Source organism: Procambarus clarkii, chromosome 15 (assembly GCF_040958095.1).
Source record: "Procambarus clarkii isolate CNS0578487 chromosome 15, FALCON_Pclarkii_2.0, whole genome shotgun sequence".
NCBI classification, from domain to species: Eukaryota; Metazoa; Arthropoda; class Malacostraca; order Decapoda; family Cambaridae; genus Procambarus; species Procambarus clarkii.
Genome location: NC_091164.1, coordinates 39,035,176 through 39,107,264, shown reverse-complemented (window position 1 = coordinate 39,107,264; position 72,089 = coordinate 39,035,176). Strand labels below are relative to the sequence as shown.

At 45.5% G+C, this 72,089-nt stretch overlaps 1 pseudogene; it reads right to left on the bottom strand.

The window, feature by feature from the left end:
* Nucleotides 1–37,532: 37,532 nt before the first annotated feature.
* LOC138364938 (thiol S-methyltransferase TMT1B-like) lies at nt 37,533–66,001 on the bottom strand (annotated as a pseudogene).
* Nucleotides 66,002–72,089: the final 6,088 nt, after the last annotated feature.

Sequence of the window (72,089 nt, the reverse complement as noted above, 5' to 3'; positions counted from 1 at the left end):
TGTGAGTGTTGCAATACAACAATAACATTGTGAGTGTTGCAATACAACAATAACATTGTGAGTGTTGCAACACAACAATAACATTGTGAGTGTTGCAATACAACAATAACATTGTGAGTGTTGCAATACAACAATAACATTGTGAGTGTTGCAATACAACAATTACATTGTGTTGCAAAACATAAATAACTTGTTGTCAGCATTACAACTAAGAAATAATGTATAGCAAGTATTTCAGGACAGAAATAATGTGTTGTGAGTTTTGCATCACAGAAAAAAATATGATGCAACACTCACTCACAACACGGTAATTATGTGTTACAATAAATGGTTCCATACTGGTGCAACACTCACAACACGTTATTCTTGTGTTACAACGTTGTGACACCTATAACATGTTATTATTGTATTGCAGTACTCACAATACATTATTCTGGGTTATAACTCTCAAAATACGTTATTTTCTTTGTTGCAAAACAATATTTTTTTTCATTTCTGGAGTTGAACAATCACAATTTGATATTTCTGTGTTGCAACACTCACAACACTTAATTCCTGTGATGTAACACTCCCAACACGGTATTCCTTTACGTTGCAACACTCACATATGCACTCGTGTTATGTCTGTGTATTTTTCCTTCTATATATATGGACTGTCATTTACAGCAAGGTTGTCATTCAGGATTCTTTCCTCTCTACCATCAGTAAAGAAATATAACGAAAAATATGTTCAATGCCGTAACATATTGAAAGGAATTGACCATAATTACCTTAACTATAACTTTAATAACAATCCCCGTGGCGCAGTGGTTGTTTTTGCACTCACAAAATTGATAAATTTTGCTCAACACTCACAACATGTTCTGTTTTGCAACACTCGCAACACCTCCTTCTTGTGTTCCAACACTTATAACTTCTTATTTCAGTGTTGCAAGACTCTCAACACCTTATTCCTGTGTTGCAACACCCAAAACATGCCGTTCCTGAGCGTTGCAACACTAACAACATGTCTGTGTGCGTTAGTTTTAAATCTGTGTATTTTGGACATGAATATAACAAGTTTTAACTTCAGACAGGTTTTCATTCACGATTCTTTAATTTCTTGAATCAATAAAGTTATGTAATCAAAAACATTTTAACTGTCGTAAGATATTGACAGCAACAGGATAATTACCTTCACGAATATTATAATATTACCATAATTACCTGAACTATTACTATAATATTACCATAATTACCTGAACTATTACTATAATATTACCATAATTACCTGAACTATTACTATAATATTACCATAATTACCTGAACTATTACTATAATATTACCATAATTACCTGAACTATTACTATAATATTACCATAATTACCTGAACTATTACTTTAATATTACCATAATTACCTGAACTATTACTATAATATTACCATAATTACCTGAACTATTACTATAATATTACCATAATTACCTGAACTATTACTATAATATTACCATAATTACCTGAACTATTACTATAATATTACCATAATTACCTGAACTATTACTATAATATTACCATAATTTCTTTAATTATTACTATAATTTTACAAAAATTACCTAATTATTACTATAATATTAACATGATTGTCTTTATTAGTACTATAATTTTGCCATAATTACCTTAACTAGAATTAGGCATCGGTCAACCCCGTGCGGGTTATGGAGTTGTGCCCTGGGTGTCTAGTTGTTATAGTGTAGTTGGATGCTGCGCCTGCTGTGGCTGTGAAGGCCAACCCCGTGCGGGTTATGGAGTTGTGCCCTGGGTGTCTAGTTGTTATAGTGTAGTTGGATGCTGCGCCTGCTGTGGCTGTGAAGGTCAACCCCGTGCGGGTTATGGAGTTGTGCCCCGGGTGTCTAGTTGTTATAGTGTAGTTGGATGCTGCGCCTGCTGTGGCTGTGAAGGCCAACCCCGTGCGGGTTATGGAGTTGTGCCCTGGGTGTCTAGTTGTTATAGTGTAGTTGGATGCTGCGCCTGCTGTGGCTGTGAAGGTCAACCCCGTGCGGGTTATGGAGTTGTGCCCTGGGTGTCTAGTTGTTATAGTCTAGTTGGATGCAGCGCCTGCTGTGGCTGTGAAGGCCAACCCGAGAATGACAGTCCCAACTACAGCGAGTGCAGGTAAACGCCGAAGCGGGTGCGTCTGACAGTGGTCGAGACCTCCTCTGTTGATGTCGATGCTCATCTGCTTGAGGTCGCGTTTGCAGCCGTCTTTGAAACGCAGCTGAGGTCTTCCGGTGGGTCTCCTTCCTGATGCCAGTTCTCCATACAAGAGGTCCTTTGGTTTGCAGCCATCTTCCATATGTGTGACATGTGCCAGTCATCGCAAGTGTCTCTGTTTCAGGAGAGTGAACATTGAAGGGACTCTTGTTCTCTCGAGTCCTGTATTCTTGGTGACGTGGTCTTTCCACGTGATGTCAAGGATGCGTCTCAGGTTCCGCATGTGAAAGGTATTAAGCCGTCTCTCCTGGCGAGAGCGCAGGGTCCAGGAATCCAAGCCGTGGAGAAGTGTACTCACCACACATGCCATGAAGACTTGTGCCTTCGTGTGCACTGTCAGTTTGGCATTTTCCCAAACGCGCTTTGTGAGCCTGGCCAGTGTTGTTGCGGCCTTCCCGATACGCCTGTTGAGTTCAGTGTCCAGGGAAAGGGTGTCTGAGATTGTGGAGCCCAGGTACACAAACTTGTGAACTGCCTCCAGCACATAGTCTGCTATGTTTATACAGGGTAGCTCATTGACGTCTTGTCCCATCACCTGTGTCTTCTTCAGGCTGATTGTCAAGCCGAATGCAGAACAGGCTGCGGCAAAGCGGTTGCTGCAGGCGTTCTGCTGTGTATGATCGCTTCGTCGTCGGCGAAGAGGAACTCCCTGAGGATTCGCATCTGTACTTTTGTCTTTGCTTGGAGTCTGGATAGATTATAGAGCTTTCTATCAGATCTTGTACGGAGATAGATGCCCTCTGTGGTTGTTCCAAAGGCATGCTTGACGAGGATCGCGAGGAAGATGCCAAACAGGGTTGGAGCAAGAACGCACCACTGTTTAACACCACTCTTGATGTTGAATGGTTCAGAAGTTGAGCCGTCGTACACGACCGTGCCCGTCATGTCCTTGTGGAACGATTGTATCATGCTGAGTAGGATGGGTGGACAGCCAATTTTGGCCAAGATCTTGAAGAGTCCGTCCATGCTCACGAGGTCGAAGGCCATTGTAAGGTCAATGAAGGCGATGTACAAGGCTTTTCTCTGCTTCCTGCACTTTTCTTGAAGCGGTCTCAGGGTGAACACCATGTCAGTGGTCGACCTCTGCTCGGAAACCACACTGTGACTCAGGGTACACTCTTTCAGCAAGAATCTGAAGCCTGACCAAGACGACCCTGGCGAAGAGTTTGCTGACGACGCTGAGGAGGGAGATGCTACGATTGTTGTTGACATCGCTTCTGTCACCTTTATTTTTGTAGAGAGTGATGATGTTTGCATCTCATGTCTTGTGGCACCGAGCCCTCCCTCCAGCACTGGCACAGAAGTTCATGAAGCTGAGTTTTAAGTGTTCCACGAGCGCACTTGAGAACTTCAGGCGGAATCCCGTCGTCTCCTGGGGCCTTCCCTGAGGAAAGTGAATCCAATGCTTTCTCAACTTCTTCCACAGTCGGTTCAAGGTCAAGTTCTTCCATGATGGGCAGGAACTTGATTGCATGCAAGGATTCTACGCTGACCAAGTTCTTTCTGTAGTAGAGTTCGAAGTAATGCTCTACCCAGCGATTCATCTGTTGATCACGGTCTTTAATGATCTCTCCAGTGGCTGATTTAAGAGGAGCCGTCCTGTTTTGTGTAGGGCCTGTTGCCTGTTTGATCCCTTCGTACATGCTTCCTATGTTGTCAACAGTGGCCGCAGTCTGGATGCTGGAACAGAGTCGGAGCCAGTAATCGTTAGCACAGCACCTCACAGTTTGTTGAACTCTACTGCGGGCAGTACGGAGGGCCTGTAGGTTCCTTTCTGAGGACAGGTTTTTGTAGGATGAGAGAGCTCGTCTCTTTTCCTCTACAAGGGGTAACAGTTCCTCTGCACTGACCTCGAACCAATCTGCTGACTTGTTCTGCCTCTTACCGAAGGTTGATATGGCAGTTGTAACACGGGACGGTATTGGCTCTACTCTGTCCTTTACCCTGTCCGTGACTATGCTTACTGAAACTTAAACCTAATTCCAAAGGACCCCAGAGTATACTCTATAGCCGAGTCCCACGCCACGTGGTCTTAGCCGTTTGACCGGGTAAGCTTCTATAGCCACGTGACGTCGTACTAGGTTTTCTAGCAAACTCAAGGGATCCCTTTACGCCGCCACCACCAGACCCTTCACTAGAATCGTCAAGTAATCGGGGTCTGGACCGATTAATCGATCATTAAAACCTTGGGGCTCGATCCCCAAATTACTTGGAAAAGGAGGGATGAATCTACATTAAGTGTGGGAATTATATCAAACAAAAGGATAAATGAACTCTTAAACTTAGTTAGACATGCGGCCCAACTAAAATTTCAGACTCGTTGAGACCACGTGACAAGGACATGGACACATTCAAAAATGGAAATAATAAAATACAAATCACAAGTTAATTATTTATTAATGCAAGTCCAACATATTTATTTATTTATTTCCAACAGCTAAAGGAAATATCACTCCCTATACCTTAACTCTTCCTATCGAGACATGAGATGAACTATTTCCCTATACAATACTGTAGCAAACTATACCTTTTAATGCGACCAGCTGGTGTTCTACTGATCTATTTGGGAGAGGTGAAGATGGTGGCCTTCCCCAGTCACTGCCTAGTCCACACTGATCCTCCCTAGCTCTGCCTTCCTCACAGCTAGTCAGAGCTGGAGGGTATTCCTACGCCTGGTTTACCAAGATTACTAAGCGGGGTTTAAATAGAACAACTAATCTCTGTTGCACTGAACCACCCAGATGGTTGAACTCTTATGAACTGTTGGTAATCGTACAGACATCTTAGGGAAAGGCTATTTCCAATTATAGTATGGCTATTTGAATTTTGAGAATTACTAAATATGGAAGGCTTTGGTGACCCTTGACCCAGGGTCGCCAAAATTGATCCACATCAGAGGCTAGTCCTCTGCTAGTGACGTCACTGATGGTGACTTACTCAGTATTCCGACAATTGAGAATACTCTTGATACTTGAACAGGAATACTATTGAATACAATTTGAATGAAGACTTTAATTTCTCTAAATTACTGAATTCTGTAAAATAATTCATTATATGTTGCTTAAGACAAAGGCGCCTGCCATTTTGTAATCTTAATCGCTAATCCAAGGAGAAATGACCGTTTCTCTACTTGTCAGGTCAAGTACCAACTGACTCCAACTTTCAAAACTCCCATGTCCATGAGAAACTATACTGAATAATTCCCGACAACAAACCTAGTTTGTTACACAGTGTTGAAAATAGTGCTCCTGAGATATGACCACCTCTCACTTGCGCTATCGCAGGGTGGTACAGGAAGGGAAGTGTCACAATCTGCGCTCTGGAAGCTGCGGGTCAGGTTGACGCTTCTCAGATTGCTTTGCCCCGTAAGCACCAAGTAGAGTTGGTGCCAATACTTAGACCTGGGTGTCTCCAGGAAACCTTATGCTGGGGCTTGGTGTCGAAGAAGGAGATGATGATGCAGAGATCATGACGACACCAGAACTCCAGGAGGCGCTGCCCACTCTCATGCATCTTCCCAAACTGGTCCAAGTAGGAAGGCCAAGAGCTGTGATCAGAACCAACTCTTGCATTAAAGTCTCCCAGGAGGAAGACAGGCTCTTGTTGAGGTATGTCTCTGAGAGTTAGGCCGAGGTCATCATAGAACTCGTCCCTTCGCTTCGGAAGAGGAGATCAGTTTTGGTGCATAGGCGTTGATGAGGCTGGCCATTCCTGCTGCTGTATGAAGCTGAAGTTTGATGATCCTTGCAGACCCCTCCGTGGCCGGTACTATGGACCCTAACAACCTGTTCCTGATGGCAAAGCCAACGCCATGCTCCCTTACCTCTTCTGGTGGTTTGCCCTGCCAGAAGAAGGTAAAATTCTTCTCCCGTATGCTGCTGGTCGCGGGCAGACGTGTCTCCTGCAAGGCGACTATGTCCATCTGGAGCCTGCGTAGTTCATTGTTGATCACAGATGTCTTGCGGGCGTCGTTCACTTCCAGTAGATCTTCCGAGAGACCCGGTGTCATGGCCCTTACATTCCATGTGCCCAGTTTGAGAGCTGGGTGACTCTGTGTTTGTTTTCTTTTGCCTGGTGCATGGGTTGACGATCCGCTTAATGGATTGTGGCCTAAGCCCCACGCACCCAGTGGAGCAGGCGGACCGTGGCGGGACAGCACCTCATTGAAAGATGAAACGCGATATATATATATATCATTATATCGCATCTCATCATATATATATCGCAAGATGCGAGATGAAACAAAGATGCGAGAAACAACTACACGGCAGTGATTAGAGAGGCAGAAAGAAATTTTGAAAAACGGATTGCAGACAAATGTAAAACAGAACCAGGTCTATTCTATAAATTCATAAACAACAAATTGCAGGTAAAGGATAATATTCAGAGGTTGAAAATGGGAAATAGATTCACAGAAAATGAAAAGGAAATGTGTGAAACATTAAACGAAAAGTTCCAAAGTGTGTTTGTACAAAATTAAATCATCAGGGATCCAGATACAATAAGAATTCCAGAGAACAACATAAGAGCACATAGAGGTGTCTAGAGACGAAGTGGATAAAATGCTCAAGGAGCTAAATAAGAACAAAGCAGTTGGTCCAGATGGAGTTTCACCATGGGTTCTGAGAGAATGTGCACCTGAGCTCAGCATTCCACTTCAACTGATTTTTCAGGCATCCCTGTGTACAGGAGTTGTAGCTGATGTGTGGAAAAAGGCTAACATAGTTCCAATCTACGAAAGTGGAAGCAGGAAAGATCCCCTTAATTATAGACCGGTATCATTGACAAGTGTAATAGTCAAAATATTGGAAAAATAATTAAAACTAAATGGGTAGAACACCTGGAAAGAAATGATATAATATCAGACAGACAGTATGGTTTTCGATCTGGAAGATCCTGTGTATCGAATTTACTCAGTTTCTATGATCGAGCAACAGAGATATTACAGGAAAGAAATGGTTGGGATGACTGCATCTATCTGGACCTAAAAAAGGCTTTCGACAGAGTTCTACATAAGAGGTTGTTCTGGAAACTGGAAAATATTGGAGAGGTGACAGGTAAGCTTCTAACATGGATGAAAAATTTTCTGACTGATAGAAAAATGAGGGCTGTGATCAAAGGCAATGTATCGGACTGGAGAAATGTCACAAGTGGAGTACCACAGGGTTCAGTTCTTGCACCAGTGATGTTTATTGTCTACATAAATGATCTACCAGTTGGTATACAGAATTATATGAACATGTTTGCTGATGATGCTAAGATAATAGGAAGGATAAGAAACTTAGATGATTGTCATGCCCTTCAAGAAGACCTGGACAAAATAAGTATATGGAGCACCACTTGGCAAATGGAATTTAATGTTAATAAATGTCATGTTATGGAATGTGGAATAGGAGAACACAGATCTCACACAAACTATATATTATGTGAGAAATCTTTTAAAAAATCTGATAAAGAAAGAGATCTAGGTGTGGTTCTAGATAGAAAACTATCACCTGAGGACGACATAAAGAATATTGTGCGAGGAGCCCATGCCATGCTTTCTAACTTCAGAATTGATTTTAAATACATGGATGGCGATATACTAAAGAAATTGTTCACGACTTTAGTTAGGCCAAAGGTAAAGAACTGGATAAGCACCTCCAAAGGATACCTGATCAACCAGGCTGTGACTCATATGTCAGGCTGCGAGCAGCCGCGTCTAACAGTCTGGTTGATCAGTCCAGCAACCAGGAGGCCTGGTCGACGACCGGGCCGCGGGGACGCTAAGCCCCAGAAGCACCTCAAGGTAAGGTAAGGTAAGGTAAGGCCAAAGCTAGAATATGCAGTGGTTGTGTGGTGCCCATATCTTAAGAAGCACATCAACAAACTGGAAAAGATGCAAAGACATGCTACTAAGTGGCTCCCAGAACTGAAGGGCAAGAGCTACGAGGAGAGGTTAGAGGCATTAAATATGCCAAAACTAGAAGACAGAAGAAAAAGAGGTGATATGATCACTACATACAAAATAGTAACAGGAATTGATAAAATCGATAGGGAAGATTTCCTGAGACCTGGAACTTTAAGAACAAGAGGTCATAGATTTAAACTAGCTAAACACAGATGCCGAAGAAATATAAGAAAATTCACTTTTGCAAACAGAGTGGTAGACGATTGGAACAAGTTAGGTGAGAAGGTAGTATAGGCCAAGACCGTCAGTAGTTTCAAAGCGTTATATGACAGTGCTGGGAAGACGGGACACCACGAGCGTAGCTCTCATCCTGTAACAACACTTAGGTAATTACACACGTACGTAGGTCGCTACCGAACTGGGTTCCCATTTTTCTATTGTTAGCTCTGGTCTTCATCTTTCCCAACCTTTCCTTCTTCGTAAACTTGTCCTTGAGTCTCGTCCTTTAGATTTCTGCACTCGTCTTCGAGTTCCCTATAACGATCCTTTCTCTCTCTGAACTTCGTTCTGCCCTGGCCCTCTGCGGTTCTACGGTGGCAGGCTCCGATGGTATTCATTATGAGATGCTTCGCCATCTCCCTGTGTGCACGTCTCAGTATTTACTGAGTCTGTATAATCGGATCTGGGAGTCGTCGTCAGTCCTTGAGGACTGGCTCGATGCCGTTTTCCTCCCCGTTCGCAAACCGGGGTCTCTGGGAACATCCCCTAAGGACTTTCGCCCTATTGCCCTCACAAGTTGTGTCTGCAAACTTTTTGAACGTATGGTTAACGTTCGTCTGATGTGGTTCCTGGAACACCATCACCTCCTCTCCCCTTCTCAGTTTGGTTTCCGCACGTGCCGCAGCACGACAGATGTCCTGGTGAACTTGGAGGTCTATATTCGTACTGCTTTTGCTGCGAAGACCTCCGTTGTTGCCGTCCGTTTTGACCTGGAAAAGGCTTACGACACCACTTGGCGATATGATATTCTATCCCAGCTTCATTCTTTTGGCCTTTGTGGTCATCTCCCTCTCTTTCTCCGCAGCTTCCTCTCTCGTCGTTCAAATCGGGTGCGGCTTGGTACCGCTCTCTCTGCCTCTTTTCAGCAATACGAAGGTGTGCCCCAGGGTAGTGTTCTGAGCACTACTCTTTTTTTTCTGGTTGCCCTCAATGGTCTTCTTTCCTCTCTTCCTTCAGGTGTCTTCTCTGCTCTCTTATGTTGATGATCTTACCCTTTGCTGTCAGGGTGATGATTCGCCTCTCCTTCAACGCCGGCTTCAACTTGCGATTGATGCCATGTCATCTTGGGGTTCCGATCATGGCTTCAAGTTCTCTACTACTAAGGCTTGTGCCGTGACTTTTACTCGGAAATGGGTTGTTCTTCGTCCCTCTTTGTCACTTTATGGTCATCCCCTTGAGTACAAAGATTCTGCGAAGCTTTTGGGGTTATTCCTTGACACTCGTTTGTCTTGGTCTCCCCATATCTCTTACCTCCGTGTTGAGTGCTCTAAGGCCCTTACCCTCCTTCGGGTATTGTCCCATACTTCTTGGGGGGCGGATAGGCGCACTCTCCTTGCTTTACATTCCTCTCGTCCTGTCTAAGCTCGATTATGGTTGCCCTGCTTACTCGTCTGCTTCTCCTTCTACTCTTCGCCGTCTTGATGCTTTGCACCATACTGGGTTGCGCCTCAGTTCTGGTGCCTTTCGTTCGACTCCCGTCCTTAGCTTGTATGTTGATACTGGCTTCCTGTCTCTCCAGGGAACCGTGATGGCTACTGTCTTCGCTATCTTGCGCGGTCCTTACAACATCCTTACTCTCGCCTCTGTCGTGCTTTAACTTTTACCCCTCCTGCGGTTCCTGTTCCTCTTCACCACCTCCCTCTTTCTGTCCGGTTATCTCGCTTACAGGATTCTCTTTCCGTTTGTATTTCTAATGTTTCTCCTCGTGTTGTTCCTTCTTTGCCCCCGTGAAGCGTCCTCCCTTCTGCAGTTTTGTACGTCCTTGACCTGCATCACTAAAGCTTTTATCCCCTCCTACGGTTCTAAACCACCTTTTCCTTGAGCACTTTTTTTCTCACTCCCGCTCCGTTTCTGTCTTCACCGATGGGTCTAAGTCTGCGGAAGGTGTTGGCTACTCTGTTGTTTTTCCTGATCGCACTTATATGTGTCGCTTACCTCCGGAGACTAGCATCTTCACAGCGGAGCTTTATGCTCTTCATCTCCTGCTTTCTTGTTGTCAGTCTTCCTTTGTAGTTGTTGTCGACTCTCGTAGTGCCCTCATGGCTCTCGGGTCCTTTAATCCGGTTCATCCAGTAGTTGTCGAGATCCAGTATTGGCTGTTTATTGTTCACAGTAAATTTAAATCGGTTGAGTTTTGTTGGGTTCCCAGCCATATTGGTGTGTCTTTAAATGAGCGTGCGGATGCTGCCGCCAAGGAAGCTGTCCACTCTTGTCCCATCTCTCGTAAAGGCATTCCATACTCCGACTTTTACCCGGTTATCCATTCCTCCATCCTTACCCGTTGGCAGGCTTCTTGGTCGTCTGTTACTGGTAACAAACTACATACTCTTAAATGTTGTGTTTCCTTGTGGCCGCCCTACCACCGTAACCGGCGATGGGAAACGGCTCTGGCGAGGTTGCGTATTGGCCATACTCGCTTAACCCATGGTCACTTGAAGGAGCGCCGCCCTGCTCCTTATTGTCCTAATTGCATTGTCCCTCTTACAGTCGTGCATGTCCTTGAATGTCCTGACTTCCAGGACGAGCGTGTGTCTTGCTTTCTGACCACCCTTCGCGGTCACCTGTCCCTCAATAGAATTCTTGGTTACTCGGATACTTTTGATGTCGTTCGCCTTATGCGTTTTTGTTCTCGTATTGGCATCCTTGGTGATAATTAGCGCCCTCTGATTATTCTGCACATTTGATGGTGCTACATAGCCTTCCCGGTTTGGTGTCTTCTTTTGATAATTACTTACTTTGTTATGCAAGACCCTTGGGAATCTCTGCCAGCAGACTTTAAGACTATAGATCTTGAAGGAAAAAAGAACCAGACAAATCCTCATCTGCTACGTAATATTGCACAGATGCATATAGAAACAAACTTGGCATCTGACAGCTTCACTTACTTCACAGATGGATTAGTAGACCAGCAGGGACAAGAAATTGGAGCTGCAGTTAAAGCAGGAAACTCTGTAAATAGTTGGAGAGACTCAATTGGGTGTTCGACTTTACAAACAGAGATGCTAGCCATTCAAAAGGCTTTGGAACATGTTCTTGCTGAACACAGACATGTTATCATACATACAGATTCAAGAACTGCCATTGAAACCTTGCAACAAGAACACACATGTGATAACATCCATCTGATCACAAATGTCATATCATTAATGCAAACACTCAAACGACAAGGCTGATGGGTACTTATCAATTGGGTGCCAAGTTATGTGGGAATAATAGGAAATAACATTGCAAACGAAGCAGCAAAACATGCAACTAAGAGAAGAAATGTAGACATTTACATACCACAGAGTCTATCACAGATTAAGAAAGTAATTAGAAACAGCAATGCAAAAGATGTACAGTGACCACAACACAGCAGTTGCAACATCAGGATCTGCGAGATGGTACAAGAATTCAACCAACTACGAACCACTTAGTTTGATGAAAAGTAGCAGTAGAACAACAGAAGTACACTTACATCGCATCAGGCTTGGATACCCATGTGCATGGGAAATAGGCTTACAGGTTCCAGAAGATGAGAGGAAATGTCAGCACTGCGGAGAAATGCCCGACAGACCACTGGAACATTATCTAACACAGTGCAGAGTTACAAACCCATTAAGATTTCAACTTAGATTCAACAGAGCAGATAATGTTAAACACGTGGGACAAAATACTCATACTCCGCCCAAGTAAAACAGAAACAAGCAACACTTACTGGCCCAGTCAGAGGCTTAGGGCCCGCGCAGGAATATCCCTGCAAAAAAAAAAAGTTTGTCCTGGGAAAAGAAGCTTCATTGCACGACCATATGCAATAGTTGAGGAAGCTTCACCAATCAAAACTAGCCTAATAAGTGTGCCCGAAAACAAAGCAGCAAACAAAAAAATATAGGTATATTCATGAGATTTCTGGTAATGAAGAGATCGATTAATAATAGTCATAAAATACAAACTAAGAAAAATTGACGCAACCATCAGTAGGGCAGCTGTTTATACTCACCTGTACCGACGCCAATTTCGAGGATCTTGATACCATTATGCTTCCTGAGCTCTGGGTCGTGGGACACCACCGTTCCAAGGGTGGAGAACACGTCCTTCTTCATCGTCTCTATCCTGACGTCCATGTCCTGGCTGAAGTACCATTGAGTGGGTTAAGTGGGCCATCACAGGGCCAAGGGTAAGTTGACCCACAAATTAAAATCCCCAAAACTCAATTTAATTTTAAAAATTGTTCTTATCAATTGGGTGCCAAGTTATGTGGGAATAATAGGAAATAACATTGCAAACGAAGCAGCAAAACATGCAACTAAGAGAAGAAATGTAGACATTTACATACCACAGAGTCTATCACAGATTAAGAAAGTAATTAGAAACAGCAATGCAAAAGATGTACAGTGACCACAACACAGCAGTTGCAACATCAGGATCTGCGAGATGGTACAAGAATTCAACCAACTACGAACCACTTAGTTTGATGAAAAGTAGCAGTAGAACAACAGAAGTACACTTACATCGCATCAGGCTTGGATACCCATGTGCATGGGAAATAGGCTTACGGTTCCAGAAGATGAGAGGAAATGTCAGCACTGCGGAGAAATGCCCGACAGACCACTGGAACATTATCTAACACAGTGCAGAGTTACAAACCCATTAAGATTTCAACTTAGATTCAACAGAGCAGATAATGTTAAACACGTGGGACAAAATACTCATACTCCGCCCAAGTAAAACAGAAACAAGCAACACTTACTGGCCCAGTCAGAGGCTTAGGGCCCGCGCAGGAATATCCCTGCAAAAAAAAAAAAGTTTGTCCTGGGAAAAGAAGCTTCATTGCACGACCATATGCAATAGTTGAGGAAGCTTCACCAATCAAAACTAGCCTAATAAGTGTGCCCGAAAACAAAGCAGCAAACAAAAAAATATAGGTATATTCATGAGATTTCTGGTAATGAAGAGATCGATTAATAATAGTCATAAAATACAAACTAAGAAAAATTGACGCAACCATCAGTAGGGCAGCTGTTTATACTCACCTGTACCGACGCCAATTTCGAGGATCTTGATACCATTATGCTTCCTGAGCTCTGGGTCGTGGGACACCACCGTTCCAAGGGTGGAGAACACGTCCTTCTTCATCGTCTCTATCCTGACGTCCATGTCCTGGCTGAAGTACCATTGAGTGGGTTAAGTGGGCCATCACAGGGCCAAGGGTAAGTTGACCCACAAATTAAAATCCCCAAAACTCAATTTAATTTTAATAATTGTTCTTATCAATTGGGTGCCAAGTTATGTGGGAATAATAGGAAATAACATTGCAAACGAAGCAGCAAAACATGCAACTAAGAGAAGAAATGTAGACATTTACATACCACAGAGTCTATCACAGATTAAGAAAGTAATTAGAAACAGCAATGCAAAAGATGTACAGTGACCACAACACAGCAGTTGCAACATCAGGATCTGCGAGATGGTACAAGAATTCAACCAACTACGAACCACTTAGTTTGATGAAAAGTAGCAGTAGAACAACAGAAGTACACTTACATCGCATCAGGCTTGGATACCCATGTGCATGGGAAATAGGCTTACAGGTTCCAGAAGATGAGAGGAAATGTCAGCACTGCGGAGAAATGCCCGACAGACCACTGGAACATTATCTAACACAGTGCAGAGTTACAAACCCATTAAGATTTCAACTTAGATTCAACAGAGCAGATAATGTTAAACACGTGGGACAAAATACTCATACTCCGCCCAAGTAAAACAGAAACAAGCAACACTTACTGGCCCAGTCAGAGGCTTAGGGCCCGCGCAGGAATATCCCTGCAAAAAAAAAAAGTTTGTCCTGGGAAAAGAAGCTTCATTGCACGACCATATGCAATAGTTGAGGAAGCTTCACCAATCAAAACTAGCCTAATAAGTGTGCCCGAAAACAAAGCAGCAAACAAAAAAATATAGGTATATTCATGAGATTTCTGGTAATGAAGAGATCGATTAATAATAGTCATAAAATACAAACTAAGAAAAATTGACGCAACCATCAGTAGGGCAGCTGTTTATACTCACCTGTACCGACGCCAATTTCGAGGATCTTGATACCATTATGCTTCCTGAGCTCTGGGTCGTGGGACACCACCGTTCCAAGGGTGGAGAACACGTCCTTCTTCATCGTCTCTATCCTGACGTCCATGTCCTGGCTGAAGTACCATTGAGTGGGTTAAGTGGGCCATCACAGGGCCAAGGGTAAGTTGACCCACAAATTAAAATCCCCAAAACTCAATTTAATTTTAAAAATTGTTCTTATCAATTGGGTGCCAAGTTATGTGGGAATAATAGGAAATAACATTGCAAACGAAGCAGCAAAACATGCAACTAAGAGAAGAAATGTAGACATTTACATACCACAGAGTCTATCACAGATTAAGAAAGTAATTAGAAACAGCAATGCAAAAGATGTACAGTGACCACAACACAGCAGTTGCAACATCAGGATCTGCGAGATGGTACAAGAATTCAACCAACTACGAACCACTTAGTTTGATGAAAAGTAGCAGTAGAACAACAGAAGTACACTTACATCGCATCAGGCTTGGATACCCATGTGCATGGGAAATAGGCTTACGGTTCCAGAAGATGAGAGGAAATGTCAGCACTGCGGAGAAATGCCCGACAGACCACTGGAACATTATCTAACACAGTGCAGAGTTACAAACCCATTAAGATTTCAACTTAGATTCAACAGAGCAGATAATGTTAAACACGTGGGACAAAATACTCATACTCCGCCCAAGTAAAACAGAAACAAGCAACACTTACTGGCCCAGTCAGAGGCTTAGGGCCCGCGCAGGAATATCCCTGCAAAAAAAAAAAAGTTTGTCCTGGGAAAAGAAGCTTCATTGCACGACCATATGCAATAGTTGAGGAAGCTTCACCAATCAAAACTAGCCTAATAAGTGTGCCCGAAAACAAAGCAGCAAACAAAAAAATATAGGTATATTCATGAGATTTCTGGTAATGAAGAGATCGATTAATAATAGTCATAAAATACAAACTAAGAAAAATTGACGCAACCATCAGTAGGGCAGCTGTTTATACTCACCTGTACCGACGCCAATTTCGAGGATCTTGATACCATTATGCTTCCTGAGCTCTGGGTCGTGGGACACCACCGTTCCAAGGGTGGAGAACACGTCCTTCTTCATCGTCTCTATCCTGACGTCCATGTCCTGGCTGAAGTACCATTGAGTGGGTTAAGTGGGCCATCACAGGGCCAAGGGTAAGTTGACCCACAAATTAAAATCCCCAAAACTCAATTTAATTTTAAAAATTGTTCTTATCAATTGGGTGCCAAGTTATGTGGGAATAATAGGAAATAACATTGCAAACGAAGCAGCAAAACATGCAACTAAGAGAAGAAATGTAGACATTTACATACCACAGAGTCTATCACAGATTAAGAAAGTAATTAGAAACAGCAATGCAAAAGATGTACAGTGACCACAACACAGCAGTTGCAACATCAGGATCTGCGAGATGGTACAAGAATTCAACCAACTACGAACCACTTAGTTTGATGAAAAGTAGCAGTAGAACAACAGAAGTACACTTACATCGCATCAGGCTTGGATACCCATGTGCATGGGAAATAGGCTTACGGTTCCAGAAGATGAGAGGAAATGTCAGCACTGCGGAGAAATGCCCGACAGACCACTGGAACATTATCTAACACAGTGCAGAGTTACAAACCCATTAAGATTTCAACTTAGATTCAACAGAGCAGATAATGTTAAACACGTGGGACAAAATACTCATACTCCGCCCAAGTAAAACAGAAACAAGCAACACTTACTGGCCCAGTCAGAGGCTTAGGGCCCGCGCAGGAATATCCCTGCAAAAAAAAAAAAGTTTGTCCTGGGAAAAGAAGCTTCATTGCACGACCATATGCAATAGTTGAGGAAGCTTCACCAATCAAAACTAGCCTAATAAGTGTGCCCGAAAACAAAGCAGCAAACAAAAAAATATAGGTATATTCATGAGATTTCTGGTAATGAAGAGATCGATTAATAATAGTCATAAAATACAAACTAAGAAAAATTGACGCAACCATCAGTAGGGCAGCTGTTTATACTCACCTGTACCGACGCCAATTTCGAGGATCTTGATACCATTATGCTTCCTGAGCTCTGGGTCGTGGGACACCACCGTTCCAAGGGTGGAGAACACGTCCTTCTTCATCGTCTCTATCCTGACGTCCATGTCCTGGCTGAAGTACCATTGAGTGGGTTAAGTGGGCCATCACAGGGCCAAGGGTAAGTTGACCCACAAATTAAAATCCCCAAAACTCAATTTAATTTTAAAAATTGTTCTTATCAATTGGGTGCCAAGTTATGTGGGAATAATAGGAAATAACATTGCAAACGAAGCAGCAAAACATGCAACTAAGAGAAGAAATGTAGACATTTACATACCACAGAGTCTATCACAGATTAAGAAAGTAATTAGAAACAGCAATGCAAAAGATGTACAGTGACCACAACACAGCAGTTGCAACATCAGGATCTGCGAGATGGTACAAGAATTCAACCAACTACGAACCACTTAGTTTGATGAAAAGTAGCAGTAGAACAACAGAAGTACACTTACATCGCATCAGGCTTGGATACCCATGTGCATGGGAAATAGGCTTACAGGTTCCAGAAGATGAGAGGAAATGTCAGCACTGCGGAGAAATGCCCGACAGACCACTGGAACATTATCTAACACAGTGCAGAGTTACAAACCCATTAAGATTTCAACTTAGATTCAACAGAGCAGATAATGTTAAACACGTGGGACAAAATACTCATACTCCGCCCAAGTAAAACAGAAACAAGCAACACTTACTGGCCCAGTCAGAGGCTTAGGGCCCGCGCAGGAATATCCCTGCAAAAAAAAAAAGTTTGTCCTGGGAAAAGAAGCTTCATTGCACGACCATATGCAATAGTTGAGGAAGCTTTACCAATCAAAACTAGCCTAATAAGTGTGCCCGAAAACAAAGCAGCAAACAAAAAAATATAGGTATATTCATGAGATTTCTGGTAATGAAGAGATCGATTAATAATAGTCATAAAATACAAACTAAGAAAAATTGACGCAACCATCAGTAGGGCAGCTGTTTATACTCACCTGTACCGACGCCAATTTCGAGGATCTTGATACCATTATGCTTCCTGAGCTCTGGGTCGTGGGACACCACCGTTCCAAGGGTGGAGAACACGTCCTTCTTCATCGTCTCTATCCTGACGTCCATGTCCTGGCTGAAGTACCATTGAGTGGGTTAAGTGGGCCATCACAGGGCCAAGGGTAAGTTGACCCACAAATTAAAATCCCCAAAACTCAATTTAATTTTAATAATTGTTCTTATCAATTGGGTGCCAAGTTATGTGGGAATAATAGGAAATAACATTGCAAACGAAGCAGCAAAACATGCAACTAAGAGAAGAAATGTAGACATTTACATACCACAGAGTCTATCACAGATTAAGAAAGTAATTAGAAACAGCAATGCAAAAGATGTACAGTGACCACAACACAGCAGTTGCAACATCAGGATCTGCGAGATGGTACAAGAATTCAACCAACTACGAACCACTTAGTTTGATGAAAAGTAGCAGTAGAACAACAGAAGTACACTTACATCGCATCAGGCTTGGATACCCATGTGCATGGGAAATAGGCTTACAGGTTCCAGAAGATGAGAGGAAATGTCAGCACTGCGGAGAAATGCCCGACAGACCACTGGAACATTATCTAACACAGTGCAGAGTTACAAACCCATTAAGATTTCAACTTAGATTCAACAGAGCAGATAATGTTAAACACTTGGGACAAAATACTCATACTCCGCCCAAGTAAAACAGAAACAAGCAACACTTACTGGCCCAGTCAGAGGCTTAGGGCCCGCGCAGGAATATCCCTGCAAAAAAAAAAAAGTTTGTCCTGGGAAAAGAAGCTTCATTGCACGACCATATGCAATAGTTGAGGAAGCTTCACCAATCAAAACTAGCCTAATAAGTGTGCCCGAAAACAAAGCAGCAAACAAAAAAATATAGGTATATTCATGAGATTTCTGGTAATGAAGAGATCGATTAATAATAGTCATAAAATACAAACTAAGAAAAATTGACGCAACCATCAGTAGGGCAGCTGTTTATACTCACCTGTACCGACGCCAATTTCGAGGATCTTGATACCATTATGCTTCCTGAGCTCTGGGTCGTGGGACACCACCGTTCCAAGGGTGGAGAACACGTCCTTCTTCATCGTCTCTATCCTGACGTCCATGTCCTGGCTGAAGTACCATTGAGTGGGTTAAGTGGGCCATCACAGGGCCAAGGGTAAGTTGACCCACAAATTAAAATCCCCAAAACTCAATTTAATTTTAAAAATTGTTCTTTCAGGGACTGTATCCTACTTGCTCTGGTACTTTCTCTCATCCTCGTATCAGACATATACAAGGATACGAACTATTGTACTGTATCATTTGCAGATGATTCTAGGATTTTCCGCTGAGTATGCTAACATGCAGACACTCTTAACTCTGTATTAGACTCATGCCAGGATCCAGGTTTAGTCATCTCAGCAGAGAAAACAAATATATTAAATTGGCGTCCACCCAGGCAGGGAGGAGCTGTTGGCAAGATGCAGCGATGATGGCTCCCAACTTAACTACGCAAACAGATTCAATTACCTTGGGGTCCTGTTGTGATCAGACTCTGTCATCCGTATAAAGAGAGACTCGGAACTTTCAAGGCTGTTGCGGGTTATCACTCGGGCTATGGTGCCAATGTCAGAATTCTCAAAAGAATATAACTTGAGGCTTGAAAAATTGCAGAACGAAGCCTTGAGAATAATCCTTTGGTGCCTTCGTACCACAAATATACTTAACATGAAAACGGAACTTAATATTCCGAGCAACATTGATCGCGTTACTGAAATTAACTGTCAAATTGGTATGAAAATGCTTAGGCTAACTCATCCTTACCCTTGTCAGAAACCCTCCACAAGAATTTCTTTATTGAAGGTCAACATTGTTCCAAATGGACAACTAAAATTGGAACTGAACTCAGAATGTATCTAATTTCTAATTTGTACCAAAAAAGACAACGGCACTTTCCTGCACCGTTGGAGATTACACCCTTTCCAGTTTTACCCCCTCCCCGCTCAGCTCGTTGTCGCCGTGTGGGGGCTTAGTGGGCGGCTGCCGGAGTGTGATGCTCCTTGGGACAGTCCTCTGTCCTTTTCTAGCCTTGTGCTCCTGCTGCCGTCCTCTCCAATTCTGCTGGGCATCTTTTCCTTTTCCTTCTGTTTCGTTTTTCTCCCCCCTCTTCTCCTATCTGCTTGCCGTTTCCTGCCGACCTTTTGCTCGTTCTGGTTCTTCCCTTGGACTTCTTCTATTTTGACGCCCGGGTGCTTGAGGAGGCATACTCATGCACCCGTAGAACTGCAGTACCCGACGTCGAGAGCGAGGGGAACCTTTTATTGTCAATCCCCACTTCGTCACTGAACCCGATCTCGACGGACTGTCGGTTTCTTAAGGTGGCGTTTGTGGGGCGTATACTCGCGACGCACCCCTAGGAGGCCCCGACAAGATCGGCGATAGCTTCTTGTTGGGTGTCCTGCCTCTAATTGTGGCTCCATGGTGGGTGTGTGGGCACATTCGTGAGTGAATTCTTCTTTCGTCAAGATGATTACCCCTGCTTCGGCTTCTTCTGGTTTACCTTCTCAGGCTCGTGGGGTGGGCGACCAAGCCCCCGAGTCGGTCCGTATTGGAAGACCGGGCTCTGTAGCCTCCGCTGCATTGGGCCTTCGTCCCTCTTTGTCACTTTATGGTCATCCCCTTGAATACAAAGATTCCGCGAAGCTTTTGGGGTTATTCCTTGACACTCGTTTGTCTTGGTCTCCCCATATCTCTTACCTCCGTGTTGAGTGCTCTAAGGCCCTTACCCTCCTTCGGGTCTTGTCCCATACTTCTTGGGGGGCAGATAGGCGCACCCTCCTTGCTTTATATTCCTCTCTCGTCCTGTCTAAGCTCGATTATGGTTGCCCTGCTTACTCGTCTGCTTCTCCTTCTACTCTTCGCCGTCTTGATGCTTTGCACCATACTGAGTTGCGCCTCAGTTCTGGTGCCTTTCGTTCGACTCCCATCCTTAGCTTGTATGTTGACACTGGCTTCCTGTCTCTCCAGGACCGCTGTGATCGCTACTGTCTTCGCTATCTTGCGCGGTCCTTGCAACATCCTTCCTCTCGCCTCTGTCGTGCTTTAACTTTTACCCCTCCTGCGGTTCCTGTTCCTCTTCACCACCTCCCTCTTTCTGTTCGGTTATCTCGCCTACAGGATTCTCTTTCCGTTCGTATTTCTGATGTTTCTCCTCGTGTTGTTCCTTCTTTGCCCCCGTGGAGGGTCCCTCTTCCGCGGTTTTGTACATCCTTGACCCGTATCACTAAAGCTTTTACCCCTCCTACGGTTCTAAAATGCCTTTTCCTCGAGCACTTTTCTTCTCACTCCCGCTCCGTTTCTGTCTTCACCGATGGGTCTAAGTCAGCGGACGGTGTTGGCTACTCTGTTGTTTTTCCTAATTGCACTTATATGTGTCGCTTGCCTCCGGAGACTAGCATCTTTACAGCGGAACTTTATGCTATTCTCTATGCTCTTCGTCTCCTGCTTTCTCGTTGTCAGTCTTCCTTTGTGGTTGTTGTTGACTCTCGTAGTGCCCTCACGGCTCTCGGGTCCTTTAATCCGGTTCATCCAGTAGTTGTCGAGATCCAGCATTGGCTGTTTCTCGTTCACAGTAAATTTAAGTCGGTTGAGTTTTGTTGGGTTCCCAGCCATATTGGTGTGTCTTTAAATGAGCGTGCGGATGCTGCCGCCAAGGAAGCTGTCCGCTTTTGTCCAATCTCTCGTAAAGGCATTCCGTATTCCGACTTTTACCCGGTTATCCATTCCTCAGTCCTTACCCGTTGGCAGGCTTCTTGGTTGTTTGTTACTGGTAACAAGCTACGTACTCTTAAATGTTGTGTTTCCTCGTGGCCGTCCTCCTTCCACCGTAACCGGCGGTGGGAAACAGCTCTGGCGAGGTTGCATATTGGCCATACTCGCTTAACCCATGGTCACTTGATGGAGCGCCGCCCTGCTCCTTATATTCCTAGTTGCATTGTCCCTCTTACGGTCGTGCATGTCCTTCTTGAATGTCCTGACTTCCAGGACGAGCGTGTCTTGCTTTCCGACAGCCCCTCGCGGTCACCTGTCCCTCGATAGAATTCTTGGTGACTCGGATACTTTTGATATCGTTAGCCTTATGCGCTTTTGTTCTCGTATTGGCATCCTTGGTGATATTTAGCGCCCTCTGATTATTTTGCGTATTTGATGGTGCTACATAGCCTTCCCGGTTTGGTGCCTTCTTTTGATAATTACTTACTTACTTTCCAGTTTTAATCCCTCCCATTCCACACAAGAAGCAAATTAAAGATCAACCCAAGCTTCGTCTTGAGGCAAAGCTCAACGCCTTAAGCCATATTAATGCTCTGTCCTGTACAGAGCATTCTCTTTCTCAAACCATATACAATTTCTCAAACCTATACCGCCCCACGGTTCAGCTAGAAGTGTAGTTATCCTGACAACAGGTGGTGATTTATATTTTGAATGGGGCCTCTACCCTTCAAATCGAACTATTTGCCTTACTTCTTGCACTGAAATGTGTACAAGCCTCCAAACTTCATACATTTAAAGTTAGTGACTTTTTATCATCCTTAATAGCTAAATGAATTGTGGGATTCTGCCCCTGAGCCCATTATGTGCCTCTGTAACACTTTTCACTACCGCTCACAAGATGGGTATGGGGTGCATAATAAAGGAACAAAACTAACTTAATTGCCCTCAACTCTTTAAGACATAATTGTAACATGCTCGTGTCTGAAGCTAAACAAATAAAAGAAAATACTGTAATATTAATTTTACTATTAATAAAATTGATAGTAACAGAGTCCATTTCATGTGGTTCCATTTTATAATGGCCTCCGAAGGTATGATAAGAGGTGATGAGTTAGCCAAAGCATCTGCCTTCAGAGGAGTTGATTATAACCTTGGATTGCCTATTTTTGGATAGGGTGATTGATTTGCCAGGGAAAAAATATTTATCATTTGTATTGTTTAAATAATAGTAAATTGTACACCGTAAATATATAGTGCGCCTGTAGGAAGTCTGAGAGCAATATTGCACTAAGAACATAAACAAAACCTTGTAGTTATTAGGCAAAGTAAAATCGACACTAGTATTTCCCTCTATCAACATTCTACCATGTTAGAAGTCCACGTATCTATGGATCATCCAATAAAGTCAGCAGATTTCTTTATGTTACTGCTGCTCGGCTTAGACTAGGCTGTAAGTATCTGGGAATTTTCCTTATCTGCTGATGTAGACCTAAGCAAATGTAAACTGTCAGCAAAATTATTTGCACACCCACCGTTACTAAGTGATAGAGTGCAAAAAGATATGTAAATTTAGAAGAAATTATATAACAAATGTTCAAAAATATTTTAAATAATCAGACACGACCTATATAAAGCAAGATCTCAATGCCATATGCCTGTTTCTCTAGGCGTTTTACCTTGTTGATTAGTTTGAGCGAGTAGCACACCTGCCCTAGCCTAGCGGCACACATGCGCGCGCGCACACATGCCATGTTATGGAATGTGGAATAGGAGAACATAGACCCCACACAACGTAAAAATTCTTCAGAATTTCTTTTAAATACATGGATGGCGATATACTAGAGAAATTGTTCACGACTTTTGTTAGGCCAAAGCTAGAATATGCAGCGATTGTGTGGTGGCCATATCTTAAGAAGCACATCAACAAACTGGAAAAGGTGCTAAGACATGCTACTAAGTGGCTCCCAGAACTGAAGGGCAAGAGCTACGAGGAGAGGTTAGAGGCATTAAATATGCCAAAACTAGAAGACAGAAGAAAAAGAGGTGATATGATCACTACATACAAAATAGTAACAGGAATTGATAAAATTGATAGGGAAGATTTCCTGAGACCTGGAACTTTAAGAACAAGGTCATAGATTTAAACTAGCTAAACACAGATGCCGAAGAAATATAAGAAAATTCACTTTCGCAAACAGAGTGGTAGACGATTGGAACAAGTTAGATGAGAAAGTAGTATAGGCCAAGACCGTCAGTAGTTTCAAAGTGTTATATGACAGAGTGCTGGGAAGACGGGAAACCACGAGCGTAGCTCTCATCCTGTAACAACACTTAAGTAATTACACACGTACGTACGTGGTTCAATCTCTGACAGTCAGGTGAAACTGAAAAACTTGATCGGGGGTAACTGCCCTCGTCGAATTTGGTAGCAATAAGTAGCATTTTTCATTATGCTGGAAACCTGCACCAACGGTGTGATGATGCCATTACATTGATGATAGACTATCAGCGCAAGAATTATACAAATGATTCACGGAATCTTACATTTGTAAAGCTTAAGAATCCTGAAGAGTTCAACACACAATCAGGTGATGAAGTTACAAAGTTACCTAAAACTGGTTTTGTTAAAGATAAAGTTTTCCTGAACAATTATTTACTAGTATGGCTCATGCACTAGATCATGCTCCATATTACTCGCCTTAAATGTATGTATGTAAGTATTCAATAATCGGTGCCTACTTGCCCCAAATTGTGGATTTATATTGATGAACTAAAAACTTATATTGCTACCATAGATATCTGAATGATAGGTCTACATGTTCAAACAGTAAAAATCAATAAATATCCAAATTGTGTTTGCCATATAACATTAACAAAAAAGCATGTCCACGTACCTTACTCTACGGTAGTTCATGAACGCTGCGAAGTACCTGCGGGAGGCCAGAAGTGTGGTGGGTGGCGGTATAGCTGCGGGAAGGTGGAGGCACACATAGGAAGAAGGGGAGTAAGGAGAGAGGAACGCAAGGGAGGAGCGGAGAAACGAGTCGGGAAGGCGGTGAGGAGAGAGGGAGAGCGAAATTCAGATATAGATAGAGAGGGGAAGGGAGGGAGGTAGCACCATTTGGTCACCACTTGGTCCGGGAGACATCTCCCGTCACGCAGGGTGCAGTTGCGCCTCCACAGATCTCCAGTATCATCTTTTGATACTGGTAATGGCTCGAAAGGGCCACCACTTACGGGCTATTCATGCCCGTGCCACCTCTTGGGTGGCTTAATCTTCATCAATCATCAATCTTTCCTCATCAATCAATCAATCTTCCTCATCACCACGGGAGACATCTCCCGTCACGCAGGGTGCAGTCGCACCTCCACAGATCTCCAGTATCATCTATTGATACTGGTGATGGCTCAAAAGGGCCACCACTTACGGGCTATTCATGCCCGTGCCACCTTTTGGATTGCTTAATCGTCATCTCTCTCTCTCTCAATTATCACCATCACCACCATTTGGTCACTACTTGGTCCGGGAGACATCTCCCGTCACGCAGGGTGCAGTTGCGCCTCCACAGATCTCCAGTATCATCTTTTGATACTGGTAATGGCTCGAAAGGGCCACCACTTACGGGCTATTCATGCCCGTGCCACCTCTTGGGTGGCTTAATCTTCATCAATCATCAATCAATCGAGGGAGGTAGACACAAGCTCAGACATTGACACAAACAAGCAGGGTGGGTCGAGGGGGCATATGTATTCCTAAGCATTCCCAACCTCATTGCCCAACCACTTGGACTGGACGGTAGACCGAAAGTCTCACTTGTTCAGTCCCTGACCGCCCAAGTTGTTAGGCACCATTTCTTTCCCCATTCCCCATCGTGTTACATCTGACCTTTTGGTCACTAATCGCTATCCACAACCCTTCCGAGTGCTATATAGTAGTAATGGTTTGGTGTGTTCTCCCGATAGTTCCGCTTCCCTTCCCGACTTTATTACGCGCACACAACTGCAGTCAACCCTTGGTTACCTGAATTTACCTGAGGGATAGGAAGCCGGCGGCTAGTCAAAGATCCCCCCCATTTGCCCTGATGATCTTTTCGAGCTGTATTTTAAAACCCAGCAGAGTTTGGGCGTTTACGGCTTCGGTGGGTAGGCGGTTCCACGGGTTTACAACCCGGTGGGTGAAAAAGCATCTCCTGTTTTCTGTCCTACAGTGTGGTTTGTTGAGCTTGAACCCATTGCTCCTCCTTCGTGTTACATCTGACCTTTTGTTCAGTATTTTAAAGGTGTCGATGGGATTCGCCCTGTCATGCCTGGTTTGCAATGTTGTTAGCCCTGTGGCCCTCGACCGTTCCTGATATGTGAGATGCTTAAGCTCAGGTATGATTTTTGTTGCCCGGTGTTGCACCTTCTCCATAGCAGCTTTCTGAAGATGAGGTCTCCTATGCCTGGATGCAATAATCCAGGTGGGGGCGCACCAGAGACTTATATAATTGAACGACTACTTTATTTCCTTGAAGGTAAAGGTATGCTTGATTTTGGCTTGGTTAGAACAACCCTGTTAGACTAACACCTCCGTGATAACTTTTGGGCCCAAAATAGCTACTTTTTTCTTTTAACTCGTGTGATACCTTACCAATTTTTTTGATGGCACACTATATAATTCTTTTTGTCGGGGACAGACATCATGTATATAATTATATATATCCGTTTAAGTCATGAAAAAATTAACACTTGATGAATAATATGACTGTCTGACCACAAAGTAAAATGAGACAGGAAATCCCTCAAGTCCTTTCGTAGTAATCAATCCATTAGAAGGGTAAATATTACAATGATTGATTGATTGATGAAAATTAAGCCACCCAAGAGGTGGCACAGGCATACAGACATGAATAGCCCGTAAGTGGTAGAATTTTTGAGTGAATGTAGTCTTTGGTCGTGAAAGGATATACTGCGTGCTGAGTTCGCTTTAAAATCGTCAGTCCTTACTGTGTGGCTAATAGCGCAGGGGAGGATACTGCTTGACAGTATTGATGAGGGTGTCCAGCTACTGGACACCTTTTTTGACTAGAAGAGTGGCAGAGTTGATGGCTTCAGGGTGGTTACTGGAAGATTCATGGACTCTTAAAGCTCTTCAAAGGTCGATGGTTGCTTCACATTCCAGGAGATAGTGAAGTAGGGGCTTTTCTGGGATCGTTTGGCAGAAGATGCATTCCCAATCTCTGGGTTCACCAATTTCCCATTTGCATCTGTAACCTAGACGTAGTCTAAATAACCGAACTGCTATTTCCCTGTGGATTTCCCCGTAAATATCCTTTTGGGATATTTAACCTGTCCAACTTGGTGGCCTCAAGATATAAGATTGATATAAATTCACTTGAACGTGTCCAGCGTAGGATGACTAAGTTAATTCCCCAAATTAGAAATCTTTCATATGAAGAAAGATTAACAAAGCTTAAGTTGCATTCACTGGAAAGGCGAAGAGTTAAGGGTGACATGATAGAGGTTTACAAGTGGGTGAATGGACATAACAAAGGGGATATTAATAGGGTATTAAAAGTATCAACACAAGACAGAACACGAAACAATGGGTATAAATTGGATAAGTTTAGATTTAGGAAAGACTTGGGTAAATACTCGTTCAGTAACAGGGTTGTTGATTTGTGGAACCAATTGCCGCGTAACATTGTGGAGGTAGGGTCCCTCGATTGTTTCAAGCATGGGTTGGACATGTATATGAGTGGGATTGGGTGGTTATAAATAGGAACTGCCTCGTATGGGCCAACAGGCCTTCTGCAGTTGCCTTTGTTCTCATGTTCTTATGTTATCATATTGCAGAGGGCAAACCTTCTGCTACTCTCTGTCGTAGATGGGCCTTGTTGAGGTGTGAGAGTTTGTTGGTAATGATGTTTTTTTATGTATTCTAGGCTGGGTTGGATTCTTTTGTGGGTCACTGGATGACGGGTTGCCAATTTAGCAGTTTCATCGGCTTTCTCATTTAATGGGATGGGATCCAGTTTAGGGTTATGTTGAATCCTTTGCCTTTAGCTTCTGCTCCTAGATACAAAATGGCGGTAATTATTTCCATGTTGTCTTTCCACTGCTTTTTTTCCCCCTAATATTTGAAGTGCAGCTTTTGAGTCTATATGTATGATTTGCAATTTGAGTATTTGCAATCATTTATGCGAATGCCTGTTGTATGGCAAACAGCTTAGTTTGGATTGATAATACTGGTCTTCCCAGTCTCCAATATGTCTGTTCACTGTCCGTGCAAAGAGCAGCGCCAGCACGCTCATATTCTGTGTCCACCGATCCGTCAATGAAAATGTGGGTGCCTCCTGCTACTGCAATTCTATACATTTGTTTTTTTATGATGCGCCTTAGGATTGTTGGATCCGAGGCAGCCCTTTTCATCGGAAGAACTCTATTACTCTTTTGAAGGTAGGTTTCTCCCACAGTGGGGAACAAGTGTAGTTTGGGTGTGGATGATCACCTCCTCTATCAAGAATCATGTTTTTTAATTGTAGTCTGTTTAGGACTTCTCCCGCTCTGGCAGGCCAAGAGTTTCCGTTGTTTCGGCCAAGTCCAATCACCAAGGCCTGTCGTACTGGGACTGGATAAGGGGAATCAGTTATATTACTGATAATCGTAGCTGTTATTTGAGATATTCTTTCTTGAGGAGAGGGCAAACCCTTTTCCGGTTTTAGAGTTTCAAGCCTGGTCTACATAGGGGCTCACAGGGCAGCTCTCATAGCATTGTTTTGTGCAACTTCAAGCTTTTTCCACTGTTATTGTGGTAGGTTTGTGAGTGCAGGTGCTGCATAGTCGATCACCGATCTTACTGCCTGTACATAATATGTGTGAAGGACTTGCAGATTGGCTCCTCCAGAGAGGAAGGTTAGCGATCTCTCTGGTTTCATCGAGGGACCCGATGAAACCATCGGGTCCCTCGATGGTTTCAAGCATGGGTTGGACATGTATATGAGTGGGATTGGGTGGTTATAAATAGGAGCTGCCTCGTATGGGCCAATAGGCCTTCTGCAGTTGCCTTTGTTCTTATGTTCTTATCTGAGGATTGCAGTCCGGGCCGCAGTTCTCTCTCTCAACTAAGTGACCTCAGCAACCAAATTGACGTGTGTCCAGGATTAATCCTAGATACTGATAAGTGTCCACCCATTCAATTGGTTGACAATGTACTTTGAGTTTGTTGTTGGGCTTCCCTATATTTATAGGTATGGCTTTTGTCTTGGTGGGGGTTGACTTATATCAATCTGCTTTGCCTCTTCACTGATGCAGTCTAAGCATTTGGGTGCAAGGAGCGCTTCTTCTCTTCCTTTTATGATAATGACAAAGTCGTCCGCATAATTTAACAGCCAGTAGTGTCGGGGTTTCAGCCTCATTATTCTTTCCATTAAACCGTTGAAAAGAGCAATCTCGCCCTCAGGCTGAGAATGCCCCCTAAACTTACAGTGTACCATTTTCTTGTATTTTGTATTCAAAGACTGTATCATGAAGTTTCACTCTTGCTTCTTTGTTTATGAGACAGTTTTTGGTCGAGGAGAGCAGGTTGCCTTTGACCTCTTTGTCGATGATGCAGCAGAGAATAGCTGGGGTGCTAGCCAGTTCTAAGGCTTCCTCGAGGTCCAGGAATATCAGTATTCCTGGTAATATTAGAATTCAGTGATGGGGGGGGGAGATATACAAGTGAGGTGTGTTACGTACCCTTATAAGATACGTAAGTGAATATATTAATATGTACATTTATAATTGTATGTAAATTACAAGCATGTATATTGTTATACTTATGTTCTATGCAAATGCACATTCATGTTACAGTGTTGGCGTTAGGCCCAGCGTATCGTGGGAATGATTGTTTATTTCTTTGTGTGATCAGTTTTCCCACGGGAACTAATGATTTATATGTGATCATCAGTGGGTAACAGAGTGAAATAATAATTGAGTGAACTGTATCTGGCAAATTGTCGTGGGATCGTCCGTTGCTGGGGTGTGCATGCCATTATGCTATTCTGTATGCATATTTTAATTACTATGTAAAGAAACACGTACTTTTGTTGTCTATATCAATATGTACTAATTATTCATTAAGTTAGTTTAAGATTACTCTTGTCACAATGTAGTGCTCCATTGTTGAAATAATAAATATTGTAACTTTGGCAATTTATTCGCGGGGCAAGGCAATGTGTTTTTTGACTCGCATATTGTAGTTCAGTAGCTGGACGGGAGCCGGGGAGATATCATCTTGGAGTTAAGTCATTCTTTTGTTCTAGCCATATAATTATTCTTAGTATTGATTTAATGTCTGGAAGTTACAGTGATATTTTTAATGTGATATATTGTGACCATATAATCATCTGTTTGCCTTTGAGATTTATTTAATATAAATGATATATATATGCTTAGTCTTTATTCTTCAGTCCTATGAAGATTCTATTTTATGCTCATTACCCATTAAGGGGTTATACTGGTGATTCGCTATTGAGAACAGCAGTTGTGTCGTATCCCTAGACTTATTAAAGTTTGGCTGCTGTAGGATCACGAGCCGTAACGTACGATTGGTAACAAGGTGAACATCAGAACAAGATGAAACTGTAGAAGGCCCATTGACCAATGCATGTTAGTTCCAGGAAGCAACAATACTGAGAAAACTGTGTATTAATGATCTTACTCAACTAGTTTTTTTATTTGGAAGACTGGAAGAGTTAGAGGAGACACGAGTACCACATACAAAATTCTCAAGGGAATTGACAAGGTAGATAAAGACATAATTTAACAGGGATGGTTCTCACACAAAGGGGAACAGATGAAAATTGAGTATCCAAATGAGTCACAGAGACGTCAGAAGGATTTTTTCCACAACGCAGTGTACTAACCACTATACGATCACGGCCAGAGAAGGAATGTTTTCAGTGTCATAGAAGTTAATACATGGAATGCATTAGGAAGTGATGTGGTGGAAGCAGACTCCATACACAGTTTAAAATGTGATAGAGCCCAGTAGGCTCAGGAACCTGTTCACAAGTTGATTGACAGTTGAGAGGCAGGGGCAAAGAGCCGGAGCTCAACCCCCGCAAGCACAATTAAGTGAGTGCCAAGTCAACTCACATATCAGGAACGTTGAGGGCCACAGGGCTAACAACACTGCAAACCAGGCATGACAGAGCGGATCTTATTGAAACTTAAAATATTGAATTTGACGATGTTGATCCGGACAATTTCTTCTAAAGGTCAGATGTAACACAAACAAGGAGCAACGGTTTCAAGCTCAATAAGCCAGAATGTAGGACTGCGAACAGATGCTTCTTCACCCACAGGGTTATGAACACATGGAACCGCCTACCCGCCGAAGCCGTAAATGCCAAAAGACTTTTAACATTTAAAGTACAGCTGGAAAAGATCATCACGGCAAATGGGGGGGGGGGGGACATTCGACAAGCCGCCGGCTTCCTGTCCCTCGTCGCGGCCGGTAGTGTTAGTGGCTCTCAGGTAAACTCATAGTACAACAGTTGTCTTGACTCTTGGGCACCTATTTACTACTAGGTGAACAGAGGCAGTAGGTGAAAAGCAATGTGACCGACCATTTCTCTCCTGTCCGGGATTGGAACTGATCTATCAGGAAGAGATCAAGAACATCCCATACTCGTCAAGATGGAGAACTAACCTACGTCTGAAGTCTGACCAGCATTTCTAAAGTACCCAGATTATCGCCCAACAAATAAAACTGTCACTAAGTCGCTCATTATTCAAGTTTTCTTTTGGACTAAGTCCTAAACTCCAATGAAGTGCTTAGGACGTGAGATGTCACGTAAATTTATCTGCTAGCACGTGTGTCTTTACACTATCTTGTACACTTTTTCGGTTAAAGAGTAACGTTCGCTTCGGTGTCCCAGCCAGCACTGAGGGTGTGTTGCCAGGTCTAGCCCAGTGCTTGGCTTAAATATGCCTATCCAGCCAATCAGGCACCGATGTCTCCAATGCTCCTCCCCCAACAACCAAAATAAACACACACACACACACACAGGGCGACAGGCAAGAGGCACTGAACTACAGGCAAGAGGCACTGAACTACAGGCCAATGTCCTTGACTTGTATACCATGCCGATGTCTCCAATGCTCCTCCCCCAACAACCAAAACAAACAAATACACACACACACACACACACACACACACACACACACACACACACACACACACACACACACACACACACACACACACACACACACACACACACACACACACACACACACACACACACACACACACACACACACACACACACACACACACACACACACACACACACACACACACACACACACACACACACACACACACACACACACACACACACACACACACACACACACACACACACACACACACACACACACACACACACACACACACACACACACACACACACACACACACACACACACACACACACACACACACACACACACACACACACACACACACACACACACACACACACACACACACACACACACACACACACACACACACACACACACACACACACACACACACACACACACACACACACACACACACACACACACACACACACACACACACACACACACACACACACACACACACACACACACACACACACACACACACACACACACACACACACACACACACACACACACACACACACACACACACACACACACACACACACACACACAGAGGGCGACAGGCAAGAGGCACTGAACTACAGGCCAGTGTCCTTGACTTGTATACCATGTAAGGTGATGGAGAAGATCGTGAGAAAAAACCTGGTAACACATCTGGAGAGAAGGGACTTCGTGACAAATCGCCAACAGGGGTTCAGGGAGGGTAAATCTTGCTTGACTGGCGTAATAGAATTCTACGACCAGGTGACAAAGATTAAGCAAGAAAGAGAGGGCTGGGCGGACTGCATTTTCTTGGATTGTCGGAAAGCCTTTGACACAGTACCGCATAAATCAAATCAAATGTTTATTTAGGTAAGGTACATACATACAAGAGATTTTACAAAGAGTGATGGATTTATAGATAGGGCTAGTACATACAATGCCTAAAGCCACTATTACGCAAAGCGTTTCGGGGATGAAAAACTTAAATGACTAAAGCTTAATACTAATTGAGCATAAAGAGTAAAATGAAAACATGGAATGAAAACATAGCTGAAAAAGCAGCACAAATACAATTCTGTCGACAAACAGCGCTCTTTAAAAAAAACAGACATTGGTTGACAATAGAGGGGTAAGGTAGGTTACAGGGAATTTATTAGGTATAGCTTCGTTTTTATCTTAAACTGGTTGAGAGAGGTACAGTCTTTAACATGGTTGGGAAGGTCATTCCACAATCTGGGTCCCTTGATTTGTAGAGCATTTCTAGTTTGATTAAGTCGTACTCTAGGAATATCAAAACTGTATTTATTTCTGGTGTGGTGCTCATGGGTTCTGTTACAACCTTCTATGAAGCTTTTGAGGTCAGGATTGGCATTACAGTTTAGCGTTTTATATATGTATAATACACATGAGAGAATACATAATATACATATTCATACACATGAATTCATACACATGAATAATACACATAAGAGGCTGGTACATAAGCTGGAGAGACAGGCAGGTGTAGCTGGTATGGTGCTCCAGTGGATAAGGGAGTACCTAAGCAATAGGAAGCAGAGAGTTACGGTGAGGGGTGAAACCTCCGAGTGGCGTGAAGTCACCAGTGGAGTCCCACAGGGCTCTGTACTCGGTCCTATCTTGTTTCTGATATATGTAAATGATCTCCCGGAGGGTATCGATTCATTTCCCTCAATGTTTGCAGACGACGCCAAAATTATGAGAAGGATTAAGACAGAACAGGACTGTTTGAGGCTTCAAGAAGACCTAGACAAGCTGAAGGAATGGTAGAACAAATGGTTGTTAGAGTTTAACCCAACCAAATGTAATGCAATGAAGATAGGTGTAGGGAGCAGGAGGCCAGATACAAGTTATCATCTGGGAGAGGAAATTCTTCAGGAGTCAGAGAAAGAAAAAGACTTGGGGGTTGATATCTCGCCAGACCTGTCTCCTGCAGCACATATCAAGAGGATAACATCAGCGGCATATGCCAGGCTGGCCACCATACGAACGGCATTCAGAAACTTGTGTAAAGAATCATTCAGAACTTTGTATACCACATATGTCAGGCCAATCCTGGAGTATGCAGCTCCAGCATGGAGTCCATATCTAGTCAAGGATAAGACTAAACTGGAAAAGGTTCAAAGGTTTGCCACCAGACTAGTACCCGAGCTGAGAGGTATGAGCTACGAGGAGAGACTACGGGATAAACCTCACTTCGCTGGAAGACAGAAGAGTTAGGGGGGGACATGATCACCACATTCAAGATTCTGAAGGGAATTGATAGGGTAGATAAAGACAGGCTATTTAACACAAAGGGCACACGCACAAGGGGACACAAGTGGAAACTGAGTACCCAAATGAGCCACAGAGATATTAGAAAGAACTTTTTTAGTGTCAGAGTGGTTGACAAATGGAATGCATTAGGAAGTGATGTGGTGGAGGCTGACTCCATACACAGTTTCAGGTGTAGATATGATAGAGCCCGATAGGCTCAGGAATCTGTACACCTGTTGATTGACGGTTGAGAGGCGGGACCAAAGAGCCAGAGCTCAACCCCCACAAACACAACTAGGTGAGTACACACGCACACACACAAATGCTTTATGACCTGTGGGACCAAAATTGGAATATGGTGCTGTTGTAAGGTGCCATTTATCTTAAAAAGCACATTAGTAAACTGGAAAAGGATGCAGAAACATGATATTAAATGTTTTTTGGAACTGAAAAACATGAGCTTCGAGGAGAGGTTATGGTGTTAAATATGCTGAAGCTAAAAGGTAGAAGACTGTATAATGTACAATACAAATATGCAAAGCTAAAGATCAGGAGAGGGCAGGTGATCTGGATAGTAGTAGTAGGAGGAGGAGAGGACATAGTCCTTCACCCAGCCAGGCCAAACTAAATCTTTATATCTCAGATGACAAACAGGTGCAGAACCAAAGCGACAATGTACAGAACAGGAATGTGCTAAATGCATGAATAATCTCTGATCCCCCCAGGAGCAACGTCAGGAGTTTAAATTGTTTCTACGCAAATGCCAGATGTAAATAAATTGGACTTATTATGTGCTATGCTGAGGCTGAAAATACCGACATCATTGGCATCAGAGAAACATGGGGATGAGAGGACATAATAGAAGGGGAATTTCATCTCTCGGGTTTACCACCCAACTTTCAGAATGGACCTCCTCCATGGTAAGGGGCTCACATACATTTCCTTGGGACCGGTGAGGGTTGCCTTTGCCCCCCTCTCTTGCCCCTTTTTGGGTGTTGTACGTGCAGATGGGCACCATCTAGGGACCTTGTGAATCATTGAAGTGCAGTTTCTCTATGCCCCATGTTGTGGGGCCTCAGGTCACTCTAAGACAGAGCGCTCTTCTTCTCAGGTTCACTTCCTCAATTGCGGTGACGCCCATCCTACCTTCTCCCGCGCGTGTATATACTACAAATTTGAGAAAGCCATCCTCAATATGAATCACCTCGATCATTTGCCTTTTTCCTGAGGCGAGACACCAAGTCCACGGTCTCTCCTTTTTCACTAGCATATCATATGCTCGTGTGTTGCACTCCACCTCTCCTCGTCCTTCCCTCCTTTCTCACTCTCACAACTGTTTCCAGGCCTTAGAACCAGACACGCCCACTGTCTCCTCCCCTGTTCCATTACATTCTGAACCACAGAGTCTTCCTCCTGGTTCTCCATCTGGTGTTTCCCTTCTTTCTTCTCAGTCTGCCATGTCTCCTGTGTCTTCTTTCCCACCTCCCCCCGATCCTTCTTCCCAGCCCTTCCCCCTGTCTCTTGGCCCTCCATGCCACCTGTTTGTTGAGGCTGTTGTCCATCATCCTCCCAGCAATCTTCATGTTGTTCATTCCCGTTCTCCTTCTCTTGTTGAGACAATAGGGGTTGTCGCCCAGTACTTTGTTGCTGGCACACCTGTCTCTTAAAGTCAGAAATGTAAGCCTGGCTTCTCTCCTTCCTTTCCGGCAGACAAGAAGGCATCGCTTTCTTCCCTACCCTCTACCTCCGGCTCTATCACTGCATCCCCTCCCATTTCGGTGGTCCCCAGTCCAGCTATTCAGGTTCCTTTAGTCCTCGATTGTCTCGGTTGCCCTTGCTGAGGTGCACTTCCTTGTTTCTGCCCCCTTCCCCCTGCCTCCTTTGATTGCCCCTCTTCATTGCCTCCTGCTCCGGACCCTGTCCGTCCGTCTCTGGTCCGTTCTCCTGCTCCCTTAACTCCTTCATCCTGCTAAATTTACCCATGCCCCCAAACCCTGATTTCACTGATTCTGATCCTGATCTTCTTTAGTATGCTGTGTTTGTCTTTGCCTTTGTTTCGTCATTGTTTTCTGTTGCTGTTCTCTCTCCCTTTGACAATGTCTATTCTTCAATGGAATATTCGTGGATTTTATGCTAACTTCCATGAACTCCAGCTTCTGATAACGCAATTTTTACCGCTTTGTATATATCTCCAGAAGTCGATGCTTGGTGCTCCGCCTGGTCACTTTCGTGGTTATTCCTTTCTCTCCCCCCTCCCCCCAGCTTTTGCTGGGGCCTATAACCCTATTGCACTTTTGATTCGTACAGATATTCCATTCGTCCCCCTACTTTTTCAGTCGCCTATCCAATGCTCTGCAGCCCATATCTTTGTGATAAAATGGTATACGGTCTGTTCCATTTATCTCCTCCCAAATGTCCAACTTTCTCTTCCTGATCTTAAGCACCTGTTGGACTCCATACCAGAGCCTGTGCTCCTGTTGGGTGATTTCAACTGTCAACATACCCTCTGGGGTGATGCTCAGACAAACACACTGGGCCGCCTTCTCAAACCATTTGTCCTCTCTTCTTCCCCGTGTCTTCTCAATTCTGGTGAACCCACTCATGTGGACTCCCGCACTCGGACCCTTTCCTGTTTTGATCTTTCTCTCTGCTCGTTATCTCTTTACTTAGATTTCACGTGGCTGGTTCTTGACCTCCATAACAGCGACCATTTCCCCATCCTTGTCACCTTTTTACCCTCCCCCTCTCCTTCCTTAGGTGTCAGTTTGCCAAAACTGACTGAAACCTATTCACCCTACATGCTACTCTTTCCGACCTCTCCCCTCTGCCTCTCTCTCGAGCCCTCCTCCGTTTTCATGGCACCTTATCCGGTGCTGTCCTCCACTCTATTCTTCGTTCTACCTCCTGGGGCACCTGAAAGTGCATTCCCTGGTGGAATGTAACTGTAATTAGTTGTACACTTGGAAAGAAGTATTAATTATAATTAGTGGACCAAGTAGACTTAACAAACCCATCTCATTATCAGCACATAAGCTAATGAGAATATGGAGCAAGTATATTACTGACATATTATACTTGTTACAATAACAACAGTTTCTGAGACTTTTTTGGCTATGTGTTGTATGTGGGAGCTGAAGTTTAGTCTCTTGTCTATGTATAGGAACTTTCCATAATTTTTAATGGTAATGTTAACATTGTCTATCTGAAGTTGAATTTGGTTTGATGATTTACTTCCAAATAAAATGAAGTAGATCTTTTGTATGTTTAGTTTGTTGGTTGTCATCCATGAGTGGACTTTTTTTTTGTAATTCATTATCTACAATATTATTTAATGTGTGTAGATTGGGGTCTGAACAGATTAAGGTAGTATCATCAGCATATAGTATATGTTTAAGAATGCTAGAGACATTTAGCAAATCATTGATATACTGTACTGTATATAAGATATGGGAGAGGCCCTAAGATGCTGCCCTGTGACACTCGTACGGCTAATGGTAGAATGGGGGAGATTATATCATTGATGAGTACATATTGGTGTCTGTCACTAAGATAGGATTGAATATAATTCAGTTATAGGGGGGTAACCCCCCTATATAATTTTAATTGATAATTAATCAAAGCCACCAGGTTTGATAACCTGGTGGCTTCCTGTATCAGAGAGATAGTGGATCTCATGTAAATTCAGGTAATGCCTAGTAAACATCAGTAGGAATTCAAGAAAAATGTTTTGTAAATTGTATTTTTTATTTTGTAGGTATAAATTTTAAATGAAATTAACATATTAACAGTGATCTAAGTAACCATGAACATATTGATATATTTTTATTCATTATAAATCCTTAACTGAATTTTCATTCGTGTGACATTTGTTATTTGAATGGATGGGTTTTGGTCTCTTTAAGTTCAGTAGAATGACCCACCAGTTATTCCGAGCAACGTTTGTTACAAATGATTCATGTTCCACTTGTAATAACTAATGTTTGTCAAGAGCAAGATTACCATCTAAAGAATGATGATTGTGGGAACCGACCTGTGAGATTTATATTTATTTAATTTATATGAATTTATATTTACGTTAATTTATATACTTCGATAGCAATTTGTATAATGATAAGTGGACTGTATTTCTGCAATAATCTCATAATCTCACAAATCGATCCTCTACACATTAGGGGGGTTTATTAAATTTATATATATGCAGCCAATCAAACTACAATATTAGACTACATACATTGAAGAGGTTCCTTATCTTATTTGTACAGCAGGCCTTAGTCCACCAGGTATAACCAGGATGTAGACACCACATTTTCCCTCTTTGAGGTAGCTTCCATCATCCTGGTAACTGATGCACAAAGCATGCCTCCTCGTCTTGACCTGTCAAAAGAGCGCTAGCTGTGAAGCCAGAATCCTAGTATATGACAGGTATATCAGAGAAAACAATGTACATGGAACAATGAAGACCTGGCTTAATTACCTTTAGTATGAGGCGATCTCGTGCTCTAACTGGTTCACCCTACCCAATGACATTATTGGCCACTAATGATAGATAAATGGGTTTCGGTAGAACACTTAACTTGAATTTGTTGACAGCGTGTGATAATGGTACACCTTTGGTTTCCATAACACTTCGTCCAAGAAAATTAACAGGAGCCGAATTGCTCCCTGCGCCTCTGGTCTCAGTATAAACAATGGCTGCCCCTCCCTCACCCCTGACGCCTGGCTTACATTGTCCAGATGACAGAAAGTGATAGAAGGGTCACATTTACTTTACTTTAATATTGATAATTAAGTTAATTTATATGAGATGTTTTTATGATGGTAAAGTCCAAAGACTAATGTATTTAAGAATAATTCCCACCATAATAGGTGGTGGTTTATAATAGTATGTGGTAATGATATTCCATTTTCTATAGACGGTAATTCCACTACAAGTTACGTTTTCTACGGGTAACTTGTTATGCAATACAGCAGCAATTATTATCTGTCTGTATGATATTATTATGTGGTGTCGGATTTTCCGACATAATTCCCCAGGGGTTGCTCACGGGTCGAAGTCCTATTTAGAACAGATGAACACCGATACTCGTCCTTCGAATTATTAGATTAATTTGATGTTAGTAGTTAGTAATCACACATTTGTGCGTCTGTTCGTACAGGACGGATGTCCCGTACTAGAGTTGCAGGGGTTAGAAGTCTAATGCGATTTCATTTCCCTGTTAACTCCTGAAAGGCTAATATTCAAGCCTAATTACATATTATTTAACCCAGAAGACTGAATGTGATCAAGTACTACAGTCAAGTATGATTCAGGGACTGCAGTGAGATCAGTGACATTAGATATAACTTGAAGTTTGTTCAGGTAACTGGTCACTGATATATAAACACTGAGGCCCATGGAATACATCTTGATTAAATAATAAATGTATCAAATCAGTCATCAGCTTTATTGGGGTTTAATTTAGTTAATTGATTCAGAAGATTGAATAGCTCATCATTAAAGTAAAGTATGGTTCTGAGACTGCAGTGGGTTCAGTGACATTGATCGCAGTGACATATAGCTGTTTAGGCTACTGTTCACTGATTTGCCACTGAGGCCTCATGAACTCATCTTCAGCTTCAAATGATGATACTAACATCAACCTCTGTTGGTATAGTCAGCTGTAATCTCCTTAGTATAATGCTACTGGAGAAATATAATCAGATGACAAATTTAGATTTCTATTGGTATTGTTTATCTGCAGGCATAGGTCTCCACAGGCTTGATACTGGGCCTGAGAGTAATTTACCTCCTGCAGAGTTTAACATGGTTATACCCTGATATTTAGTAGGGCTACCGATGAATCGATGGCAATAGTCTGTCCCTACAAGGAGACCGAAGTCGGTGAGGTGATCAGACTTAATATTATCTGCCAATTTTATTCCTCTATTTCTCAGGAATTTGGCTGTTGCTCTCAGACCATGAACTTGTAGGTCTACTGGTATTTTGTCCACCACAATGGCTTGTACTCGACAGACGTACCTGCCTAAACGGACTGATGGTTGTACCACCTGGTAGACTTGAGGTCCTGCATCTGTTACAAACCCTGAGATGTTGAATGACATCTGGGCTACAGGCCTTAATTGTAGTTCATCTGCCAACTTTTTAGTGACAAATGTTCTCTGGGATCCTTGGTCAAACAACCCACGGGTATGGACCTTGGCCCTCTTATTCAGGATGGTAATTTGGGCAGTAGGCAAAGTTGTATTACCTTTAGACTTTGCCGATTGGACACTTTGTTTGTTGCACCTTGCAGTACTGTACTGTGGTGGGAATGCTATCTTCCACCTTGGGGTTTGGAGACGTTGTTTTGGTGTCTCTGCACAATGCTGCATGGTGCTGACCTTTGTTACACCTATTACAGGTGTGTAATTGGGTATCACAGTCGTTGATGTTATGTTTCCTGAGGCACCTCGTGCAATGTTGCAAATCTTTGAGTCGCTCAACACGGGCGTCACTATCAGGAAAATTAGGACAGTGGTACATTGAATGTTTCTCATTGCAGAACAAACATGTTCCATAGCTTCCAGTACCCTTTGGTGTCACGTTCTTGGATGACACAGTAACTATAGGCTTGGAGGGTCCCACTGCATATACACCCACACTGCCACTGTTCCACTTTGGTGTTGAATTATATTGTCTAGATTGATTTGGAGTACCTTTGGTACTCTGTGGTTTACTATTATGGGTTTCTGAGGGTTTACTTGGTGGTTTTAATTTGTCATGTGTTCGTAATTGATGAACTACTGACTTTAAACCTTCAGATATTTCATTCATGGATAAGATGCTTTTATTGTAATGAGCACTCATTTGTCTCAATATGTCCCTAGGTATTTTCTCCTGGACAATTATTTTCAAGACCCACTCAGCCCCGTTTGTATCTGCTGTCAGGCTAAGGGCATTGATCAATGATTCTACCTCCAGCTTGAAGACTTGGAGTGAATCAGCTGAAGCCTCCGGTGGGGGTAAATGCAACAGCTCATGAACTAAATGTGATGTTCTTACTTCTGGATCAGCATAATTATCCTTGCGGAGTTTTACTGCCAGATCATAGCCGTCATTAGTTAATCTCAGATGGGATACTACTGTTTTAGCCTCACCTGATAATTGATAATTGGCCTTGCAAATAAGAGAATTTACTACTCTTTGGTAAAGATTGTTTTGAGTCTACAAGGTCAACGAATTTGTTCCAAAATTCGTCCCAATCTTCCTCATCTTTTCCTGAGAAAGTGGGTAAATTAATTGGAGGGAGTCGAGCTTCTGCTTGACTCGTATTAGATGCAACTGTTGTTGTTGTTGCTGTTGTTGTTGCCTTGTTCTGGGCAATTAATTTGACATAAGGCTGTAACGTGGCCTGAGTGTGATCTTCATAATTCGCAAGATCAACCATAATGTCGTCTATTTCTGTTTCTGATAAATTGGTGTTGGCAAGTGCAGCCACATATGTTGCTATTTGGTATTTGATTTGCTCAAATTTACCTGCATGCTGCTTGATAATAGCTTTCCAGGTCAGCATAATCAACTGGTGATTGTTGTGACAAATCTTCACATATCTTGATCTGTCTTGTTAAGTGGCCTTTAAGACCTGTAAGGGTTCTTCTCATTCTCCCTGCATTATCCATACTGGCTAGTTGGTGAAGCCTTGTGGGGCTTGTACTTGGGTCGCTCATAATACTGAACAAGCACTAATGGTAGCCTAGGGTAAAATTCTGCACTCACTAGGCAATAATCCTACCTCTACTAGAGGTTAGCACTTAAAATTAATACACATTATATATATATACAATCATACACACACACAATACAGATTTGAGTGATAAACCAGTGTCACTGGAAGTACCTTTAGGTTAGCTCTTCTATATCACCCTAGGATGGTAGAGACACTAATTAATCACTCAAAGGTGTAATGATCATAAGTAAATTATTATATATACAACTCAACTCGAGTTGATAAAAATTACACCCAAAATAGGGTCTGCACCATTCATTAATGGTGTTAGGTTGTTCAACATAGTACAACTGACTATGGTAATAATGGGACTAGGATGAACGATAATAGTTCAACTAGTCAATGTTAATATCCTACCCTGTTGTGGGTTGGCAATTAGTAAATATTATACTGTGATCACTAGTGCAATATATATTAAATAATTCTCTATTTTGGAGAAATAATATACAAAATTATTGATAATAGCCTCTTAATTAGCCTCTATGAAACTTCTAATATTATCTAGAAGTATTAAATATTATTAGTGACCTCGCAAAATAAACTCCACAAAATTCGTAGATAATCTCTCGCGAGATTTAACACCACGAAATCCGTGAACAATCTCGCGACACAGCCACTAATTTGGCTGGTTTCAATATTAGTGCTGTCATTTCACAGAATAACACGCCACCAAATATCTGTGGGTGTGCATGAAACCGCTGACTAGGCTGATCTGAACTGAGCGGGGCTCGTGAACTCGTTCGAGGCAACGCCGCCGTCTTTGACTGCTGGCCTTTGTTTAAATCACACTGCACTAGTATATTTAATGAATCCACTGGTTAACTGGTTCATCCGGTACTAAGATGACCAAATGTGGGTTCAAAGGATCAAATAATCCGTCATCCGGTTCGAAGATGACCAAATAATGTGAGTACCGACCTGTGAGATTTATATTTATTTAATTTATATGAATTATATTATTAATTTATATGAATTTATATTTACGTTAATTTATATACTTCAATAGCAATTTGTATAATGATAAGTGGACTGTATTTCTGCAATAATCTCATAATCTCACAAATCGATCCTCTTCACATTAGGGGGGTTTATTAAATTTATATATATGCAGCCAATCAAACTACAGTATTAGACTACATACATTGAAGAGGTTCCTTATCTTATTTGTACAGCAGGCCTTAGTCCACCAGGTATAACCAGGATGTAGACACCACATTTTCCCTCTTTGAGGTAGCTTCCATCACCCTGGTAACTGATGCACAAAGCATGCTTCCTCGTCTTGACCTGTCAAAAGAGCGCTAGCTGTGAAGCCAGAATCCTAGCATATGACAGGTATATCAGAGAAAACACTGTACATAGAACAATGAAGACCTGGCTTAATTACCTTTAGTATGAGGCGATCTCGTGCTCTAACCGGAACACCCTGCCCAATGACATTAATGATAGATAAATGGGTTTCGGTAGAACACTTAACTTGAATTTGTTGACAGCGTGTGATAATGGTACACCTTTGGTTTCCATAACACTTCGTCCAAGTAAAATTAACAGGAGCCGAATTGCTCCCTGCGCCTCTGGTCTCAGTATAAACAATGGCTGCCCCTCCCTCACCCCTGACGCCTGGCTAACATTGTCCAGATGACAGAAAGTGATAGAAGGGTCACATTTACTCTACTTTAATATTGATAATTAAGTTAATTTATATGAGATGTTTTTATGATGGTAAAGTCCAAAGACTAATGTATTTAAGAATAATTCCCACCATAATAGGTGGTGGTTTATAATAGTATGTGGTAATGATATTCCGTTTTCTATAGACGGTAATTCCACTACAAGTTACGTTTTCTACGGGTAACTTGTTATACAATACAGCAGCAATTATTATCTGTCTGTATGATATTATTATGTGGTGTCTGATTTTCCGACAATGATTTGTTTGGATGATAAAGTCAGTTCACTTTCCTGTAGACTTTACACAAAGGACCCGGCTCAGTCAAGTAGTTGGCGATTTGTTCGAGTAGGGCTGTAGATAAAAGAGGCCAACAAACTGTTTAGAGATTACCTAAATTATGAAATTTGATTATTAGAAACATTTTGTGCGACTCTGGTTTGCTGTATATCAGATACTTTCCCCCTTGTTCTTCTCTATTTCTTTCCACTCGTAATTATTTTTATTTGTCTACCTCATTCATTTATTATTTCTCTGCCACACCCTTGAGGCTTGGCTTAACCATCTGGAAGACAAAGTTGTCAATCGGGCTGTGGAAGCGTAGGGCCTGCACTTTGGAGAAACCTGCTTGTTGGATGGCTTCTAGCATGTCTCTTGTTAAGTAACAACCATCAAAGATGAAAGGCCATATCCCCGTTGATGACAGAAAACCTGAATTTTCTGTCTAGTGGAATGTCGTTCTGTATCAAATTCCTCGATGTGTTCGTAGAAGTAATACCTTCCTCCCTGGAAGTAGATACAATATTACAATTATTTTGCAGGAGGTATCTCAAGGCCAGTTAGCTATTTTCAGCATATTGATCTTCACACTTTCATTACAATTTATATTTTATAATACCCCGTACATTAGTCTTTAAACAATATAATACTTTGAAATTAGATTTTCTTCTTAACATTCTTTCTTGATTAACCAAGATAAAATTAAAGATTACATTATTTCGATATTATACAATCTCTGTATGATATTTGCAAATACAGTATTACAAATTATAAAATAAATATTGCAATATTTTGGAGCAATTGCATTCAACTGCACCCTAAGATAAGACTACTGCAGCAAAGACTCGTATATATATATATATTATATCTAACATTCACCTGAAACAGTACAGCACTCATGGCAGTGGCATGCCCCATGCCTTGTTGTTGTTGTTTTAGATTTAGCTTCTCAGAACGAAATATCCACGTAGCACTGGCTATAGTGAGCCCATGCTACATGGATATTTCGTTTATGATCCCCACGTACAAAATAGTAACAGGAATCGATAAAATTTATAGGGAAGAATTCCTGAGACCTGGAACTTCAAGAGCAAGAGGTCTCAGATTTAAACTAACTAAACAAAGCTGCCGAAGAAATATAAGAAAATTCACTTTCGCAAACAGAGTGGTAGACGGTTGGAACAAGTTTGGTGAAAAGGTGATGGAGGCCAAAAATGTCAGTAGTTTCAAAGCATTATATGACAAAGTGCTGGGAAGACGGGGCACCACGAGTGTAGGTTTTATCCTGTAACTACACTTAGGTAATTACCTGTTGAAGCTGTCAGACAATATCATTTGGAGCTATCTGCACATACCTGTTCCTCAACCGACGATCTACCCACGCCTGTTAAAGCAGTGTCCATACCTGTTAAGCTGCTGTCTGCTCACTCCTGTTAGAGCTCTCTGCCCACAGCTGAAAAGTTGTAGTCCACTGTTGTATCTCTGCTGTCTGCTGTCGTCCAAATCGGCTATTTCCATGCTATAACTGATGTCCACAGCTGTTGCTCTTTCTACACATTGTCTGCTGTCTGACCACAGATGTTGAAGCTTTCTGCCCACACCAGTCAATGCCGTCCCCACATACATTGTGTTGAAAAGTGCCTTACACCTACCATGAGATGTTCCACACCTGCTAAATCTCAGTTGATGTACCTGGCTATGTATCCAGATGACACTGCAATCCCAGCTTGGTGTAGATTGCAGGATAGCTTCACCTGACTATCCCTCCACCCACAGCGGCTGGAGGGTCTTCTTGGCCACTGCCACTGGTTGCCAGAGCTGTGGTGGTACCTCTGTCAATCTTACGGGCTCACCATAGCCCGTGCTACATGGAAATTTTAGTTCCGAGTAGCTAAATTTTAAACAGCAAAACAGCATACCTCTGTCAACCAAGTCTGTGTACAACTGTTGCCTGCCGACTTTTGATGAAACTTCAAGATGTGTGATGACATAGCTGTACTAATGCTATGTACCCATACCTGCTGTTATTCTACCGTGCTGTCACCTACTTCTGCTGTACATGTGTCCCCTGTTAGGAGTGATGTGAAGACTCCTAATGGTTGACTGTCTTCTCGTCAACCCCACAGGTGTGACCACCGCCTTGCATAGAATGTTGCCTTCACCGGCTACATTTGCAACTTGACAGTGTGTCTATATATAACCACAAGATCTTAAGTACTTTAGAAAATACTCACCTATTTGTATTCACCTAACTATGCTTACGGGGGCTGAGCTTTGGCTCTTTGGTCCTGCCTCTCAACTGTCAATCAACCGGTGTACAGATTCTGGAGCCTATTGGGCTGTTATCATATCTACATTTAAAACTGTATATGGAGTCTGCCACCACCACATCACTGTCTAATGCATTCCATCTGTTAACTACTCTGACATTAAATAAAATCTTTCTAATGCCTCTGTGGGTCATTTGGGTACTAAGTTTCCACATGTGTCCCCTTGTTCGTACTCCACTCAGGTTATATAGTTTGTCTTTGTCCACCCTGTCAACTTTCCTAAGTAGGGAAGTTGACTTCCTAGAAGTTGAAAACTTCCTAGCGTCAAATAGACGCTATGGGTCCAACAGAACAATGGTGTACATACTCGACTCCTAATCTAGAATCCTAGGTTCCATACACGAGCGGGGTAGAAATGATATACATTTCTCATCAAGTGAAGCCTCTGTTCACCTAGCAGTAAATAGGTACCAGGAGTTAGGCAATTATTGTGCATTGCGCCCTGGCAAAGATCAATGGTTGACCCATGGGGACCTTGATAAGTGTAAATACAGGCTTCCTGTCCCTGACACCATGAAATAATGCAGTACATTATCTGGATAGGTATTTATAATTTAATATAGATTAAGATAACTATTGAAGACATTTTACTCACTGGAGCTAGTACACGGAGGATCTGCTGTATGACCTTCTTGATGTTCTCAACTGAGCAGAGAACAAGTGTGCTAACCACCACGTCAATGCTGTTGTCTGCAACCATGTCCATGTTCTCCGCTGTGGAAATTTTAAAGTGATTAAAATCTTCAATGTTTCATTAGAACTCTCCCAATGTGGTATATCACCCAACCACAAAGACTGGTTATACATTAAAATCTGTTGTAAAATTTGCATGACATCATCAGATATAGATTTTCCATGGAGGCCCTTTGATAGCTTTCTGGTGCTTATGCCCTGGTAACATTAAGGAGGTCTCGCAGGAGGTACGCACCAAGAGACGAAGTCGTAGAACCCAAAGGAACCTGGAAACAAACTCAGAGGAGAGCCGAACTCAAATCAAACTCGTACTGGGAAAGGGGATATGAAAACCCCGAACCCTGCAACAGCAAACCCTGCCCCCGAGGGCACTAAGGCCCAGGCAGGATTGAACAGCCCAAGCCGACTACCTCCTAGCCCCGGAGGCCTTAAACCCAGGGCTCTGGGCAAAGTCATCCTCCACCCTTGAAGAAAAAGCAGAGTCCAAGGGAAAGGCATCAAAGAATGGGGGTCTGCTAGGAAGACCCAGAAGCCTCGGCGGGTGGATCAGGCTCAAAGGCCTTTGTCTCCGCATCGAATGGGGCAGCCTCTGGAGGCCAAGTCTCATTCCCAAGTAAACCCTGCCCTAACTCCAAAACCCTTAGACATTTGGAGCCGGCAGCAGGGTTGTGGGGGGGAGGGGAGGAACAGTGCGAACCACACTCACTGGGAAAGGACTTGAGGGCGCGAACTGAACCAAGGTCAGTTGCCTACCCGTCATGGAGTGCGGGCCCTGGTGTGGCTGCTGAAGGGGCTTGAGTGACGTGCTTTGCTGAGGGGGCCCCCAGGCTGTGTTGGCCTGCAGTATGGGGGTGCCTATGCCCCCTGTCGTTTGCCAGGACTCTATTGGCCTGGAATTTTCCAGCAACGCTTCCTACCAGGCGATGGGAATGGTGATTCTGGACATGTTACGTGTTCCTGTGGAGGCCGTGTGTGTGGTGTGCAGCCGCTTGCTGGGAGGCGGACGATTGTGAAGTTCAGCTCCTCGGTGGTTTACCGTGATCTCGTAAGATGGGTGAACTTTCTCTCTTCCTGACAATGGTGGATCAGTGACTTTCTACGATCTTTGTAGTACGACGACGTATGTGGTGGTGCATGGGACGCCCTTCGAGTTCCCTGAGGACCTTCTCTGTCGGTACTTTGCCTGTTTTGGGCGAGTTCTTCATGTGTGGATGAACGCCGTCCCCATGTAGGACCATGTGGGACCCGCACTCTCGCCATGCGCCTCGGGGATCATATACCGTCCTCTATCATGCTGCTGGGTTTCCCTCTACGTGTGTTTCATGTGGGCCAGCCCCGGACGTATTTCAGGTGTGGCCTCCTGGGCCACCAGGCTGCGGGGTGTGAGGCGTGCTGGGTCACCCGTTAACCTCTTCCGAGAGGAGGATTTTCCCCCCGTTGTCCGCCCCGGGTCCGTCTCCACATGCTGGGATGTGTGTTGATTCCCTGCCGTCTGCTGCCCTGGTGTCGGATCCCGCGGCTCGCCTGGATGTAGATGTGGGTGTTGACGTGGCGGTTGGTGAGGCCCCGCCCCCTCCGCCGGCTTCCCCGCCTCGGTTGTTCCTGCTACAGCTGCCACCACCCATCCTGTCTCAGCCGCCCCTGCCTGCTACATCCCTGGATACGGTGTCTCCTGTCACTCTGGCTGTCCACGAGGAGCTGTCTCCTATGGTATGTGGTCCGGAGCCCCTGGTTGTGGAAGCTGCGGTTCTCAGGGGTTGTGCTTTAACAGCGTGCTCGCCAAAGGGTTCTGTTGTGGTGCAGGAAGATGGGAGTGTTGATGGGAGTGATTGCTCGGACGACCGGCAGCTTGTCTTGAAGCGATCGAGACGGGCTTGGAGTGTCTCCCCTTCATGGTGTGCCTTGGGAGGAGGTGGAGGAGTATGGTGCTCCGGCGTCCCCCGCCGTAGGTGACGGGGCTCTGAGTTGCTTCCTGTGCCTCCTGCTGTTGGATCCCCGCAATGGGGGGGGGGGGGGGTTTGCCCCTGATGATCGAGACCTCATCACGGTGCTGAGGAAGGATGTGTACCGGGGGCCTCGGCTCCTGTGCTCGGTGGCTGGGACAATGCTGCGCCTACGTCCCCTATGGTTCCTCCTCCATTGTTGCCCAGATCTGGGGGGAGCCTTGTCACAGCTGCCAAAGACATGATCTGTGAGGGTCAGGTGTTGGGATTTTCTCAGGATGCCCGGGTGCTTCCGATCCCATGGTGCTCTTCCACTATCTGGGTGCAGCGGCAGAGTAAGTTTATTTATGGGGTGCCAGATATATATGCCTCGGCCATGGGCGCCGCCTAGTGGCCAGGTACCCGATGACAACATGCTGATTTGAGAAGCATACTGCTTACACTTTCTGGCACGGGAGTTCCAGGAAAAATATACGTAGACGTCATAAACACAAGCGTTATCACGCTTGTGTTTCACGCTTGTGTATCACGCGTTATCACGCTATCACAAACACGTTATCTCAAGATAACAACATACTGCCCTAAGGAGTGGCAAGTCTCCCAGCTCTAATGTCCACCTCTGTTTTTGTCGCTGCTCCTCTATCTACAGCTCATCGCGACCAGCACTTTTGAAACTTACCATTTTCAACATACGTGTGTCTCTTAACATCTGTACTGGTGCAGTAATCGCGAGGACAAACCCTTCATGCAAACTACACCTACTATCAACAAAAAGAAGAACCAAGGTCAAAACAACTAATGCCCCCAAGTATGGGTCCCTAAAACCAAAACTGGGCAGCCCCAGTGTATTCAAGCGGGCGACCAACCTAGTGCATTGCAACAACAAAAACCTACCATGCAACGCGACAACCCCGCTTCACCCCTAAGAATTTCTGAGGAAGAATGGGTAAAATGGGGAACAAGTCTCGCACAACTCCGAGTCGAAGGTGTCACTGACTCAACAAACAGCATGACAGAGGCAAAACAGATGATCGTCACCCTGAGACAAGGGCAACGAACAACCTTCATACTCACACACAGCGAGAGGGGACTCTGAAGACATATCCATATTAACACTGAGCCCCCAAGGGGTTTACCAGAACCCGCAGGGGGGGGTGTGTCCCCATGAGAAGTCCAGGCACTGGTTCTGCAAAAGCCGGTTGATCCCCCATCTATTACTGGGCAAACTAACCCCCTGTGACCTCCCCCCTCGATGGGGAGGGGGCGAATGAGCACCGTGTCGGTTTGATGACGTTTTGCTTGTTGCATTGTTTTTCTTCGGGAGAGTTCTTGGGCTCTGTTCGGCTTTGGGATGCAATATTCTACCAGTTGGGGTTTGTTTTGGGATGCTTACCTTATTGGGTGCCTTACCCCCGTCGATGGCAGACGTGAATATACTCTCAAAGAGTGGAGTTTTCATAGGCTGTTGCTCCCTGCGCCTCTCTCTGAGGAAGCCAGGTTTTGGCTCATGGTTCCCGGTAGGCAAGAACTCCATGTGATTAATGCCCCAGACTAATATAGCATATATCAGTCCAATAGCAAACAAACACAGAAACCTAGTTATATGTACCTGGCTCGGCTCCAATAACACTATATTACTGTACTGGCGAGTGTTTATCCATGCCTTGCCTACAGCATCTGCGAATTTTGCACTCAAAGACTACCTCATATAGAATTAGAGTACTGAACACATCAGTAATTAAAACATCAATAAACTCCAACTATAGACAGCATGCAGCACCTTTGTTTAAATCCTTCAACATGGTAAATATAAAAAGCTAAAAATATATAAATATATATATATATAAAAACACGTTATCATGTATACGTTTCACATAGTATATAACCTGGCATTTTTGTAGCAGAGTCAGAGCATATTAGTTTAAGGACTCGTGAGGTTTGAAAATGTATAGCACAAAGAAAAATTTAACAGAGACGGAAACACTTTTTTTTTTAGTGCAAGTAAATTCAATGCACACAAAGCATTATACAAGACTAGATTTACCAGTGGAGACAATGATTTCTTCAGAGTGTATGTTGGGGAACTTTTTCCTGTTGTTGTCATAGTAGGCCTTGAAGTGTGGGTTGGGGTCCACCACAACCAGACGAGCCCCCTCAGGATAGTAAGCAAAGTTCGTCCCTGGCAATTACAAATCACATTAGCTATGAATGTTTACAATACAGTATCGATAAGCAGAAACATTTAATAAATAAGCAAATTGTTGAAATGTAAAGAAATTGTAATGAATGTAATGTAAATTAGTGATACAGAATTATGAATGTAAGTGAATGTGAATTAGTGATACAGAACTCTGAATGTAAATGAATGGGAATTAGTGATGCAGAACTCGGAATTAAAAACACTGTAATAGTGAACGTAAATAAAACTGACATAAAACATAAGAATACAAAAATATGTACAAGGTATATTTATGCAAGGAGAGGTTCTGAAACTAACACCGAACACTTTGGCTGCGAGACTATGCCACATCTTCAAAGGACATTAATTGCGTGAAAAGCAATTGTGTGTTTACCAACATGGTTCCCAATACTGTATAGAGCAGCTTGGTTATAAATATTACCTCTATCATCAACAGATGGCATTGAAGGGCAAATGAGCTACTGAAAAATATTTTTTTGGTCCCCATAAAAGGGTAGTGAATGATAGTACATTTATTTGGAAAAAAAGAATGCAAACTTTATCAATATTGCTTTGCCACTCATAATAAATTACTTTGGTTTATTCCAGAGTTCTATAAGCTATATATGAGTATCTGGTTAATTTGAATCCAGCTATTATTGTTTGGCCAGTAGTTTATGCATTGCATGACCCAACTCATTGTCTGGTCTGTTATAACTCTTTGGATAAATATATTTTCTTTATCCTTTACATCTCAAAACACTGTGAAACATCTTAATTTAATAAATTTGTATTTATTAATATACTTACAGTATATAAAACCTTTATACCTTTGTTGATGACAACATCCCCTAAATATGGGTTTCTGTTGTTGTGGACAGGAAGCCTGGTAGGCCTAAGGTGGTGCCGTAAGGAAAGCGATTTGCCTTCCCCAGAAAGCAAGTTAGAATAGTCAACTAACTCATAATTTACTGCTAGGTGAACACCACCAACAGGTATAAAGAGAGGTTTCACTCTGCCCAGGAATAAAACTCCAGATCAATTGGCTCTTGACCAACTAGGCTGTTTCATTAAAATTTAAAAATATTTGGTGCTGTTTAGAGAGGTAAGATAGTGCTAATCAGCCCACTTAAATAAATAAATGTTTATTCAGGTAAGGTACATACATACAAGAGATTTTTAAAAATTGAAAGATTTATAGATAGAGCTAGTACATACAATGCCTAAAGCCACTATTACGCAAAGCGTTTCGGGCAGGAAAAACATTAATGACTAAAACTTAATACTAATTAAGTATAAAGAATAAAATGTGTTGAGAACAAATAAAAATAAAGATAAAAAACCAGCGTTGAATGTAATGAAACGCCATTTTCTGGGTGAGTCCCGGAGGCTCCCCGGAGCTATCCCAGGCTGATATGCTAATGTCAGACTTTGGCATCAGTCATGTGTATGGAGTTCTTAGGCCTACCGGGGACCACTGCCAGAACCGGGCCCCCTCAGAGAGGCAAGGGGAGCAATGGCCTATAGAAGCCCCCGTGTAGTTGGAAGCATTCTATGTCTGCCATCGACCGGAACAGGCACCCAGAAAGGTAAGCGCCCCAAAACAAACCCCTATTCTGGTTAAAATTGCTACCTAAAACCGAACTAGTGGATAGAACTCCCCAACCGAAAACAAGCAAACTAGTGTGACGTCACACACTGCCGCGCCGCTGTCTGCGCAGCTCCCCCCTCCCCGGGAGGGGGAAAGGGGAGCCCCAGACCCCCCGCGCTGGCTATCCACACCTCAGTTCTTGAGGCTGGATGTCAAAAACGCGAAAAACCGCCGACCGGAGGGAGGGAGGGATGCCGGGGAGCCTCCGGGACTCACCCAGAAAATGGCGTTTCATTACATTCAACGCTGGTTTTCTGGGGGGAGCCCCGTCGGCTCCCCGGAGCTAACTACCCACAGACAGAAAAAGAGGGACTTACCCGGGAGGCGGTCGTCGCTCACCCCTCAACTCGAAGCCGAGACAACTGGCTGCAACCGCCGACCCAAAGCAACACAGGCCCGACGAGGCCCAGGGACATTCACAAGGTAACGAGCATCCAGGACCCTGTTCGACCGCCAAAATCCCCGCGCCCGAATATCAGACCAAGACATATTCCCAAAGACGGCAGCAAGAGCCGCGAACTTACGAACGTCATGGGCACGGGGATAGACCGCAGGCTGGCTGGACCTAAGAACCCTGCGGACGACCTGAGAGACCCGAACCCGCGAACAGGGAAGACGGGAAACCGGATCAACCCACAGCGCGTCCCCGGACACAGAAGCTGTGGCGCGCAAATAACGGCGAAGCGCCGCAACCGGACACAAAACATGATGCACCCCCGGCCTGACCAACCAAGCATCAACCACCCATGGACCCCTCCGGAACGCAGCAGTCTCATTCTTTGCCAGAAAAGAAGGAGACGGCTGCAAACGAACAAAACTATCCCCACGACCAAAAGAGCAGAAACCCCTGCGCCGGAGGAGAGCATGAAGCTCCCCTACCCGACCCCCAGAGGCCAAAGCCAACAAGAAAAGTGCCTTGGAAAAACAATCCTGGACCGAAGGGGCCACAACGAAACGAGGAGATGAAAGGAAAGCGAGCACTCTGTCCAAAGACCAGGACGGCTCAGGCGACGTATGAGCAGGCGGGAGGTGAAACAATGCACGAGACAGCTTGCGAAACGGCGCAGACGTAACATCGATACCGAAAGCAAGCTGAAGCGGCTCCGCCAGCGCCGCACGATACGAAGCGACAGTGTTAGGCATAAGATGACGGTCCTGAAACAACCACGAGAGGAAGGACAAGACCACCCGAACAGACAAAGAGCTAACACGACGAAGACGCAAAAAGAAACGGAAGGACTGCCAGGAAACTTCATACTGCCACCGAGAAGAAGCCCTCAGGTGGGACACCAACAAGGAGGCCACCTGATCACCATAGAGATGATGATAGACTCGAGTCAAAAAAACCATACGCGAAGACTCGAGGAGAAGATCGAACCAGCTACGTGACGTACCGGCCCGATCTGCTGAAAGAGGCGGAGCCGCGGGAAAACCCTCGGGTTCGGACACCGAGCAACCAGCGCCTTAAACCAAGGCTGGGCCGGCCACCAAGGGGCCAGAAGGACAACTCTCCCCCGGTAAGTCTCTAAGCGAGTCAGGACCTGGAGCAACAGCCGAACCGGGGGAAAGAGGTACAGGAACCCCCACCTCGACCAGTCGAGCCGAAAGGCATCGACCCCGACGGCCTCGCAATCGGGGAAGGGCGCCGCATAAACGGGAAGACGCCGCGACCACGCCGACGCGAAGAGGTCCACTTCGGGGCGCCCGAATGTCTGGCAAAGCCAACGGAAGGACTCGTCGTCGACCGTCCACTCCGTGGAGAGGGGAACGAAGCGAGACAGGGCGTCGGCCAAGACGTTGGACACGCCCCGTACGTGAACCGCCAGGAGAGCCAAACCCCGAGAACTCAGCAGACGAGTCACCCGAAGCGACCAACCCCAAAGAGACAAGGACCGCATCGAACCCCCGCGGTTCAGGCAATGAACCACCAGAGAGCAGTCCGAATGGAGCCGAATCGTCGATCCGCGGGCCACCCGAATCCTCCCCAGAGCAAACCACACTGCCGCGAACTCCCGCACCGTACTGTGAGCTCGACGGAAGGACGGATCCCAACGCCCCTGGCCGGCCTGGTGAGCACTGGTCACAAAACCCCAGCCGAGAGACGACGCATCCGTGTACACATCGAGCGAGGGCTCGGGTAGGCGCCAAGGCACTGAACCCCGAAAAACCCGAAGAGGAAGCCGGTGACGCAGCAACCGACGCAAGTCCCCCGGGGGTCGAACTCTGCGATCGCGAGAGAGGCGGAAGGGGGAACCCCGAAGGAACCAGAACAGCCGTCGAAGCCAAACCCGACCCGGCGGGTAGACCACCATCGCGAAGTTCAGGCTCCCGCACAGCCCCTCGAGCAACCGCCGGGTGACCCGAGGGCCCTCCAGAAACAGACGAAGGCGGCACCGCAGCCGCAGGAGAGACTCCGGAGGGAGAGACAAAGAGGCGGTTCGAGAGTCCCACACGAGACCCAGCCAGGTCCGAACCTGAGAGGGAACCAGATGGGATTTCCTCCAGTTCACCAAGAACCCGAACCCGGCGAGCTGGGAAAGAACCAAATCCCTGGCTAGCAAGCAAGCTGACTGGCTGGGAGCCCAAACCAGCCAGTCGTCGAGGTAGGCCAACACCCGAACACCTAGGAGACGCAAACGAGCCACCACAACCCGTGTAAGGCGTGTGAACACGCGAGGTGCCAGGTTCAACCCGAACGGGAGACAACGAAAGCGGTAACTCAGACGCCCCACTACAAAACCGAGCCAGTCCCTGAACCGCGGATGAATCGGGACATGCCAATAAGCGTCCCGGAGGTCCAGGGACACCATCCAAGCTCCCGGCTCCAAGAGGAGCCGAACCTGAGACAGCGTAGTCATCCGAAAGGAGGGGCAATGAACCCAGGGGTTCAGACGGGACAAGTCCAGAATGAACCGCAGGTCCGCGCAGTCCCGATTCGGAACCGGAAACAGACGGGAAACCCATCTGAGGGACGACGTCGATTCGACAACGCCCAAGCGTACCCACTCCAAGACGACTCGACAGAGCGCAGGGGAAGAAGCCTGCCCTGCCAGCCCCGACCCCCCAAAGGGGGGAGGGGCCACACAACGCCACCGCAGGCCGCGAGACACGACCCGAAAGGCCCACGAATCGTGGGACCAGGCGCGGGCGAACAGCGCAAGCCGCCCCCCCATCGCCCCGTCAAGGGGGCAAACCGCTAAAGGGCCGGCGACCCTTACGAGACCCAGAACCCCGCACAGCGCGAACACCGCGCCGACCAGACGAGGGAGGGTCCGCAGGAGGAGCCAACCCCAAACCTGACACCAGAGGCCTACCACAACGAGAGGAACCCCGAGCCCTGGCACGACCTTTCCGGGAAGACCCACCCCGGGACCCCTGGAAAACCAACAAGTCCGACATCGGACGACAAGCCGCCGACGCAGCCTGAATAAACTGCGCCACGGCCGACTCCCCAAACAGGAGAGGACAAAAAGGTGAAGAACGCCTAAGAGCCAGAGCCCAAGCAGATTCCACGGAGGAACCCAGCACCGCCTGCCGACACGCGAGACGGGAAGCATAGAACAGGGAAACCGCATCCCGCAAAATCGGCGTGAACAGCTTCAACAAGGCAGCCGACGAACGCGCAGCCGAGGACAAGGTGCCGGACCCCGGGACGGACCCAAGCGTCCCCACATCCTCCACGAGCCAATCCGAAGACAGCTCCAGGAGGGAAAAGAACCGCAAGGCCGAACACAAAAGGCCCCGAGCGCGCAAGTCCTCCGCCACGAGCGCCGCCGAAAGGGAGGGAACCTGCACATGGAGCTGAATAACGCCCACATCGCGGGGAAGGGCAGGGGCAAACAAGCACTCATTCAGGTACTCAAGGTCACCCCCCAGGAAAACCTGAAGCACCGTGGAAGCTTCCCGCCACTCCAGCGTGCGGGAACGACAGAAGGAATGCCAGGAATCCAGACCAAACAAGGGGCAGTCTGCTAGCCAGGACGACTCCGGAACCTCGTAACGGAGCCAGAAAGGGAACGAAGTCCCAAACCTGAACGTGGACGGATCCATTTCCGAGGCATAATCCGGGTCACGCAGGAGGTAAGCTGCAAAGGCCGCTCGCACCACACCAGGTTGGATGCGATAAGCCGAAAACCTCCGGAAGGACGGAACCGACGTACCCGGGGGAACACGGAACCGAACCCGGGGAGGGGCCGACACCAAATCCAACTCGTACGCAGAGGGGGGGAAAGAAAACCCCACTCCTTGTAACAATAAGCCCCGCTCAGTGGGAAGAAAAACCCAGGCGGGGTCCAGCGGGGCCCAAGGCCCCCAAGTCAGCCCCTCCCCAGCCTCGAGGTCCGTCACCACAGGACCCGAGGCCGAGGCCGAGTCCTCTCCCCAAGCCCCGACCCCACAAGACAAGGACGGAGCAGCCGAAAAAGCTGGAGGAAGGGGGGCCCACTGGTCAGACCCTGAAGCTTCGGCCGGGAGACAAGACTCGAATGCCTCTGCCGCCCCCCCGGAAGGGGCAACCCCCGAAGCTGCCCGAGTCTCGAGATCAAGTAACCCCTGCTCCGACCCCGAAACCCTCAGACGCTTCGGGGCCGGAAGCAGGGGCGGGGGACCAGAACGAACAGAAGGGGAAGGACGAGGAGGTGCGGACTGAACCAGGATCGAAGCGACCCCCACCCCCAAGTCCGGGTCTCGAAAAGCAAAGCGGGGCAGCCCCGGGGCTTTCGGGGAAGCAACCAACCGAGCGCGTTGCAACAGACGAAACCTAGACAGCAACGCACGTGCCGCCTGTACCCGAATAGAATCATCAGAGGATTGGGTAAATTGAGTCAGAAGCAAGCAGCAACACTCACAGGACTCAGGGTCGAAAGTATCACCGACCCAACAGGCTGCGTGGCAGAGGCAAAAACAATGAGGGTCACCCTGAGACAAGGGGACCGAGCAACCCTCAAACTCGCACAGCGAGTGGGGACTCCGGGGTCACATCCATCGGACCCACGCGCCCCCTAGGGGATTCCCAGGGTCCTGAGCGTTTACTTTAAGAGGACTCGCGCTCAGGTAGTCCCAGGCAGGGTGCTGCAAACCGGCGCCCAAAACTACCAAGCAAACTTCTAAAGCTGAACCCCAGGGACGTGTACACTCACGGGGACCTAGCAGGGGGCGCCACCGAGGAGAACAGTGGAAGGGCAAAAACAAACTGAATAAAATGACAGAACCCCCCACCAGGCAAAAACAAAAAGAAAAACAAAACCCCGCAAGAGGACAGCGAACCCCAAGGAACAGAGCCGGCCGCGATGTCGGGAAATACAAGCTGAGCAGCACCCTGCGCCCCTACCAGTGCAAACTGCCTCTTACCTGCCGGTAACAAGGGAGAACAGAACACCCAAGAGCCCAACAGGCGGCCGAAAAACCGAAAGGTAAAACGGACCAGCAGAGGCAGACCCCGAGGAGCCTGTGGAAGGTGGCCCCAAGCCCCAAGGGCAGTACTTACAGGGCACCTAGGGAAGGCAGCCCTAGGCGCATGCAGCCCGAGTACTGAAGATAACTCCTGGCTCTCGCACCCACAAAACTAACACCACACACAAAGCACAGTGCAGTAGCGACACCGGAGCCAGAGCACACGACCATCGCCTATAGCATCAGACTCAAGAACTGAGGTGTGGGTAGCCAGCGCGGGGGGTCTGGGGCTCCCCCTTCCCCCTCCCGGGGAGGGGGGAGCTGCGCAGACAGCGGCGCGGCAGTGTGTGACGTCACACTAGTTTGCTTGTTTTCGGTTGGGGAGTTCTATCCACTAGTTCGGTTTTAGGTAGCAATTTTAACCAGAATAGGGGTTTGTTTTGGGGCGCTTACCTTTCTGGGTGCCTGTTCCGGTCGATGGCAGACATAGAATGCTTCCAACTACACGGGGGCTTCTATAGGCCATTGCTCCCCTTGCCTCTCTGAGGGGGCCCGGTTCTGGCCATGGTCCCCGGTAGGCCTAAGAACTCCATACACATGACTGATGCCAAAGTCTGACATTAGCATATCAGCCTGGGATAGCTCCGGGGAGCCGACGGGGCTCCCCCCAGAAAAGGGGAGGAACATGGCTGAAAAAGCAGCACAAATACAATTTGGTCGACAAACAGCGTTGTTTAAAAAAACAGACATGGGTTGACAATAGCGGGGTAAAGTAGGTTACAGGGAATTTATTAGGTAGTGCTTCGTTTTTATCTTAAACTGGTTGAGAGAGGTACAGTCTTTAACATGGTTGGGAAGGTCATTCCACATTCTGGGTCCCTTAATTTGTAGAGCATTTCTAGTTTGATTAAGTCGTACTCTAGGAATATCAAAACTGTATTTGTTTCTGGTGTGGTGCTCATGGGTTCTGTTACAACCTTCAATGAAGCTTTTGAGGTCAGGATTGGCATTACAGTTCAGTGTTTTATATATGTATAATACACATGAGAGAATGTGCAGTGACTTAATATCTAACATATTCAGAGATTTGAGCAGGGGCACCGAGTGATGTCTGGGGCCAGAGTTGGATATTGTCATAATAGCAGCTTTGTGTTGAGTAATTAGAGGACGTAAATGATTTTGGGTAGTAGAGCCCCAAGCACAAATATCATAGTTGAGATATGGATAGATGAGGGAGTAATAGAGAGTCACCAGGGCAGGGCGGGGTACATAATATCTGATCTTAGAAAGAATGCCAACTTCTTTTGCTGTGCTGAATGAACCATGAGACTGAGCCTGTTTAACCCTTAAACTGCTAAGTCATTTAAAAGTTGTACATCCAGGTATATATAAGAAAAATATTGACAATCCTTAATGATCAATCACATGTAGAAATCTGAGCAGAGGAGGAAATTGCAGAACCTGTAGTGAGTGAAACAGTGTAAGGGTTTAGCAAGTCTGGAAGGCACAGCTACATTCAACAAAATTGTGTAAATCTGCCACATGTGCCTTATGAACAGGACAACCTTTGTCCTTCATATTCTTATTACTATTTTATGGGAATCAACAGTTTTTCTCAGGTGCTGGTAATTGTCACACTTTTAATTTAAGGGCATGACCAGTTCCTCAGGCATAGCTTCTAAATACTGTATCTTTCAATATAATAACTATAACTGTACAAGGAAAATGGGACCATCAGAAGTTCCACTACATATTCTCAATTATTTTATGGGTATAGCAGTGCAGTCTGACTTTGGGATGGTCAGATTATGTAGCACAATTTGGAGAGGGAGGATGTAGGGGGTGAGCTTGTACAATCAACTTGTGGGAGGTGAGCTTATACAGCCTTGCTGTGGGAGGTGAGCTTGTACAGTCTGGCTGTGGGAGGTGAGCTTGTACAGTCTGGCTGTGGGAGGTGAGCTTGTACTGTCTGACTGTGGGAGGTGAGCTTGTACAGTCTGGCTGTGGGAGGTGAGGTTATACAGCCTTGCTGTGGGAGGTGAGCTTATACAGCCTTGCTGTGGGAGGTGAGCTTGTACAGTCTGGCTGTGGGAGGTGAGCTTGTACAGTCTGGCTGTGGGAGGTGAGCTTGTACAGTCTGGCTGTGGGAAGTGAGCTTGTACAGTCTGGCTGTGGGAGGTGAGGTTATACAGCCTTGCTGTGGGAGGTGAGCTTATACAGCCTTGCTATGGGAGGTGAGCTTGTACAGTCTGGCTGTGGGAGGTGAGCTTGTACAGTCTGGCTGTTGGAGGTGAGCATATACAGCCTTGCCGTGGGAGGTGAGGTTATACAGCCTTGCTGTGGGAGGTGAGCTTGTACAGTCTGGCTGTGGGAGGTGAGCTTGTACAGTCTGGCTGTGGGAGGTGAGCTTATACATCTTTGCTGTGGGAGGTGAGCTTATACATCCTTGCTGTGGGAGGTGAGGTTATACAGCCTTGCTGTGGGAGGTGAGCTTGTACAGCCTTGCTGTGGGAGGTGAGCTTGTATAGTCTGGCTGTGGGAGGTGAGGTTATACAGTCTGGCTGTGGGAGGTGAGGTTATACAGTCTGGCTGTGGGAGGTGAGCATATACAGCCTTGCTGTGGGAGGTGAGCTTGTAAAGTCTGGCTGTGGGAGGTGAGCTTGTACAGTCTGGCTGTGGGAGGTGAGCATATACAGCCTTGCTGTGGGAGGTGAGCTTGTAAAGTCTGGCTGTGGGAGGTGAGCTTGTACAGTCTGGCAGTGGGAGGTGAGCATATACAGCCTTGCTGTGGGAGGTGAGCATATACAGCCTTGCTGTGGGAGGTGAGGTTATACAGCCTTGCTGTGGGAGGTGAGCTTGTATAGTCTGGCTGTGGGAGGTGAGGTTATACAGTCTGGCTGTGGGAGGTGAGCATATACAGCCTTGCTGTGGGAGGTGAGCTTGTACAGTCTGGAGGTGAGCTTGTACAGTCTGGCTGTGGGAGGTGAGCATATACAGCCTTGCTGTGGGAGGTGAGCATATACAGCCTTGCTGTGGGAGGTGAGCTTGTAAAGTCTGGCGGTGGGAGGTGAGCATATACAGCCTTGCTGTGGGAGGTGAGGTTATACAGCCTTGCTGTGGGAGGTGAGCTTGTATAGTCTGGCTGTGGGAGGTGAGCTTGTACAGCCTGGCTGTGGGAGGTGAGCTTATACAGTCTGGCTGTGGGAGGTGAGCTTATACATCCTTGCTGTGGGAGGTGAGCTTGTACAGTCTGGCTGTGGGAGGTGAGCAAATACAGCCTTGCTGTGGGAGGTGAGCTTATACAGTCTGGCTGTGGGAGGTGAGCTTGTACAGTCTGGCTGTGGGAGGTGAGCATATACAGCCTTGCTGTGGGAGGTGAGCATATACAGCCTTGCTGTGGGAGGTGAGCTTGTACAGTCTGGCTGTGGGAGGTGAGCTTGTACAGTCTGGCTGTGGGAGGTGAGCTTGTACAGTCTGGCTGTGGGAGGTGAGCATATACAGCCTTGCTGTGGGAGGTGAGCTTGTACAGTCTGGCTGTGGGAGGTGAGCTTATACAGCCTTGCTGTGGGAGGTGAGCTTGTACAGTCTGGCTGTGGGAGGTGAGCTTATACAGTCTGGCTGTGGAAGGTGAGCTTATACAGTCTGGCTGTGGGAGGTGAGCTTGTACAGTCTGGCTGTGGGAGGTGAGCTTGTACAGTCTGGCTGTGGGAGGTGAGCTTATATATACATCCTTGCTGTGGGAGGTGAGCTTATACATCCTTGCTGTGGGGGGTGAGGTTATACAGCCTTGCTGTGGGAGGTGAGCTTGTACAGTCTGTCTGTGGGAGGTGAGCTTGTACAGTCTGGCTGTGGGAGGTGAGCTTGTACAGTCTGGCTGTGGGAGGTGAGCATATACAGCCTTGCTGTTGGAGGTGAGCTTGTACAGACTTGCTGTGGGAGGTGAGCATATACAGCCTTGCTGTGGGAGGTGAGCTTGTAAAGTCTGGCTGTGGGAGGTGAGCTTGTACAGTCTGGCTGTGGGAGGTGAGCATATACAGCCTTGCTGTGGGAGGTGAGGTTATACAGCCTTGCTGTGGGAGGTGAGCTTGTATAGTCTGCCTGTGGGAGGTGAGGTTATACAGTCTGGCTGTGGGAGGTGAGCATATACAGCCTTGCTGTGGGAGGTCAGCTTGTAAAGTCTGGCTGTGGGAGGTGAGCTTGCACAGTCTGGCTGTGGGAGATGAGCTTGTACAGTCTGGCTGTGGGAGGTGAGCATATACAGCCTTGCTGTGGGAGGTGAGCATATACAGCCTTGCTGTGGGAGGTGAGCTTGTAAAGTCTGGCTGTGGGAGGTGAGCTTGTACAGTCTGGCTGTGGGAGGTGAGCATATACAGCCTTGCTGTGGGAGGTGAGGTTATACAGCCTTGCTGTGGGAGGTGAGCTTGTATAGTCTGGCTGTGGGAGGTGAGGTTATACAGTCTGGCTGTGGGAGGTGAGCATATACAGCCTTGCTGTGGGAGGTGAGCTTGTAAAGTCTGGCTGTGGGAGGTGAGCTTGTACAGTCTGGCTCTGGGAGGTGAGCTTATACAGTCTGGCTGTGGGAGGTGAGCATTTACAGCCTTGATGTGGGAGGTGAGCTTATACATCCTTGCTGTGGGAGGTGAGCTTGTACAGTCTGGCTGTGGGAGGTGAGCATATACAGCCTTGCTGTGGGAGGTGAGCTTTTACAGTCTGGCTGTGGGAGGTGAGCTTGTACAGTCTGCCTGTGGGAGGTGAGCATATAAAGCCTTGCTGTGGGAGGTGAGCTTGTACAGTCTGGCTGTGGGAGGTGAGCTTATACAGCCTTGCTGTGGGAGATGAGCTTGTACAGTCTGGCTGTGGGAGGTGAGCTTATACAGTCTGGCTGTGGGAGGTGAGCTTATACAGTCTGGCTGTGGGAGGTGAGCTTATTCAGTCTGGCTGAGGGAGGTGAGCTTGTACAGTCTGGCTGTGGGAGGTGAGCTTGTACAGTCTGGCTGTGGGAGGTGAGCTTATACATCCTTGCTGTGGGAGGTGAGCTTATACATCCTTGCTGTGGGAGGTGAGGTTATACAGCCTTGCTGTGGGAGGTGAGCTTGTACAGTCTGGCTGTGGGAGGTGAGCTTGTACAGTCTGGCTGTGGGAGGTGAGCTTGTACAGTCTGGCTGTGGGAGGTGAGCTTGTACAGTCTGGCTGTGGGAGGTGAGCTTATACATCCTTGCTGTGGGAGGTGAGCTTGTACAGTCTGGCTGTGGGAGGTGAGCATATACAGCCTTGCTGTGGGAGGTGAGCTTATACAGTCTGGCTGTGGGAGGTGAGCTTGTACAGTCTGGCTGTGGGAGGTGAGCATATACAGCCTTGCTGTGGGAGGTGAGCATATACAGCCTTGCTGTGGGAGGTGAGCTTGTACAGTCTGGCTGTGGGAGGTGAGCATATACAGCCTTGCTGTGGGAGGTGAGCTTGTACAGTCTGGCTGTGGGAGGTGAGCTTATACAGTCTGGCTGTGGGAGGTGAGCTTGTACAGTCTGGCTGTGGGAGGTGAGCATATACAGCCTTGCTGTGGGAGGTGAGCATATACAGCCTTGCTGTGGGAGGTGAGCTTGTACAGTCTGGCTGTGGGAGGTGAGCATATACAGCCTTGCTGTGGGAGGTGAGCTTGTACAGTCTGGCTGTGGGAGGTGAGCTTATACAGCCTTGCTGTTGGAGGTGAGCTTGTACAGACTTGCTGTGGGAGGTGAGCATATACAGCCTTGCTGTGGGAGGTGAGCATATACAGCCTTGCTGTGGGAGGTGAGCTTGTATAGTCTGGCTGTGGGAGGTGAGCTTGTACAGTCTGGCTGTGGGAGGTGAGGTTATACAGTCTGGCTGTGGGAGGTGAGGTTATACAGTCTGGCTGTGGGAGGTGAGGTTATACAGTCTGGCTGTGGGAGGTGAGGTTATACAGTCTGGCTGTGGGAGGTGAGTTTGTACAGTCTTGCTGTGGGAGGTGAGGTTATACAGTCTGGCTGTGGGAGGTGAGTTTGTACAGCCTTGCTGTGGGAGGTGAGTTTGCCACACTGCAGAAATGCAGAATAGAGCCAGTGAAGAGCAGGAGTGCCATAGGCACAAACAGATCACTAAGAACATCAGAGGTCTACGGTTGTTCAATATATCCTCCCAGCAAATACAAGAAGTATTACCGGAACAAAAGTGGGAAGTCTTCAAGAATAAACTGGACAAGAAGTGCCAGGTGATAATGAATATGTCTCTCCATGGAACAGCCTGTTGGACCAAGCTCTGACCTGTCAAGCTTGGCCCCGGGCCGAGCAGGACAGGACCGGGCTTGGGAAGTAGAACCGCCAGACTCTTTCCAGGTATAAATGTGGCAACAATGCAACAATGAAGGTGTTGGCAGGGAATGTGGCAACAATGAAGGTGATGATAAGTGAGTGACAACACAGGTGATGACAATGGGCGTAGCAACAACAATGGTGATAATGATTAGTGTAGGCAACAATGAAAGTGATGATACTGAGTATGGCAACAATGAAGGGGATGAGTGTGGCAATAATCAACGTGTTTCCAAGACCTTCCCAACGTCAGAAAATATAAATTCCCCAAACAGTCACCAATGTTAATTCCCAACGGGAAAAAAACAGAAGGTGAACTTCCGTTGATTCATTGTTCCATCAACGTCATATCCCCCCGGGGGAAAGGCCCGAGCTTCATTGCACCATCACATGCAATCGTCGAGGAAGCTTCACCAACCAAAATCAGCCTCACAATTATGCCTGAAAACAAATCAGCAAAAAAAAAAAAAAACTAGGCTTACCAGAAGGCTTCGATTGTATCTTAAATTGTATCTTTTGGCTTCGATTGTATCTTTTGTATCTAAAAGGGTACAAAAATAAGATAAAAATAGACTTGCAGCCGTCAATAGAGGCCGGGTGTTTGTGCTCACCTGTACCGACGCCAATTTCGAGGATCTTGATAGCATTATGCTTCCTGAGCTCTGGGTCGTGGGACACCACCGTGCTCAGCTTAGAGAACACGTCTTTCTTCATTTCTTCCACCTTTGCGTGCGAGTGCTGGGTGAAGTAGTTCATGAACGATGCGAAGTACCTGCGGACGACCAGAAGTGGTGGGTGGCGGTACTGCTGCCGGGAGGAGGAGGCACACACAGAAAGATGGGAAGTAAGGAGAGAAGAACTCAAGAGAGGAGAGGAGAAACAAAGAGTCTGGAAGGTGGTGGGGAGAGAGAGAGAGAGAACGCGAAATTGAGATATAGATAGAGAGGGGAAAGGGAGGGAGGGAGGTAGACATTAGCTCAGACATTGACACAAACAAGCAGGGTGGGTCGAGCATTCCTAGCCTCATTACCCACATGTACCTGCACTTAATCCTTGGTTAGAATAACCCTGTTAGACTAACACCTCCGGCAGGACTTCTGGGCCCGAAACAGCTGCTTTGTATCTCATGTATTGGCACAATTATGTGGTTTCATCTTCACCCAAATTTATATTCAGAACGAGATCAAGAACATCACATCCTTGTCAAGGTAAACTAACCTATGTCTTAAGTCGGGCCAAAATTTCTTGAGCACCCAGATCACCACCACAACACATAAAGCAGTCACTAAATAACTCATTATTCACATTTTCTTTTGGACTTTTAAGTCCTACACTTAAATGAAATTAGGACGTGAGATGTCACGTAAATTTATCTGTCGGTTAAGGGGGCATATGATTCTAAATCGTTATAAATTAAAAGTTGTTCAATTTGCTTATAATTTTTTTTATGAAATGGTTATAGAAAGGGCTGCAACAGGTCCAAGTTTCACCATCACACCCTAAACAGAAAATGAGAAAAAAAATACACAACGTATTATGCAACGAATGTTCAACATTCTCAAATAAACTCAGGGAACACATGTGTCAACTAAAATGTCTACTATGTGCTGTAGAAGCACAAACTCTTGTAATAATTGTAATATGTATGTGCAATATATTTATATTTAAATTTGTTTTTTTCTTTTTTTTTTCCTTTTTTTTTGGCCAATATTTTTTTCTCGTTTGTTATCAAGGGATTTGCATTAAACTTGCACACCTTGCTCAATGGATGCCTATCTGCAAGGGTGCCAATTATGAACGAAATCTGTCAAAGTCAAGCTCAGCTACAGGTGGCCGAACTTGGATCTTTATTTTACTCTGGAAAGTAATTTACACCTTCGAATTACTTCAGAGCTTTCATTTATTAATCAATTTACATGCAAATTACACCTTATATGTAGCGTTTGTGCTTCTACAGAATCTAGTAGAGATTTTAGTCCAAAGTCTATTTGTTGATTTTATAAAAATTTATAAATATCATATATTGCATATTTTTTTAGTAGGGTAACTTTGAAAAATTATATTATAGCACTAAACACTTTTTTGATAAAACTGATCACTAGAATCCTTTATTATGTGCTTAATTTAATATCTGAGTGTTATAGATATGATTTTAGTTGACACATGTGTTCCCTGAAACTATTTGAAAATTCGTTGCATAATTCGTTGTTTATTTTTTTTCTCCTTTTCTGTTTAGGGTGTGATGATGAAACTTGGACCAGCTGCAGCCCTTTCTATACCCATTTCATAAAAAAAATTATAAGCAAATTGAACCACTTTTAATTTTACATTGATATGCCCCCTTAACAAGTGTTTATTTAGGCTATATTAATACACTTTCGTAATTAAAAAGTGACACTTGACAATCAATGTTATCGGAAAAATGAATATGTATGTTAACGCTCGCGATGGTTGCCCAGCCAGCACTGAGGGTGTGTGGCCAGGTCTGGGTGGCTCAGTCAAGGCTACCCAGCCAATCACACACAGACGTCTGTGTTGCCGGTTACACCACGCGAACACTGAGCCCTCCCGTGGGCCCCCGCTCCCAACCCCAAGACGCACATAGACAGCGTTCTGGGGTCACGGGCTCCAGGTTCGATTTCCGGTCGATGCAAAAACAAATTGGTGGTTTATTTCACCTGATGCCTCTGTTCGTATAGTAGTAGGTAGATACCTGGGAGTTACACTGCTGGTACAGGCTGCAACCTGGACCTGCATGTGTATGAAAAATTCGTACTAAATATGATAGAAGAAACAAATAGGTCGGGAGTGAGTACATTTGACAGCCGACGGTTAGCAAGGCTAACAGCTGAATCCTGCAAGGACAAATAGTAAATGCACATGCCCATACTTCCTACTACATTTATCCTCGGAACTCAATCACTACTTTCAACCACCTCCCCTCCCCCTCCATGCCCCAAAGCTCCACAAATCCCACTCCACCACGTCCCTGGCAGCCCAGTGAACCAGACACCCCCCTTCCCCCACCCTCTTGCAGTCAAACACTAGTAACGTATCTGGAGAGAAGGGACTTCGTGACAAACTGTCAACATGGGTTCAGGGAGGGTAAACTCTTGCCTTACTGGCTTAATAGAATTCTACGATCAGGTGACAAAGTTTAAGCAAGAAAGAGAAGAATGGGCGGACTGCATTTTCTTGGACTGTCGGAAAGCCTTTGACACAGTACCCCATAAGAGGCTGGTGCATAAGCTGGAGAAATAGGCAGGAATAACTGGTAGGTGCTCCAGTGGATAAGGGAGTACCTAAGCAATAGATGTGGTGCCAACTGAGAAGGTCTCAAGAGTTTGCTAGGGGCATGGTACAGTTCTCGTGTGTGACGTATCTAAGGCGATCAACCGTCTTTGATCACGAGGAGTGGACTGAAAGCTATGGCAGAGCTCTGGGGTCTTTTGGTTTAGTTAACTAAGGGCTGGGAAGTGGACGAAGGAGAGAGATTACCCCATCCCACCACTAGGGAGCAGAGAAGGATGAGTTACAGTGAGGGGTGAGACCTCAAATTGGCGTTAAGTCACCAGTGGAGTCCCATATGGCTCTGTACTTGGACCTGTCCTGTTTCTGAAATACGTAAATGATCTCCCAGAGGGTATAGACTCATTCCTCTCAATGTTTGTTGACGACGCCAAAATCACGAGAAGGATTTAGACAGAGGAAGACAGCTTGAGGCTTCAAGAAGACCTGGACAAACTGAAAGAATGGTCGAACAAATGGATATTACAGTTTAACCCAAGCAAATGTAATGAAATGAAGATAGGTGTAGGAAGCAGGAGGCCAGATGCAAGGTATCATTTGGTGGATGAAATTCTTAAAGAATCAGAAAGACCTGGAGGTTGATATCACGCCAGACCTATCCCCTGAAGCTCATATCAAGATAATAACATAAGCGGCATATATCAGGTTGGCCAACATAAGAACAGCGTTTAGAAACTTGTGTAAGGAATCATTCAGAACTTTGTATACCACATATGTCGGACCAATCTTGGAGTATGCAGTTCCAGCATTGAGTCCATATCTAGTCAAGCATAAGACTAAACTGGAAAAGGTTCAAAGGTTTGCCACGAGACTAGTACCCGAACTGAGGGGCATGAGCTACGAGGAGAGACTACGGGAATTAAACTTCACGTCGCTGGAAAACAGAAGTTAGAAGGAACATGGTTACCACATACAAGATTCTCAAAGGAGTTGATAGGGTACATAAAGTCAGACTATTTAACACAAGGGGCACGCACTAGGGGACACAGGTGGATTAACTAAGTGCCCAAATGAGCTATAAAGAAATAGAAAGAGTATTTTTAGTGTCAGAGTAGTTGATAAATGGAATGCATTTGGAAGTGATGTTTTGGAAGCAAGCTCAATACACAGTTTCAAGTGTAGATATGATAGAGCCCAATATGCTCAAGAACCTGAATATTCCTGAGCATTTTATTTTGCTTTAGGTCTATTAAAATGTATTAAACATTTTCGGTACATTGCCTCTGTACTAAGCAGCCTCTTCGGGCTGCTCATAGCCAATCAAAATGGTAATCAGTTTCCTCTTTTAGAGCATAAGCGTTGGCTAACTGTTCAATTCTTTCATGCATTCGAAAACCAATATAGGATAGGACCCATAGGAAACAGACCCTGAGAAATGCCTGTACTCACTGTAACCAAGAGACATGCAAGTTGGTGAGAGTTCAAGAGTCAGAGCTCAATTTTCCAGCACATATACGTGAATATACACATAAACACACCAACCTGTGGCCACCACCCGCTATACTCTCATAATTATTAATAGCATACTCGAGAGAAGAATGCATAGCAGTTTTGGGGAGAAACATAGCCTAGTGTTGCCAGCTACGGCTGGCGCCTGAACGGCACAATAATTGATTGTATAAGTAGTACTGACTTGCCAGCACAGACCTGAACGCATCATAAAGCATCCTTTGCCACAACAACGCAAAGTTTGCTACAACAACGCAAAGTTTGCGACAACAGCGCAAAGTTTGTCACAACAGCGCAAACTTTGCCACAACAGCGCAGCGGGTTTGTGGTGGTGGAGACCAGGTAGGACGGTACATAATAATAATAATAATAATAATAATAATAATAATAATAATAATAATTTTATTTAGGTAAGGTACATACATAATGTGATTTTACAAAGTTTGTTGGCTTTATAGATAGAGCTAGTACATACAATGCCTAAAGCCACTATTACGCAAAGCGTTTCGGGCAGGAAAAACATTAATGACTAAAGCTTAAAACTAATGGGTAAAAAGAATAAGATGTGTTGAGTACAAATAAAAATAGAGGTAAAAGAGGGGGGAACATTGTTGAAAAAGCAGCACAAATACAATTACAAATTATTACAGAAAATTACATTCAAACAGCGTTGATTTGAAAAAAAAAAAAAAAAACATACATGGGTTGACAACAGAGGGGTAAGGTGAGTTACAGGGAATTTATTAGACATGATACATGATGGGAGACGGCGCCGCTACGGTTTGTCTCGCTGGCGGACGTGGTGGTAAGAACGACAAGTTATGATGGTAGTGACGGAGGTGCTGACGTTAGTTGTGACGGAGGTCCTGACGTTAGTTGTGACGGAGGTGCTGACGTTAGTTGTGACGGAGGTGCTGACGTTAGTTGTGGCGGAGGTGCTGACGTTAGTTGTGACGGAGGTGCTGAGGTTAGTTGTGACAGAGGTGCTGACGTTAGTTGTGACGGAGGTGCTGACGTTAGTTGTGACGGAGGTGATGACGTTAGTTGTGACGGAGGTGCTGACGTTAGTTGTGGCGGAGGTGCTGACGTTAGTTGTGGCGGAGGTGCTGACGTTAGTTGTGACGGAGGTGCTGACGTTAGTTGTGGCGGAGGTCCTGACGTTAGTTGTGACGGAGGTCCTGACGTTAGTTGTGACGGAGGTGCTGACGTTAGTTGTGGCGGAGGTGCTGACGTTAGTTGTGGCGGAGGTGCTGACGTTAGTTGTGACGGAGGTGCTGACGTTAGTTGTGACGGAGGTGCTGACGTTAGTTGTGGCGGAGGTGCTGACGTTAGTTGTGGCGGAGGTGCTGACGTTAGTTGTGACGGAGGTCCTGACGTTAGTTGTGACGGAGGTGCTGACGTTAGTTGTGGCGGAGGTGCTGACGTTAGTTGTGGCAGAGGTGCTGACGTTAGTTGTGACGGAGGTGCTGACGTTAGTTGTGGCGGAGGTCCTGACGTTAGTTGTGACGGAGGTCCTGACGTTAGTTGTGACGGAGGTGCTGACGTTAGTTGTGGCGGAGGTGCTGACGTTAGTTGTGACGGAGGTGCTGACGTTAGTTGTGACGGAGGTGCTGACGTTAGTTGTGACGGAGGTGCTGAGGTTAGTTGTGACGGAGGTGCTGACGTTAGTTGTGGCGGAGGTGCTGAGGTTAGTTGTGATGGAGGTGCTGACGTTAGTTGTGGCGGAGGTGCTGACGTTAGTTGTGGCGGAGGTGCTGACGTTAGTTGTGACGGAGGTGCTGACGTTAGTTGTGACGGAGGTGCTGACGTTAGTTGTGGCGGAGGTCCTGACGTTAGTTGTGACGGAGGTCCTGACGTTAGTTGTGACGGAGGTGCTGACGTTAGTTGTGGCGGAGGTGCTGACGTTAGTTGTGACGGAGGTGCTGACGTTAGTTGTGACGGAGGTGCTGACGTTAGTTGTGACGGAGGTGCTGAGGTTAGTTGTGACGGAGGTGCTGACGTTAGTTGTGGCGGAGGTGCTGAGGTTAGTTGTGATGGAGGTGCTGACGTTAGTTGTGGCGAAGGTGCTGACGTTAGTTGTGGCGGAGGTGCTGACGTTAGTTGTGACGGAGGTGCTGACGTTAGTTGTGACGGAGGTGCTGACGTTAGTTGTGGCGGAGGTGCTGACGTTAGTTGTGGCGGAGGTGCTGACGTTAGTTGTGACGGAGGTCCTGACGTTAGTTGTGACGGAGGTGCTGACGTTAGTTGTGGCGGAGGTGCTGACGTTAGTTGTGGCGGAGGTGCTGACGTTAGTTGTGACGGAGGTGCTGACGTTAGTTGTGGCGGAGGTCCGGACGTTAGTTGTGGCGGAGGTGCTGACGTTAGTTGTGACGGAGGTCCTGACGTTAGTTGTGACGGAGGTGCTGACGTTAGTTGTGGCGGAGGTGCTGACGTTAGTTGTGGCGGAGGTGCTGACGTTAGTTGTGACGGAGGTGCTGACGTTAGTTGTGGCGGAGGTGCTGACGTTAGTTGTGGCGGAGGTGCTGACGTTAGTTGTGGCGGAGGTGCTGACGTTAGTTGTGACGGAGGTCCTGACGTTAGTTGTGACGGAGGTGCTGACGTTAGTTGTGACGGAGGTGCTGAGGTTAGTTGTGGCGGAGGTGCTGACGTTAGTTGTGGCGGAGGTGCTGACGTTAGTTGTGACGGAGGTCCTGACGTTAGTTGTGACGGAGGTGCTGACGTTAGTTGTGGCGGAGGTGCTGACGTTAGTTGTGACGGAGGTGCTGACGTTAGTTGTGACGGAGGTGCTGACGTTAGTTGTGGCGGAGGTCCTGACGTTAGTTGTGACGGAGGTGCTGACGTTAGTTGTGACGGAGGTGCTGAGGTTAGTTGTGACGGAGGTGCTGACGTTAGTTGTGGCGGAGGTGCTGAGGTTAGTTGTGACGGAGGTGCTGACGTTAGTTGTGGCGGAGGTCCTGACGTTAGTTGTGACGGAGGTGCTGACGTTAGTTGTGGCGGAGGTGCTGACGTTAGTTGTGGCGGAGGTGCTGACGTTAGTTGTGACGGAGGTGCTGACGTTAGTTGTGACGGAGGTGCTGACGTTAGTTGTGGCGGAGGTGCTGACGTTAGTTGTGACGGAGGTGCTGAGGTTAGTTGTGACGGAGGTGCTGACGTTAGTTGTGACGGAGGTGTTGACGTTAGTTGTGACGGAGGTGCTGACGTTAGTTGTGACGGAGGTGCTGACGTTAGTTGTGGCGGAGGTGCTGACGTTAGTTGTGGCGGAGGTGCTGACGTTAGTTGTGACGGAGGTGCTGACGTTAG